This window comes from Rhipicephalus microplus, chromosome 4 (assembly GCF_043290135.1).
Source record: "Rhipicephalus microplus isolate Deutch F79 chromosome 4, USDA_Rmic, whole genome shotgun sequence".
Taxonomy (NCBI): domain Eukaryota; kingdom Metazoa; phylum Arthropoda; class Arachnida; order Ixodida; family Ixodidae; genus Rhipicephalus; species Rhipicephalus microplus.
The window spans coordinates 30,033,087-30,094,034 of NC_134703.1; the positions used below are offsets into that span (position 1 = coordinate 30,033,087).

At 47.7% G+C, this 60,948-nt stretch overlaps 2 protein-coding genes across 2 annotated transcripts; both read left to right on the forward strand.

Moving 5' to 3' along the window:
- Window positions 1–15,140: 15,140 nt before the first annotated feature.
- On the forward strand, window positions 15,141–18,366 carry LOC119171589 (iris). The gene is made up of 4 exons (XM_037422366.2): window positions 15,141–15,335; window positions 15,985–16,520; window positions 17,112–17,235; window positions 17,989–18,366. Exons 1-4 carry the CDS (start codon window positions 15,141–15,143, stop codon window positions 18,364–18,366), a joined length of 1,233 nt encoding a protein of 410 aa, XP_037278263.2.
- Window positions 18,367–28,916: 10,550 nt separating this feature from the next.
- Window positions 28,917–55,285, forward strand: LOC142813872 (uncharacterized). The gene is made up of 4 exons (XM_075891829.1): window positions 28,917–29,031; window positions 30,915–31,132; window positions 32,156–32,442; window positions 53,940–55,285. Exons 1-4 carry the CDS (start codon window positions 28,923–28,925, stop codon window positions 54,289–54,291), a joined length of 966 nt encoding a protein of 321 aa, XP_075747944.1. The 5' UTR covers window positions 28,917–28,922; the 3' UTR covers window positions 54,292–55,285.
- Window positions 55,286–60,948: the final 5,663 nt, after the last annotated feature.

The following is a 60,948-nucleotide window of genomic DNA, read 5'->3' on the forward strand; positions in this document are numbered from 1 at the left end:
ACTTCTGCGCAGTCATTTCCACTCCAGCCATTTTTTAAATCCTCCTTGCTCTGAACCAGCACCATTGCTCTCAACTTTGTTGCGAAGGCCGTAAGACAGAACGCGCATTTCTATAGTCCGGCCGTACTGTGATGTACCACTCCCTTAGTTTAAAGAACAAATAAACCCATAAGCTCATTTATAAAGGGGGAAGGGGAGGTGAAATGAACCTTCACCCTCTGCGCACGCTTACGGTGGTAGGGCTGGGAAAATAATCCAACAGAATAAATGCCTCGGCTTGCAACCTAGGTAAAAGGAGGACATGATATTGATTTTTTTTTGTCAATGAATTGGATCCTTCATAGTATTGCCGATCGTATCTAAGATTACGTTGATACCACCAACTTTGTTGCATACGTGCAAGTCATACTTTTTATCTTCGAAAAAGAAAAAAACAAAAAATGGCAGCATATCCAGGGAGTGAATGATCGAGAGTGGGGCGAAGAATTCGTCCGTCCATTCGTTCTTGCTTCCGTCCGTCCATGTGTCTGTCAGTGTGACCGTCCATGCGTCCATCAGCCCGTCCGTGCGTGCGTCTGTTCGTGCGTCCGTCCCTGCGTTCGTCCATGCAGCCGCCCCTGCGTCCGTTCATGCGTCCATCCACGCATCTGTCTATGTGTCCGTTCGTCCATTTATTCAACACTCCAAGTACCACCATCTCGCATCTTTTCATCATATATTCCCCATATAGAAGCACTGCCATCCAGCGGACATTCCAAGGACTAAGCGAAAGGTGGCACACGCGCACTTTCTTACGGCTTGCGCTTCGGGTCTACTTCCCACCTTTAACCACCTCGAGTTCATGGTATATACTATTTCACTGCATTCATGGCACTGCGGCCGAACGCTCGCTAAACCTTTCGAAAACCAAGGAGATTACGCCCAGTGAGTATGACGTAGAAAACGTTTTCAGTCAGATAGCGCTCAATGTACATGCCAATGGCTGCTAATGGGAAATGAGAGGCGGAGAATTCGGCTTTTACTTTCTTACGGCTTGCGCTTCGTATCTACTTCCCATTTTTAACCACCTCGAGTTCATTCATGGTATATACAAGTTCATTGTATTCATGGCACTGCGGCTCAACGCCCACTAAACCTTTCTAAAGCTAAGAAGGTTACACCCAGCGAGTATAACGTAGCAACCCTTTCTTGTCAGATAGTGCTCAACGTACATGCCAATGGCTGCTAATGGTGATCGCAGCCTGCACGTTGACTAAAAGCCGAATGCTCCTGTCTCTCATTCCCCATTAGCAGCCATTGACATGTACATTGAGCACTTTTTTTTATTGTTCAACAACGCACAGATGAAGTCTCTCGCCGGCACCACCTTGGATGTCAAAATGTTATACTTGTTACATACTATGAGGGACGAACGTGTGCCGCTATAAGAAGTTTTGCCCCTAAAAAACAGTTTCACAATAGGGTAAGCTTTGCGTTATCATTTGTCACCTCTGCGAATGCAGAGTATGCTATCATCTTGGGTACCCACGTTGAGTGATTGAAATAGCATACGTATGCAACGCACGCTCTCTTCAGGTACCCTATTCTAGGACTGCCAACTGTCCCTGAGATTAGTCCATCTTGAGATTGTTTGCAGCCAGTCGACTCAGGCGTACCTGAACCATATCTTCTCTTCATTTTTACCTTCGCCGTCGCGAATTGTAATGGGTAAAATCCATGAAACGAGAAAGAATTACGCAAGAAAGCGGGTGAGACTGCCAATGCGACCCGCTGTAGAGGCAGAAGAAGATAGCGCACCGGGTATCTCTCGTAGTCCGTGTCCTCAACGGGAAAAAGACGACTGAGGTAAATATTATTGCCTAAAACTTCAGGATGGCAGCATTTGCATGCTTTTAGCGTAGCTTTATCAGGCCCGAATCATCGTGATACGTTCAAGATATGGGCGATCACGTTTATCGGTACAGGTTAAGTGAAGCCGCGCATCAGACTCGGCAGGGTAGAAGCGGTTCTTATTTTATACAGCAGTGTTCATGCCTTTTGTCTCTGTATGGGAATGCAACTAATCGTGGAAATGAACCACCACAACACTGTATGGAAAGCAATAATATGCATGGCGTACCATACGTCACGTTTTGGGTAGAAGGTTAAATTTATTATGACGCAATTGGCGAGTTGGTCAACGTTCACCTTACATGAAGTGAGACCAAACAAAAAAGCCTGTCCTTTCACTGTTGTGGAATCACCGACAACCTAAAATGAGCTTAGAAAAGTATATAGACCATATGACGAGAAAATAAACACTGTCCCGAATAAAATACACGCTGGACAGAGAGCACGCAGCGGAAGTTTTGCGGGATAGGCCAGCCTGTATTCAAGTCGGTCATAAGGATCGCTGGCCGTCAGCTAAGGAGCCTTCATGTAGGGACACCTGACTTACCACATCGCTCGTATCGCTCGTAATTCCATCAGCAGATACAAGCTTGCCGTGCCGTTCTTATGCGATTTCTTACTTACTGTCGTGAAAGGTAACTACCAACCTGGTAACGAGTAGAAAGGCAAAATGAAGAAAAGACACGTGGAACGGCGCTAACCACAGACCACTGTTCTATGGTCCTCGCACTTTCTTTGTCCTGTTCAGCACCTAATTTTTTAAATGCGAAAGTGTTTTATGCCCGCGCCCACCATGACTTAAGTGACGTATTTCTGTCGCGGGAATGACGTCAAAATAATGCACTCGCACACATGGCAAAAACAACAAAAAAAAGTTTCATCAATGGGCGTCGAACTCACGACCCTTAGGTACGCAACAGTTAACATAAGCCAGGTACGCTATGTATTGTGCCATAGTCTTTTCCCCCCTCAGTTATTGCCTGTGTACACACAACATTCACAAACAGTATACATCAAACAAAGTACAAACATGGACCAAATAAATAATCAAAAAGCGTCAAAGTTAACCCGCTTTTTTTTAAATTCCTTCATATGTAGAAGGCTTTCTATTTGATGAAACCATTTGGGCACATCTTGTTAAATCTTTTGTGATTGCACGAATGAACAGACAGATTGAAAGAAGTATTGCCGAACCGGACGTGCATTAACATCAGCATGGCGCACCGCCATTCTAGATTGCCATATACTGTGCAGGCCCAGTAACATAACTATAGGTCGAAAGGTATTCCTTCTTCAATTGATACTGGAAGAAATCTGATGCCATAGGCATCAAGAGGCAGATCCTTTTTCAAAGTGCTTTGGAGAACGTTTTAGAAAAAGACTGTATCCCAGAAGTCAACAGAAACATGTTCGATTGTTTGCGGCTTTTGTTGGAGAAGACAATCATCGCCCCAAGGAATGAATAAGCCTTTTTTTAGCATCCATGTTTTCACGGACAAGGTTCCAGCGTGCAATTTAAAGAAAAAGGATTTCACTCTAGGCGATACTGCCATTTTTTTTTCACACGGCTGAAGACATTTTGGCCTGGGCCTACACTGTATAATGTTCTATATAGGGAAACAGAAAGAACTGTTTCTATTAGGTTTTAGTATAACTTTTTATGCGAAACTGTACTGAGATATTTCAATGAAAAACGTGTTTTTAGAAAGAGACATGAATCAATAACTACATTTAGGTAACCTCTAATGCTTGCTTTCATGTGACCAGATGCTACCACAAATTCTGGCAACCGTCTCCCAAGCCTAAGCTGTATAACGGTACGTATGAATGGGTCTCGATTATTTCGGAAAAAAGCACCGCCGCGGAGGTCTATAGGGGCAAAGGTACTCGGCTGCTGACCCGCAGGTCGCGAAATCGAATCCCGGCTGCGGCGGCTGCATTTTCGATGGAGGCGGAAATGTTGTAGGCCCACGTGCTCCGATGTGGGTGCACGTTAAAGAGCCCCAGGTGGTCGAAATTTCCGGAGCCCTCCACTACGGCGTCTCTCATAATCATATGGTGGTTTTGAGACGTTAAACCCCACATATCTATAAATTATTTTGGGAAAAAAACATGAACCGATTAACTAACTGACGAAGGTACAAATAACACAGACCAAGCCCACCAGAGCGAAACCGTCTGAATAAGTTAGTTCTACTTGTTTGCTCCCAAGAAGAACCCCACAAAAAAACCGGCAAATATTCAATGAAGCTTCAGTACATTCACACGTGAACAATGACATACTTGAAGGACATACCAGAGCTTACTGACTAAAAATATGTTACAAAAGGTCGCTCTGACAAAAATTGATAGCTGAAAAGCTTTAGGTTGTTAAGCTTTTTCTCGTAGCTCCACGGGCTGACGCCGCCGTACGGTTCACAGTCACAACAATATTCCAATAGCACACCTAAGTATCGTACTGAAGTATTTAGTAGTCCACGAAATACTAGCCACGAATTGTGGAGTCCCAAGCCATTCGCCGTGCCAGTAATACGCGCACTTGCTCCAGTTTACCAAACTGCCACTCGTATTACAATAAAGGTTCATGATTATTATGGTTTCAGCGATGCTTTCATAATATTTACAATACACGGCTATATCATCTGCGTATGCCAGTACCCGTGCTTCAGCTTCTTGTAGTTTGTACCCTTCTATGTTACTGCTTTTCATGAATTTTGGCAAAATGACTCTATATAAATCGAAAATAGAAGGGAGAACAAATGAGAACCTCGTCGCACAGAGCATTTGACATTAATCCGTTTCCCAAGAACTTTGTTGATGATTAGCTAAGTTTTACATCCAGCATATACAATTCGAACTGTATCGCGAATTACGTTACCAATATTGACATAGTCTAACAAAAGAAAAAGATCGAATTCCGTGGGGAATTCGGTCAAATGTTTTTTCTAAATCTATCTGGACCATCGCAATGTGATCGCTTGTGAGATCGAAGCACTCCAATACACTTCGTGCCTTGTGAATGTCTTGTGAATATAGTGCGCACTTTAATTCCACATGTCTGGTGGTCGCCTACAATGTTATTAATAACTGTGTGCAGTCTCCTTGCTAACACTTTCATCAAAATCTTGAAGTCGATATTTGATATACTGATTGGCCTGTACGATTTCACTTCACGTAATTTAACTGCGTCTTCAGTTTTTGGAATTAATATACTATGAGATAACAGAAAAGAAGGTGGCAGAACCTTCATGTCTAAAGCTTCGTTAAAAACCGGGCTGCCAGGAGCGGTGCTAGTTCGTGTTTAAATTCCTTATAAGAAGCGGCCGCTAACCTGTCAGGTCCTGGGGACTTTCCCGAATGGAAGGCAATGATTGCTTTTGCCACTTCCTCTTCAAAAATAGGAAATTGTAAGCTCTTTCATGCAATCTTCAACCTTTACCATTGATTTTAAAAATTCATTCTTGAATTCATCTACATTTACTTCACTTTTATAAAATAGCGTGGTGTATATTCATTGAAAGCATCCTCTATATAGCTCTGTTCACTTGTAGCATTACCCATGTATTCAATCTGATGTATAGCGTTCCGCTGAGCGTTTCGTTTTTCGAGACCGAGCATTCTTTTGGTCGGTTTCTCTGCTGCGGTCATTTTCTCCGCCCTTGCCCTTATCTGCGCACCACGATACTTCTCCTCGTCAATTTGTTCCAATTTTGACTTCACTGACCTTGTGTCATTAATGAATAAGCCTGGTGTTTTGCTTTCCTTTGCTAACAGTTCTTTCAGATTTAAGCGTACAGGGTTCTTTCTTCTTCACTCTTTGCGTGTTTTCTAACACTTGAGTGCTCTATAGCTTTCAATTTAATATAAACCTGTTTATATTGTTCCCATTTCACTCTACAATTGTTGTCTCCACTGTCAATGTTTACCAACGCCTCTCGAACACTGTCCATAAATATCTCATCTTCCAATAGATAGAATTAAGCTAACACATTTCCCAGTTAAATACTGATCTAGGTCTGTTTCTTTTGCCTATCACAAATAATACTAAGCAGTGATCATAAATGAAGTGGGGAGGACATTGTGCTCACTGATAATCGGAACTAATTCCAGTGACACGTAGGCCCTATCTAGGCGCGCATGACTGGAGCCTTGAAAATGCGTATACAGTGTCGGTCCTTTACCAATACACTCTGAAACATCCTCAAGGTCTAAGTCAGACATTAGATTCCTTAACGCAACTGTGCTTGAGTCGTTAAAATTGGATGTACTTGTTTTATCATCGCCACTGATCACAAAATTAAAATCTCCCAGCAGGATAATTATACGATCACATTCACAATAAGCACGAATTTCTTCGAATGTTGCGCACCGTCAATCATCTTTAACAGGTGCATATAAACAAATCACTCGCCAATTAAAAGAAAAGAAGACCAAATAACCGAAACAACAAACCTTCCTGGTGAATCAGACGTGACCTTTTGAACAGTGGCACCTAAACTATCCCACACAAAGATCACACACCCTGCCGACCTACCAACTGCATGACTGACGCTGGCACTGTAGCGTCCGGTGAAACGTTGCAGTCTATAGGCTCTCTGTGGCGTTCACGCTCTCCACTTTGGTTTCCTGGACTGCAATAATGTCCACGTCCTGGTCCACGGCTAGTCTGTAGAGTTGGGTCTCTTTCTTCCTGGAAGCCAATCCTCGTACGTTGAGCGTCGCTGCTTTCACGAACCCGCTCAGCGACGAGATCGGTGAGCGGGTCCAGGATGAGAGCCCTGCACTTTTACTTGTTGGGTTCTCGTCGTCCAGGGTGGATCCATGTTGTTCACCTTTAGTTTGCGCGGCCATCGTCAAGTTCGACGACTGCTGTTGGGCAGCGTTTCGCTTCTTGCCTCTGCTGACCACCTTCCACTGCGTTTCCGACTACACTTGCGTTTCGTCTAATTGAGCGCCGTCGTCCGAGTCGCGACGGCGTTTCGCAGACGCCAATTCTAATTCCATCCTTGGGATATCCATGTCGCCAAGCAAACCTCCATTTTCATGTGTTTCGTTCCCCAATGAATATTGTGAAGCCGAGTTTAGAGGAGTCGAAGTGGTTTTGGTCTATGACGCCGACATTTCAGGGCGCGTTGTTTGCAGCTGTGACGTGGCGTGCATCGCAGGCACAGGACGCGTCTGTTCTCTCGTCATCGAGGTACAGTCAGTGGCCGCTGGATTTCCCATCCTCCACACGGCGTTCGTGTCAAGGCCTGAAGAAAGTTTCTTAATTTTGTTCAGATGGTTTAAACCAGGCAATCGACGCGATCGGACGCGTCTGCACCGAGCTCCGGAGTTTTCCGATGTTTCAGTAGGAAGACGTGCCATAGCTCAAGATTTCTTGTACGAATGGTTTCTGCAAATCATACCGGTCCCGAGGATACAACTTTCCGACAGATATTGGTCACAATTTTCAAGTAAGCTTTTCATCTTTTCACGCCACGCCGGCAAGATCCGCCACTGGACGCCTAAGCCTAGCGACGCTACACCGAACGCCGCTGTCGCGGCCGCTGGGACACTGGCCGACATGGAAATCGAGGTCGACGGCGTCGAAATCTCTCTCGAAGAATGGTCAGACGATTCCTGGACACCACCTCAAGGTTTCCGAGCCCAGGCGAAACGTCACCAGGCACTTAAGCAACAAGCCCAAATGAACGACGCGCAAGTAAGCAAAGCCCCCAAAACTCCACCAACCCCCCGGCCGCCGCCGGAACTGAAACGCCATCCCTTGCCAAGACTGCCGTCGCACACGTACCACATCGTGGGACGCCCCAAGACACCCATTGACCTCACGCGCACATCACCCGGAGACTTGCAGAGAGCACTGCTTAAAGCGGCATCTCTGTGTGACCTGGACCCAGCCAAGCGTGATCAACTACGCATACACCCAAGGAATAACACTTTCACCGTTAGTGTGGCAACCACCGACCGAGCAATCGCGTACCAACGCATCACATCAATCCTCCTCGGAGAAGACCGGCAGATTGAGCTACACATGTACGCCCCGCCACCAGACGACGCGATACGAGGCATTTCTTTCTACGCCCACACGTTCCCCACCGATGATGAGACGCTGAAGGACCTTCAAGACAGCAACCCTGACTACCAAATAGTGGGTGGCCGACGCATGGGAAAAACGAAGAATTTACTTATAACGCTGCTCGGGGACCACCTACCTAGATGGCTTCTACACCGTGGAGGTCTCATTCGAGTATACCCTTTCCATCCCAAAGTAGACGCATGCTTCAACTGCCGGAAGACCGGGCACCGCTCCGATGTGTGCCCTCAACCTAGGCGCCGACGCTGCCCGCGTTGCGGAGAAGACCACGAGCCACCGCCGCAAGGAACGCCACCAACATGCCAAGCACGCTGTATCGTCTGTCAAGGAGGACACATGACGAACAGCTCAAGATGCGAGTACCGCTTCGCCAAAAAGTCTGAACCACTTAACGCAGCACAAGCAGGAAAGACGCTACAAACCGAGTCACCAGCGACGCAGCAAACCTCAAATGACGATAGCCCGCCTGCCTTGGACGAGCGTAACTACCCCAGTTTCGGGACATCACAAACGCCGACGAAACGCGACAGCCGATCGAAGTCACGATCTCGCCAGGGTCAAGCAGCCTCCCACTCTAGGTCCAAATCAAGAACCCGATCATCAAGTCGCATCCCACATGCTGATATATCCAAAGCACCACCAAGCAACCCTAGTGTATCATGGGCGCCAAGCGCAGCGTCTCCGCTGCCATCATCTCCCCCGCAGCCATCGAAACCGTGCGCCTCAACGCATGACCCGCTCGTCAAGGAACTTACGCAAACAATCAATGCGTTAAAATCCCAAATGGCGACGCAACAAGCTCAGATCGAAGTGCTCCTTGCGCAGAACCGCTCCCTAGAAAGTAAACTGGCAAAGGCCAGCCAGTCCGTGCATATAATTCAACTCAACAGCCCCAACCACCCGCAGCAGCCAAACGCAAAGCAACGACTTCCACGGAAACGCTGCAATCCGAAGAGGACATGACGGCGCGAATTATTGAAATGGTCAACGCATCCGTTGCTGAAGCCCTCCGCACGACAGTCCAAACCACGGTCGTCAACGCCGTTCGTGCCGCCGTAACAGAAGCCTTCGCAACCGTAGACTCACGCCTAACGAACATAGAGACACGGTTCTCAAACATGGAAGCCACCGTAAACAACACCGTAGCCGGATTAGAAGCACTCAGAACTGCCACAGACACCAGTTTTGCAGTAATCAAGCAAAGCATGGCCAGAGCACCAGCTATCACACGCAACCGAGTGACCTCTCACTCTTCCACCCAGCACAGCGAACCCACGACGGCCTCAAGTAATGCTCCAGCTGCTGCATCATGGCCAGCACCCACTTGACTATATGGCAGTGGAACTGCAGGGGCTTTCGTAAAAAGAAAGCCCACCTGCAGCTACTCGTACAAGAAACACAACTGCCCAATTGCCAAACGCCTCCAGACGTCATCGCACTACAAGAAACAATGGCTTCTGTCTCACTCCCTGGTTACATCGCTTTCCAACAATTCACCGACTCGCACAACCAAGAAGCCCCAAGTACAGGCACGCTCGTCCACAAGAGCCTCACGGCGAAACAACACGACTTAGAATTCTCGGACATTCCACACACGGTCGTTGAAATTCTTCCGCGAAAACGCTCGCACCAATCAGTCTTCATCCTCAACGTATATTGCGCACCTCGGGCACGCGCCGACGACTTCAACCTGCTCTTCCAGAAAACCACATCGCTTTCTCGAGGCGCACAACTGCTTATACTGGGCGATTTCAACGCCAGGCACCCTGACTGGGGCTACCTGCAGGCGAACAAACGAGGCAAGAAGCTATGGCAACTCGGTCAGGACCTCCGGCTCACTCTACTAAATGACCTGCAGCAGTCACCAACCCGCATAGGAAACAGCGTGTGTAGGGACACGTCACCCGATCTCACATACTGCAAGAATATTGCGCAGGCCAGATGGGAGAACACCTGTCAACTCGCTGGTAGTGACCACTACATCATTGCCATCCAGGTACAGACGTCCGCTGGCAAGAGAGTACACAACGCCCTCGCTCAAATCACGGAGTGGCCAAAATTTAGAGACATCCGTGAAAGTGAAGCCCCAGAACGCATAACAAACCTCAAGGAATGGACAGCCTCCCTAAACGACCACGTGCGACGCACAACGCGCGAAAGTAAAGCAGCAGAGGAAACGCCTGCCACAGACTCTCGTCTTCTCCACATGTGGGACGCACACGCCAGCCTGCTGCGCAGATGGCAGAAGCAGCGCTACAATAAGAAATTGCGTCGCCGCATACAGGCCCTCTCTGAAGAAATTGAGCGACACAGTACCTACCTCGCCCGCCAACAATGGGGCCAGCTGTGCAGCGGACTCAACGGACAGCTAGGCAACAAGAAGACGTGGCACCTGTTACGCCACTTACTGGATCCCGACGACTCGAAAACAGCCGCACGGCACAGACTTAAGCGACTTGTCCACCAACACCCCGGATCAGACGAAGATCTACTAATTGAACTGGCGGACAAATACATCAACCAAGCCCATCAACCAGCGACACCGCTACCACCCTATGAAGGTAAACCAAATCCAACTCTTGATGCCGACATCACAGAAGCCGAAGTGTATGCAGCCATTCTAAAGCTTCGCACAACTTCGGCACCAGGTCCAGACGGCGTCTCGAACAAAACAATCCGCAACCTAGACGCAAGGTCAGTAACTGCCCTTACTGAATATTTCAATGACTGCTGGCATGCCGGAAATATACCAGAAGAATGGAAGCACGCGAAAATAGTGTTTATACCAAAGCCCGGAAAAAAGGCAGACTTATCAAATCTTCGCCCCATCTCGTTAACTTCATGCCTTGGCAAACTATTTGAGCACGTGGTCTTGGCTCGGCTAGAAACACTTGCAGAAGAGCAAGACCTTTTCCCTCCAACCATGCTCGGTTTTCGCGCCCACTTATCTACTCAAGACGCCCTCGTACAAATCTACCACGATTTGTTGAAAGACCCCGTACGTGCGGGCACGCGAGCAATGCTAGGCATAGACCTACGCAAGGCGTTCGATAACGTAACACATGAAGCGATAGCCCAGCACTTGGCTTCAACAAACCCTGGGGAACGTATTTACAACTACGTGTGCTCTTTCCTCCAAGGCCGTACTGTGGAACTTTCCCTGATTGACAGCAACGCCACGAAGAGACTTGCCCTATCCAACAAAGGCACGCCACAGGGAGCTGTTCTTTCACCTTTCCTCTTCAACCTTGTAATGAGCCAACTCCCACAGTTACTAGACTGCATACCCAATATCCGACACACCCTATACGCGGACGACGTGACGGTATGGACCACTACTGGCTCCGACGGACAGATCGAGGAGGCACTGCAACGTGCTGTGGACACAGTGGCCGGATACGTCGCGTGTGCAGGTCTCGAATGCTCAGTGGAGAAATCTGAACTCCTCCTTCTTCGTCCTCCTGACTACCGTAAGGTTAAACACCCGCCACTACCAACCATCACTCTCAGAATGGCCGGATCCGAAATACCGATAGTGCAGCACATGCGGGTACTCGGCCTTCACGTACAAGCCGGCAGGGGCAATACCGTCGCACTAGAGAGGCTTGCGGTCACCGTCACTCAGACTGCCCGTCTGTTAGGAAGAATCTCCGCGCGGAAACACGGCATGAAAGAAAAGGAACTTCTCCAGCTGTTAAACGCCTTCGTAACCACAAGAATAACTTATGCCTTACCGTACCTACGACTCCTCCAGGCTGAAAAAGAAAAAGTAGACAGACTTATTCGCACAGTCCACAAGATCGCTTTGGGCCTCTCCCGCACCACATCGACCATGCACCTCCTCAGCCTTGGAATTCACAATACAATAGATGAACTTATCGAGGCTCACCGAACTGCACAAATTGAACGATTGCGTGGTAGTAAAACCGGAAGATGGATACTTCAACGTATCGGAATTCCCTCGTCACCAAGCGGACAAGACTTGATCTCGCTACCGCCTCTCCTCAGACAGCGCTTCATTGTGCAGCCGCTGCCGAAAAACATGCTGGCCGGCATTCATGACGGTAGACGATCAGCCCGCGCCAGAAACCTTCACAATACCTATGGTACGAACACAAAAGTGGCTCACGTCGACGCGGCAAGCTACCCAACCCCCAAACAAGCCTTTGCAATCAACGTCTCGTCGAAACGTACCCCAGTCGATATAGAGCCTACCACGAGGTGCGCCGGCTCCATACGCACACAAGACCCAACCGAGGCCGAAGAAGCTGCCATAGCACTCGCCGCAATGGCCGGTTTTGAAACAATTATCAGTGACTCCAAATCTGCTATCATCCGATTTGCCCGGGGCACTGTTTCCCCAACCACGGCGCGCATCCTCCGTCCTCTGCCCCGAGCGGCACGCAACGCCTCAGGCGACACTACTGCCAGCAGCACCGACGATGACGATCCTCGTTTAATCCAACTCATCTGGGTCCCAGCGCACGCAGGAAACCCGGGCAACGAAGCCGCCCACAGACAAGCTCGAGGACTCGTATGCCGAGCGGTGGGCCAGACTTCGGACCACGATATCGAAGCAACTGAAGCACTCATCACCTTTCACGACATCACACAGTACTACAAGCTATCAAGGCAAACCAGACCACCCCCGCACCCGGAACTAAACAAAGCTCAACAAATCACTTGGCGGCGGCTTCAAACGAACTCATTCCCTTCCCCGTACATATACAGGCACATATACCCTGCCTTATTCACATCTACGTGCACCCTTTGCAAGACCCAGACCGCAACCTTGGATCACATCATCTGGGGATGCAGCAAGGACCCTCCCCCACCAAACCTCCTAGGACAGTCACCTTCAAGTGAGGCCTGGGAGAGAATCCTCACGACCACAAGCCTGGACACCCAGCTCCGGGCCATCAAACGCGCTGACGAGGTGGCGACCAGGCATGGCCTGACAGCCCTCGCCACTTAGGAAACCGTCAGCTGCCTTAATGAAGTTGTTTACTACTACTACTTAATTTTGTTCAGCACCAGCGCATCGTCCAGTGTCGTTTGCTTCTGTGATGTTGATGGGAAAGATGCTTGTTCTGATTCCTCTTCGTCGTCCTGCAGCTCGGGCGTACGAGAGGCTGCACTCATCGTGCTCATGACCGAAAGAGTAGCATTTGCTCCACCTTGGAACTTTGCAATCGCGTCGCATGTGTCACGTGCTTCGGCACCGCAAGCACAAAGGAGGTCTTCCTGGCACTACGATCAGTGCCATACGGCTGCCAATACGCATTTGATGCGGCAGTTCATCTACAGAAACGCCGTCTAGTAGTTGCATGCGTATTACACGAGTTGTCGATTCAACTCCTTCAAAATCCTTGACTCTCCATCGGTCATCGGTCACCTCCTTGACGTCGCCGTATTCACAGAAGGCACGTCGAATAGCGTCTTTTGTAACATCAAACGCTATAGCCAGTGCAATTTCATCTTAACCTCTTGTCGCGTCGGGTCAATGACGAGGCATACCCGGTCTTTAACTTTGAGAACGCCTGTTTCTGTCAGCGCTTTCTTCGCTTGCTTGGTCTTCATGTTCAATAACCACACGCGCGATATCTTATACCACGATTCCACTTACTTGCTGTATGACGCCTAAGTCTTTACGAGGTTTCCTGAAGCCGTCGATGTGATATGGTCGGCCGCTGACGTCGCAGTGTAGAGCTACTGCACGACACATCGCTGCACCCTATGGCAACGAAGGTAGAATAATCCTCTAGTCTTTTGGAACGTGGGGAGACGCTATAACGCGGCCGGCATCGGCTGCTGTCGCTGTTCGGGGCGAGCTTTTCATCCCGCGTCTGCACCGACTGGCGTCCAGAAGCAGAATGCACTGTGCCATGGTCCCCAACATGGAAGCTCCTCGATCTCACACTTTCCTCTCACAGTGCTCTAGTAACGCATCATTGCCGTAGCCTACGCGAATTGCTCCTGCAACTTGTCATTGCTACGCATTCTTCCCATTCAGCACATTAATATATAGTAGAAGTGCAGTTTTGTTTACGTCTCAACACAGCGCGAGGTTGTGACCGTAGCCGAAGTATCGGCCTCGCTAACAGCCATGTAAAAAATTCCGCCATATCCACGAAGTGAATGATGATGAGTGGGCGAAGCTCCGGAGGTAAACCTGGTAAACCATGAATCCTCTGTACATTTTGCCCACTCGATTTTATTACATCGCTCCCCCTAGCGTACGTCGCCGCACTAAATCGAACGATTGCCTTCAACCAATGACACGCGCCATATGTGACATCATTCCTATTTTATAAGATCTCGCGTCTTTCATCAACTACAAGTACCGCTTTCTAGTTTATAACATCTTGCATCTTTTCATCATCAGCTACAAGTACCACCATCTAGTAAACACTACAAGAACTAAACGAGAGGTGGCTACATACAGGAGACGGTACCGCCATCTAGTGAACACTGCAAGAACTAAACTAGAGGTGGCTACATACAGGGGACGGTACCACCATCTAGTGAACACTGCAAGAACTAAACTAGAGGTGGCTACATACAGGCTACAGGGGACGCACAGCCCACGCCCTAAGGAGCTTCGCCCCTGAAAATAACTCTGTGACCCGCGCCTGCTTCGCCTGGCTGTAACATTACGTTTATGCTCGCCCCGAGAAAGATTGCGTCCGGGCTCAGGGAAGACGCACACGGCGCACGTTGCGTTTCCCTTTAGGTCCGGCTGCGGTTTTCAATCACTCTTTATTATGGCGCGTGATGGCGACCTTGGCCCAAGTCATGCGTCCAGTCTGCGACGCTCTTCTGACTGTCCCACCTTTAACGCTCTCACCGTGCACTACAGCCGCTACCGCAAGGGTTTGCTTAATTATTGATTATGAGTTAGTCATCGGGACGGAGATGCCCCGCCAAGCGTCAATGTGGGCGCATGCCCTATACCAATAGACATTGTGCAAGGTCTCTTACATCAGTGTACATTAAACATTCTACTACTTCCACAAGGACAAGTTTTACTTTCGTGTTGTGCCAATTCCTATGATGGGGGGATCAGCCATGCTTTCCGAATCAACCAGCCCTATATAGCGATGATGTACATATGCGTACGCGTTCCCTGGTATCATTTTGTCGCAGTGCTGCAATGGAAGCTGCTTTTGGACAGTTGCTGTTCACTTTCTCAGTGAACCTTTACAAGCAGCTTCTCAGCGCGGACAGTGCGGCCAACGCCAGCAACCTGCTGTGTTCGCCACTCACCATCGCGGCTGCACTGGGAATGACGCTTGCCGGCGCCCGCAACGACACCGCCAGGCAGATCCGAGCTCTGTTCGTCGAAGGCGTACGTCTTGACAACTGAATTAAAATAAATATAGCTGCGTAGTCACGTGAAGCGCTCTTGTACAACATTCAGTTCGCGCTTTGCAACGACCATGCTTCAAGGTGGCTCATATTCATTGTTGAACGTTTCCTCTCGGCTAGTCAGTGGACAATCGGACAGCACTTAAGCACCCGAGAAACTTTTGTAATTTTTAGACGTTTCCATTCAGTGCCCCTTTTCTTGGTCTTTGCTACAAATGACCTTCAGGTAATTCTGCAGAAATAATCTGTCTTTCTGGAGACGTCAGCGCTATTCCGAGGTCAACACATCGCAGTGAGCCATTGACCCTGTAGAATATGAGGAATGCTGCTGATTCTGGAACGTCGCGTATGCGTCCCGTGGTCCATCTCTTCTGGAAACACCGTTTCCAGAAGAGCTGTATCCGTCATCCCATCCTATATTCTATCTCTGTATTTACTTATTCTCTGTATTTCCTATATTCTCCTATATTCTCTGTATCTCTGTATTTATTTATTCTATCTCTGTATGTATTATTTTATTTCGCTAATGTTTGTTTTGTAATATACGTAATAATACACTCATCACATTGAGATCTTCACACTTCAGCCACGGCCACTTTGCCACAAGAAGCTCCCTGTATACTTCACAGATATCATCCCGAAGCGTCTCGAGCGGACTTCCCCGTGCCTTGGATGACGATGACGTCATCCACGACGCGTTCAGTTCTATTATTGGGAGTCTCAACTACGACACCGATGGAATGGAGACAGTGAGTCTTCGTTTTGCCAACCGGCTGTACGCGAGCCTCGACGTACGGCTGGCCCCGGAGTACGCGGCGCTTGTCAGCTCGTCGTACAGGGCCTCGGTGGCCAACGTCGACTTCGCCAACGACCCCGAAGCCACGAGGCGTGCCGTCAACGGCTGGGTGTTCCAGGAGACGGCGTCCAAGATTGTGGAGCTGCTGCCGCCAGGTTCGGTGGACTCGGGCACGTGCGTGGCGCTTGTGAATGCCGTCTACTTCAGAGGCAGCTGGGCGGAGCTGTTCGATCCCGAGCTCACTGCCGAGGAGCCCTTTTATGAGACGCCCACGCGCAGCCGCAAGGTGAAGATGATGTACAGGACGGGACGCTTCGCCGTCGGGCGCCACGAAGGCCTTGGAGTTAGCCTGGTCTCGATTCCGTACAGGCAAGAAAGAGTTCATTTTCACGCTCCTCAGGCGCCCTCGATGAACTTGACATTATATTTTCTTTCTTTACGCGTCACGCTCCTCAGGCGCCCTCGATGAACTTGACATTCGATTAGGTTCGGTGCTGGCAGAACTTGCCTATCTACGTAACCATTTTGTCGTACCAACGGCAGCGGTAATTTCAAATGAGGACGAGGAGCCACATCTGCCACCTCGCTCCTTCTCTTCAAGTATGCTCACTCCTACGAAAACCCGTGTGCTCAGATTTGGGTGCACGTTAAAGAACCCCAGGTGGTCTAAATTTCCGGAGCCCTCCACTACGGCGTCTCTCATAATCATATAGTGGTTTTGGGACGTTAAACCCCACATATCAATCAATCAACTCCTACGAAAAAAAAAACACAAAATGAAATGGTTGATTGTGTGTTGAAATTCAATCCTGCAAAAAAAGAAAATGGTTTTCTCGATTTGGTCATCTGTATACCTTAGTTCCTTGCTATTTTACCATAACAGACGGGAAGCGCTTTTTGCCGTATATAGTGAGCTCTCAATACAGTAAATACTGTACTATTTATCGGCATTTCTCGCAGAAACAAGAACGTTTCGATGGTCGTGCTGCTGCCGGACAAGCTAGACGGTCTGGATGACCTCGAGCGGCTCATGACGCCCTCTCAGCTGTCCACCATGATCAACAATATGAGCAGCATCACCAAGGTATTCGGGCTATGCCGGTACATGTCTCGTCCCAATAGTTTATTTAACCATTAATCAGTGTCGAATCTCTTATCAGTGCGCACGTAAAGAGACCGTTTCGAACCGTCTCTTGACAGAACACCTGATCAGAAAGGGCGTACCACACTAACTTGTGGGCGGCTACCTCCCTGTCCCCCAAACATAAAAAAATTTGGGCGTATATTGTGCCCCGTACCTTTACTCAATCGGGCCTTTCATATAATATTTTAATGCGTGGTGTAATTGCTACGCCTGCTCTCTGACAACAATGGCGACTAAGTTTTGGCGCTAAATTTCCTATTTGCTTCTCATCTTTACCTTGCAAAGCGAGGGACCAACGCCACCCTCTTGTGAAAGGTACGTCATTGATTCATTTTTTTTTCTTCTTTGTGTGCATTATGGAGCTCAGTTTCTTTGGGACTCGACCAATGGTGAGCGGTGGAGGAGACAGCGGTGAGACTGGCCCCTCCTAATTAATCAAAAACCTTGTCCACGCCTATGCTTCTTCTCAGAGAAGGCTCTTTAGGCGCCGCCATGGGCTGTTAACATGCGTGGCCCACCAAAAATGCTTTACTAAGGCTGTGACGTCGGCTATTGTACCCCGCCTAACAGCCCAGACAGGAGGTGATCCTCGTCTCCGTTAAAATGATCTATATGAGGAAGACACGACTGCGTGCTGAAGGTGTGCCTCATGCCGAGTACGCATCCCTCTTTGCATCATGATGTCGCGTGCAGGTCCGTCTAAAGCTGCCCCGCTTCAAGTTGTCGACGACCTCTGACCTGCGTCGTCCCCTGTCAGCGATGGGTGTCACCGATCTGTTCACTTCGCGCGCCGACCTCTCGGGCATCACGGTGAACCGCGGCAAACCGGGCTGCGGTGGCTCCCCACGCGGTGCTGGCGTGTCGGTGGCCCTGCACCGAGCCGCTCTCGAGGTGACCGAGGAAGGCACCGAGGCGGCGGCAGGATCGGCTTCGGTCGTCACGCGCCGTGATCTGCGCGCTGTCGATTTCACGGCCGACCATCCGTTCATGTTCCTAGTGCGAACACACAAGCCAAGCACAGTCGTGCTCTTCGTGGGGAATGTGCGCCATGTCCAAGACGTTGACGCTTGACTGAAAACGATGTGCTCAGCGAGAAGCACTCATTTTTTTATCTTGACCTTTATATTCTATCGTTTTTCTGTACTCACAACTTGTACATTTGCCTGTTGTGCAGTTAGTCGTTTATAAATACTTACGTCAATTCGTTTTTTATATATATACAAAGCAAACCTTCAGAATATTCGCAGCAGGCAAAGGGAAGCGATGCTAAGATGCCAGTATACAAGGTTACACGATGTTTTTATTTTCTTCCTTTTTCGTAAGTTCACGCATTCTCCCCAATTTTACGCCTATGGCTTGTTATAGCCTCAAGCTGGGGCTTTTTTATTGCGCAGATAATTTAACTCGTCAAGTGCGCAATTTTCAACACAAACGCGGGGCGTAAATGTTCCGCTGCTGTTCATATGGTAGTAAATTGCTCACAGAGTGTGGTGTACTTTTTGAAAGTCGTGTTACTCGGATATAACGTGAGTACAAGTTTTCCCAGTGCCTTCCCGTCCATTGAATTCACATTAAAACCCGTGTACCCCTAACCGGCAAAAGGTAGACTATACTTGACAGGCAGATATTAAGTTAAAGCTTGCAGCCATTGAAGAATCCGAGGCTGAAAATAAGAATGCCGTTGATGACCTAAGCAGACGCGCAATGTCGACGGAATCTAAGTTATCTAGTTTTGATCAGGCTTCTGCGACTGTAATAGAGAGTAAAAATGCATGTTACGACCAGCGTCGTCTTATTACGTCATTGATAATACGTCATTGATATCACGTCATTGAGCTTGAAAAGCGGAGCCGACGCTACAATCTCGTGTTTTATGACGTCACGGAAGCTGATAACACTGAGAAAAGCGCAGATTCAGGGCGTAAAATACTTGAACTCTGTGAATCTCTACGTAGCTTGTGAATTGAACGCGTGCATGAATGTATAAGTATACAAATATATATGCAAGTATACAAGTATATAAGGTAATAAAAATAAAGTTGTCGAATGTAATGCGCTTATTCACTGAATTAAGCCAACAATAATCTTAGAAACCGAGTAAAGGTTAAGTGTCTAAATAACATACAATGAGAAGTTTTCAGGCAACTACACGTATTACAGAAAAGGTGAAAATTCCGGAAGTGGCGGAGTTTTTATACTAGTAGGAAAGGTCCTTTCATATGTCGAGTTGCCTGTTCAAGTCGGTGAATGTGATGCTATCTTTTGTCAAATAATACTTTCTCATAAACATGCTCTAGCATGAATCTGGTTTCTATATGCCACCAGAACAGTGGCTGTACCATGCACCAGATTCATCAGTTGATATTTAACTCCAGAAGTTCGAATTGCAGATTACTGTACACAAAGTAATTGATAATTCAGTGGCTTGTGCGAGTGAAGCTTTGCATATGGCTGCATCGTGTGATGGGTGGAGTGCTTTTTACCATGAGCAATTATGCACGTGAAATATTTGCTAACTAATTCACCCACGAGGTGGTCTTAAAATGTGCGCAGTAACGTGTGTGCGTTGTGTACCAGGTGGTGTTATGCTATATGGTTGGGAGCGAAATACCACCCAATTATTGGCCTATCCCCCACAGCAGGTGCGGACCACAAAAGAATGCATGTGAATAAGAACAAAATCATCTCGTACGCGACCGAAAAATCGACGAAGATGCAAAAAATAGATTAATAATAAAAATTTCCGGGTCCGAACGAGGATCGAACTCACGCCGGCAACGGGTCAAGCGAGTGTTATATCACATAGTCACGAGATTTGTGGAAACTGATTAAAGAAAGATTGATTGATATGTGGGGTTTAACGTCACAAGACCACCATATAACTATGAGAGATGCCATAGTGGAGGGCTCCGGAAATTTCGACCACCTGGGGTTCTTTACCGAGCGCCCAAATCTGAGCACACGGGCCTGCAGCATTTCCGCCTCCATCGCAAATGCAGCCGCTGGCATTCGATCCCGTGATCTGCGGGTCAGCAGCCGAGTACCTTAGCCACTAGACCACCACGGCGGGGCTAAGAAAAGAACAACAATGAGTAATAAAAGTAACACTGGGAGTGTCATGTAGTGGAAGAGGTCTGCTAAACGCATTATATATGTTGTGAGGAAGAAGCGCAGGAACGCAGACCTATTCATTTATGGGAAGAACCATCGACAGAGTGAACAACTGCGTAGGTTCACGTACCTGTTATACGAACGCGCAACGGGCCATTCCCTGATTCGCCAAAGAAATAATTATGTCCTAGTGGGTGAGCCCTTGACGTAGCTTGCAATAAGCATTTAAGGGTGTTTTGAAACAGCCAATGTTAAAGTCGTCTCTGTCGTCGCGGCACAGTTGAGTCATGCACAAGTTGGCTAGCAGCTCAGAAAGATATATGTGCACGAGGCCTGATTACGCCGTCGAAATCACTTTTGAAAGCGAAGGTCAAGCGTCTTCCTGTTTTTTTGTGTTTTTTTTAACTGTTTGTATAGCGTTCGCTCCCGTAAACCCAGCGGGGTGACCGACATGTCGGTAATGAAATGAATCAAATCGATATAGCCAACTTGAATGTTTCCAATGCATGTATTAAGAATGTACAAAATTAGTATCACTTGCAGTACAATCATATCACAATCTAGATGTAATTCATAAAATCAATGGAGGGAAAAGTACAGTAAAAAGGGTAATTATTGTCGTGCGTTGTATATTTTTACGTTCTGACTGCGTTATCCTGCCAACAGAAATATTCTGGTCACCTGTATTTTAATGGGCAGAAATAATCTTTTTAATTTAAAGCGTCGTTTGACCTTGTGAACTGTCATTTAATTCAATTGCCTTATGGTAAATCAATCGGTGACGATTGATTTTGACAGCCCATAAATATATAAAATTCGTAACTTTTAACACGAAAGTGTTTGATGACGGGGTCCACGAAAATCTGACGTATTTCTATAAAAAATGACGTCGTAAAAAGCCACGCGACAAGATGGTACAGAAAAAAAAGCCACCCGCCCACATCTTACCACGGCAGGATGGGAAAGGGGGGGGGGGGAGGAACTCGAGTAAATGCGTCACAGATTGGTGGGAGCTTCACGTGAAGGTTGCGTGGTTGGGTATGGTTTGGGAATGGCTAATTCTTATTTCGTCTTTATTATTCTTATTTATTGAATTAAGGAGAAACGAAGGCAAAGAGTGCAAAGCTGAAGTGTATCTTCATTGCTTGGTGCCATGGTTGTATTGGAAAGCCAAGACGTCATTGACTGAATTCCGAACGCGCGCTCTGCCGCTTTATATACACACCACCCATGTTCGAGGGAGAGGAGTATGGAAGGATAGGTCCGCACCCCCCTGCTCATGCTCAGTGTAATGAAAATTATGAACAGACCACGTTCGTCAACGCTTGTTGTGCGTGCCATGCGAGGAGAAATGGAGTCTGAGACGATGGGGGAACAACACACACGATGTTTATAACATAAAAAGAAGGAAAGTTACACACAAATGTAGTACATGAACATGACGAATCAGCTAAGCTATTGTGAAAACAATACACGCGAGTTTAAAAAACAAAGGCGAGGAACCTCATGCATGGTACGCGGGATGGATGGTATGACGGACGCTGAGGTGCAGGGCAAGTTGCGGGCAAGTTGCGGGCAAATGGCTCACATGACGACGAGCGATGCTCTGATTACGACGGCACTTTACGGCGTGGGTCCGACTACAAAGGCAGTCAACCCACATCGGAGACGCGATGTTCCATGCAGGGAATGGCCAGCCCGCCCAGCGAACAGCTTGCGTCGAGGTGCGATGCTCGGCGCAACTGTTACCATTAGCCAGGTCACGTCCGTCGCTGTGCCGAATGGCTGACCGTGGAGACGCCTCGCCGAGATCCGTGGTGCCCTCGGAAGGAAAAGAACAGCAGGCCAGGCCGCGCCGCGAGATGCACTACTCGTGCCGGCGGCACCGCCCCAACTGCTGGTTGAACGCAGTAGCGTGGACCGCCACGGTCCCAGGTCGGAACCTGAATTACCGGCGTCCGACGCTTCGGCTAGCTGTCTTCCGTCTCCCGCTGCTTCGGCTTGTCCCCAGCCACAAAGCTTCTCGCCACGTAATCCTCAAAGGTGGGCCAATCATGGCACGCCACCTCTATGGGCCACCACATTCGGCTTGCTGAATGCCCGTCTGGAGCGACAGTTTTGCAGATGTCTTCTTGGGCCCGTACAAGACGAGCCGAGCATGCTCAGTCGGGGTGTGGATGGCGCCACCGACGCCGAGGCGTGGCATCGTGCAACTAACAAATGCTCCACATTTAAAAATTTCCATCAGTGGGAGTCGAACTAATGACCTTTCGGTTCGTGGCACTGATGTTTGCATTCTATCCGCGTTAGTCTTCGGGATGTAGATGTACCACCATGTCTCATCGTGGATGCTGGGAGGCGGCACTCACCAGCTACGAGCTGGCCTACCAGTTTTGGGCAGTCCGGCAAGCTGAAGATGCCGCCCGGGTCCAAGGACTTCGAGCGGTCATCTGAGGCACCACCATCATAATCGACGGAGGGTGGGAAGGGACAGGGGTTAGCTTCCTTTCCTCCCCCCCCCCCCTCGCCCGGTGAAAACTGCCAGACTTCAAATAAAGTTCATTCATTCATTCATTCATTCATTTATACCAATTCCTTAAACATAGGGATCAACCACGTCTTTTTTTTCCCTTAGAATTTTTGGAGATTGCACTTTAAATTCGATGGTAGTATTTAAGCATGTATTCTTGAGGATTTGAACCACTGAGAATATGAAGCATAGAGGAGCAAGATGGTACGAACAACGCTTCCAGTGCTACCGACCACTGGGTTTTCTTCCCAGTCTTTTATTAGTCTCAGCTTGTATTAAAATTTATGATATGGTGTTTATTTAAACGTATGAGTCTTGATCGATCCTATATAGCGTTTCATATCGTTTTTGTTAATTTATTTTCTTTGTTAACGCATTTCAATTAGTTAGGTCAATCACCTCGTTGGTATGAGTCAGTTTCATTAAATGACAACAATGATGATGACGAAAACATTAAAACCAGCAACACAACAGCAACACCACAACGACGGTGCTTTATTGAAAATAACCATATTTTAGGATAACCTGGTGGGCATGCGCAGCTCAAAGGCACAACACCACCAAAGAACGTTGTACTGATGGAGCTGCATTTTTGCATGCTGATGTAAATGGCTTCGATAATTTCGCGCTCATGTTGCCCTTCACTCTACGAAGAGCTTTAAAAGTAAAAATACAATAAAAACAAAGGTAAGATGAAGCCACATTACCGACAACGGTGAGGCAAATTTGCTCCGCCAGAAGTGTTGAAATAATAGAGGTGCCCGATACACTGACTTCATTGGCCGATGTGTACGTTTTCTGAGGTCAACGGAATCACGTAAGCTGTAATGTGTGTAAATGAAGCAAAGGTGGACAATTGTTCAATTTATAGTATATAGAGCAAAGGTTGATCGTCATCATGTACAAACATGTTCTGTATGGAGCTTTCGCTACTATGTTCAGGTGCGAAACGTATAGACTATTCCCGCAGAAACGATTTCGCAGCAAGTTTCTCGTGAAGGTTCTTCTGGAGCTGGGAGCCAGCCAGCCAGCCCCAGCCAGCCCCAGCCAGCCAGTCGGTCGGTCGGTCGGTCGGTCGGTCGGTCGGTCGGTCGGTCGGTCGGTCGGTCGGTCGGTCGGTCGGTCGGTCGGTCGGTCGGTCGGTCGGTCGGTCGGTCGGTCGGTCGGTCGGTCGGTCGGTCAGTGAGTCAGTCAGTCAGTATCATGTCAACATAACCGAATCTCAATGCACTCGATAGTTCTATGGAGTAGATAGTCAGTCAGTCAGTCAGTCAGTCAAACTTTTATTGGAGTCCTGGGGAGGAGCTCTTGTAGGAGCCCACTGAAGGCTTCGCCTGTGACGGTGACCGAAGCCAGAGGCCCTGAGTTGGTCCACCGATGCAGCGCTGGAGATGCATTGGTTAAACTCTTCCTCGGTGATTAGTTATCTTCTGATTTTATCGCGTAAGCTGGGACACCACCACATAAGGGGCTGAAATGTGGCTAATCGGCCCACACTAAGGACAGTTAGGGGAACTATCTGTATACGAGGCCATAGGCCAGTGTTGGGAACGTCTCCGTTTGGATTAATGAAAGAGCGATTTTCTTACTTCTGATTAGATCACTGTGCAGAGCTTGTGGTGATCTCCTGTCCAAGCGGTAATGAGAAGTAATCTCATTGAAGGTTGTTTTTGAAGGGTCCCCGTCGGTGACATCGACAACTCCTACCCCGTTGGAGGACGGGGGACCCTGATGCCCGAGGTGGAGGGAGAGGTCTCGCGCGCGCTACTTTATTAAGGTTGGCGATGCCGTCAACAGCAGTTTTTTTTCTCTTCAATATCTAAGAATCAGCACGAAATTCAACAACCAGTGCACAATAGAAACAAAAGACAACGAAATGTCACCTTTCTTGTCCCTTGTCCGTTCTGAGGATTGTTGAAGCTGGATCACCAAATAGCCCTATACCTTGAACCTTGCATCAGCACGAAAACAAAACCATTGACGTTGTCAATAAAAATATATTTTGCTTACTGAATGCTTCGAGAATATATGTTGAGCTTTTACGCTGACGTGAACAAGGTCAAGGCGCCAAAAGTACCAGACGAAAAAAAATGAAGACGACGAGTATGAATTTAAAGCATGTTTACACGGGCTCCGAATTATTTACATTTAATTTCTGCTCGCAGAGATTTATCATTACGATATACGAAACTAATATTGGTATGGAGCGCTGGGCAGCTCTTGCTTGGATGCGGTATGGGATTGTGTACAAAGCTTGAGGTCCCGAAACACTGTATCACATACTGTCATTTGGTTTGTAACAATCTTCCCAGTGTGATTAGAATACAATGTACGGAGATGAATTGAAGATTCAGGGGACCGATGGGAGAGTCATATACTTGATACATCGCTGCGATATGCATCTCGAAAGGTTTCCCTCACAATGGCGCCGAAGCAGCTCTATACCTTCGTTTCTCCGTTGTTGCGCGTGTTTCCTTTAAAAGGACAGCCAACGAACGGTATGCTCTAAACCAAAGCGACCAGCGCAACAGCTGGAAACACAACGATAGCCAAGAGCAGACAGGTCAACGGGGAGCTCAGCCATGAACGAGACGTTCGCTGGAGTCCTGCGGGGCTGTTTAACGCCGGTTAGTGCGCTTTTGCTTGCCATACTAAGGGATCAGCATGTTAATTTACGAGATACATCAGAAATGAAGCGTTAAAAGCGTGCGTATCTGGGCTGGTTTCTTACAACTTGCTCGGAAGGCAGCATAAAAAAACTGTACTGACGACAGTCCTCCACTCCTTTATAAACGCAACTGTGTTATAAACAGTGTAATCGCTTCCGCTCAGATGGAACCACTCATCGGATACCAGCGGGACCCTAATGGAACAGTTGTTGCCTCAGGGCTGGGCGGATACGTCTACAACTTGCTTGTGAACTCTCTGAAAATCAAGTGAGTCTACTCGTGCGCCATGCAGATATACCTTCGGTTCGCTCTGCAATTTAAAGAAGTTACACCATCCCCCACTAAACGAAACCATGAGTAGTTGCGATGAAGCGGGCGCTAACGCTTAACGGCGGCGAGACGTTGGCACTCATCGTGGCGTTGCGACTGAGAGAAACCTGGGGATGCACAATGTAACGCAGTGATGTACCGACGTTCCCTACTGGAACATGCCAATCGCTGCTAATAGGCAATGAGACACACAAGACTCCGATATGACACAGCGACCCGCAGTCTGCTTTTCCTTAACGCGCACGCTGCGAATTTTTATTGTTCAACAACGCAGTGACAAAATATTCTACCATCACTTGAGGTGAAGATCTTGTGCCAATGTATACGGGGTGGCCAGTGAACGGCCGTGGAGCACGAGCGGTCAGTCTTTTTTTTTTTCAGTCAAGAAAGTCGTTAGTAGACGCGGCCTGCGTCGTCGGTCGTCGTTGTGAGACGAGAGAGGGAGGGAGCGTAGGAGAGGAGATAGAGGAGGGGACATGCATGCGCAGTGGAGCACGGAGGCCAGCGGATCAAGCTCGTTCATAAGATGCTTCGTATCGAAAAAGAAATTTATATCCTTTGATAAAGTGTATCGTGTTTGGCATATTTTGCAGGCACGTTGTCCTGATTCCAAGGGACCACGTCTATGCGGGCACGTTCCCCAATGGAAGCTGGGCGGGCTGTCTTGGAATGATTAGCCGCAACGTGAGTTTCGTCTGGGCAACACAAGTTTCGTCAAAGACACCCCGCAGTCTTGCTGAAAATGATATCACGAAAGGGAAAGAACAGGAGGTTGATTATTTATTGTCCAGGAAACACACACTCACGCAGGCACACACACAATCACTTCTTAATTACATTATCCACTTCTTACTTCATTTTGTAGTGCTTATAAGTAGACCGCATACATGTCTTCTGTCATGCATGGAGCCGCGAGGCACGCCGGTTGGATTTCTTGCTTTGCTGGGTGTTTTTCAACCACTTGTGGTGACACCGATGGTCCTTTTTTTTTACATTTGATCGGATAGCTAAGGATTTTGCTTTAAGAATTCTCTCTCGGCTATTCGCCGTTCCTGGGCAGGAGGCCGACCTAGCGATAGGGCCCATCCTGCCTACCATCGCCCGCTTCGGGGTTGCTGAGCCACTGCCGCAGTACTACTTCATCCGTCTGACCACGTGTGCTGGAACAAAGCGACTATTCAAGACCGACGTGTTCGGTTACGTCACCGCTTTGGACTCACAGGCAAGTGCATTTCTCTATTCCGTTTTGCACGCTATTTGAGGTATCTCATTGCTCCACGAGTTTGAAAGGCTCGTGGTGCATTAGAACTTAAATTGTAATGTAAATGTGAAGAAAGAAAAAGTGGAGAAGATAACTTGCCACCGACAAGATCCGAGCCGGCGACCTTCGAATAACACGTACGATGCTCTATACCACTTAGCTACGGTGGCGATCATCCTCCTCGTTTACTTTATAGAGTATATATGTGCATTTGAACGCGGAGCGTTTGTGGACGAAAAGATAAAAAAAAACTTGGCCCCGTATCTGCATTTAATCTGCAAATGTCGTCGAAAAACGATAGTCTTGCGTGTGGAGAGAGTGAACAAAGCATTTATTTGATGTTCTGTGCAAGGAATTCGGTGAATGGTATTCTGAAGGCGCTGCGTTAGAATACCTCGCGTAACGCGGAGGCGAACGAGTGCATCAAGTCATGTCACACTTGAGACATGAGCGCCATCTGGCGGTTTTTTTTGGAAAGAAAAGCACGTGGCTCTGAGATGGGTGTGCGCGCCCGTCTCAGAGGTGATAAGGTGTAGGACGCAATGCGACGGGTAGGTGCCACCACCGTCTAGTCTTAGCAAAGCGTTGGAAACACTCGCCTTTTCGTGCAAGCGTGGCATGGTCAGCGCAGCGTAATAAGCGCTACGGCCTTTTAAATTACTTATGTACGCCTTTTCGAGTAAAAGGCGCACATGCAGAATATCTACGTGTTGTTATGATGCCCCAGACATGCGCAATGACTGATTTTTAATTGATAATTGCACAAGTATGAACGCTAAATCTTGAGCTACAATGGTGGGCGGTGCGGATGGGGTCAGCCGTTTCAAGAACCCGGTTCCGTTAGGAGTGGACAGACAGACAACTGTACAGACAGACAGACAAAAATTTTTGCGTCGAAGGTCCCCAAAAAAGACTATCTATCGTCTTTAAAAAAACACATACGCTGCAGCGTTTATATGCACATGTATACCCTATAATGTGGACGGGGAGATGATCGCCACCGTAGCTGAGTGGTAGAGATTCGGACGTGTTATTCGAAGCTCGTAGCTTGGGATCCTGCCCTTGGCAGGTTATATCTTTTCGTCCACTTTTCTTTGTTCGTATTGACATTACAATTACTCATAAAATCCCCTATTACCTGTCAGTTCTCATTATTGTTGTGTCTGACAAAAAAATACGACCCTTCGTTTTCTTCGTGCTTGAATAACTGCAACTAATGATGCAAGCTGATTTTTGTTTTTCTTACTTTTCCGATTCTGTAGACTAGCTTTTATTGTCCGGTATCCAGGCGAAAGCGTATTCTTCAGAGGTAATTTCAAGTATTATGGCCCTCGTGGAACATACACAACCTTGAAAACAATCATCATTTGTTTTTTACCGACTGAATTTTGTGTGCATCAAACAGAATACTTCACGCTAGTTCAGTAATGATATTTTGAAGGTATCTTGTTTGATATTCGTGTCTGTCTTGGATAGCATTCTCAATTTCAATGTGTATGTCCACGACGGTATTTAACATCACTCTGCAAAATTTATGCCTCAACGCATGCCTTCCTTAGCAGTTTTTCTTTGCACATATATTGTATTTGCAACCCCAATGACACCCAGAAGATGAGCACTCACTTTATCATATTAAATAAAAGAGAGATCGTTTTCATACAATAGGACAAACCCTTGGTCGTCTCTTTGTGAACAAAAACAGGTTTGGGCGGCCCTCCTCACAAGTATGGTGTTCCTCGCCATCCTGATGTCGGTCCCCACGGCAGGGGGCAAAAGTCGCATCAGCATGTTCGGTGACCAACTCATGGACCTGATTGGAAACATGTTCTTTGAATGTAAGCCACACTCGCTGCGGTGTGCTTATCGGGGCGTGGGAAGCTGAGCACATCCAGTTAATGTGATGTCGCCAGGGTTTCCGGTTTTCGTTTACACTTGAAATAACCTACAGGGTAAGACTTATAAGACTCTCTTCTTGTCTTGACACTCCTTTTTTTTTTCATCAATCATCAAGTGACCTCGCTATGAGAGTTAACTAAGTCTTTGACGAATCAATTACAGCGATGAATACGCTAAGTACAAGCGCATTTATGACCTGCTTGTCGGGGGAGAGAAAGTCGGGTAGCTTTAGTGTGACCGACAAGTGGCCGGACCGTGTGATCAAATACTGGTGGAACTGAAAAGAGCGTGAATTATAGTGACATAATGTTGCAGTTATAGTTAAGCATCATGTCCGTGATTACGGTAGGATGTGCATTTTTAAATAGCGTGTAAAGGTCACAAAAAACCTCCTTGCTGTGCAGCCCGGGGGAACAGCCCTGAAACTGAATTATGGGGGAGGAGAATAGGAGGAAAAGAACGGCAGGGAGGTTCATCAGCCTATAGGCAGCCGGTTTGCTACCCTGCGCATGGGAGGGGGATGGGGGAGACGAAAGATAGAGAGCAGAGAGGGAGATAAACACAGCACATTCGGCAGCACACGCGCGCACACTCAGTCATAGTCCAGTCTTGTCTTTCGCGTTGTGTGACATTGCGTGTTCACTTTGCGGTACGGAGTCTCATGCCATCATGCACACCATAAGTAGTGCTCATAATTAAGCAATGTGTATTACACAATGCGAATTAACAAATTAGACGACGTAATAATCTATCCCCGCTCTATTCTGTGCTGCTTACGATACGACAGAGATTGCATGCTGTGAAGCCGCGCTTTTGTGCAGCAACCATTCAGTGGAACATGTCGAGTGGCGACGTATCCGCATGTAGTGATTGCATGTGCAGCAAAGCGCCGTGCACAAACACGAACCACTCTCGCGCTGACCTGCCACTGTTTTCGGCGCGAGCTACGTGTATACAAGTTCATAGTCATCGCGCATCGAAAATGTTTCATTGAAAATGTTTCACCGTGTCTTCCGCATCACCATTGCGTGATTAGACACTCGGGCCAGTAAGGCTAATTATTAGTATCGGGGGTTTAACGCCCCAACCACGAAAAGATCATGAGAGACGCCGTAGTGGAGGGCTGCGGAAATTTTAATGTACAGTATACGGGCCTCTATATATATATATATATATATATATATATATATATATATATATATATATATATATATATATATATATATATATATATATATATATATATATATATATATATATATATATATATATATACCATTTCGTCTCCATCGAAAAGCAGCCGCTACGGCCAAGATTGGACCCGCGACCTTTTAGTCAGCAGCTGAACACCCTGGTCCCATATCCACCGAGGCGAATGACCGGTAAGGTTTCCGTAGCGCTAAAGAAAACCGGTATTCCATGACTAAAGAAAACTGGAGTGCCATGATAACCGGTTGTTGGTTCCTTTAGGCAAGGAAAAATTGAGGGCTGTAGGGGCTACTTATTTGGCATACAGCGTCATTAGCCGCTGAAAAGGTGGCACGGTTAGTCTTGAAACGCTAAGGCCTGACCACACGCACGCGTTGAAGCGCGTCAGCGCGCGTGGCGTGCAGACTGGGCGTCGCGTCTCCTCCTTATGAAAATAGAGGGTGGTTCAGAAGCTATAGACAAGACAGCGCGCCATCTCTGTCCACAGGGAGAGGGCGCGGCACCGAGTCTACAAGCCAGGCGCCGAAGCGCTGCGACGCGCGTGTGTGGTCAGGCCTCCATGCAAACTCTTCGTATACATGACGTGTATGCAGCGTTCATCTTTTTGCCGCAGCCACACCAGAGCCCCCGGAAGATTCGTACAGGCGCTGGCTCACCTCGTTCTGGTGGATCGTGGTCATGGTGGTCATGACGGGTTTCACGGGCATCATGAAAGCAAGTCTGATGGTCAAAGACCAGACAGGTCGCATAAGCGGCATCAAGGACGTCATCGAGCGTCCGGAGATCAAGCCCTACCTCATCGATGGAAGTACATACCATCGGCTTTTCAGAGTAAGGCGATGAATACAAATGTGTAAAACGTTGAACGAGTTTAAACGGGTTTGCTTGTGACAGATTTATTGTTATGAGATTATTATTATTATTATTATTATTATTATTATTATTATTATTATTATTATTATTATTATTATTATTATTATTATTATTATTATTATTATTATTATTATTATTATTTAGTAGCCATAGTAATAGCAGTACAGACATAACTAACTGAAAGTGATGTCAAGAGAAATATAGGGGATGGTATTAGTAGTAATTGTAATGTAGCTGAAATAAATTTTAATGTAACTTGTAACCTTTAACCCGCAACCTTTGAATGACGCGTCCGACGATCTAACACTGAGCCACGGTGGCGGTCATTCTCTGGCCGTCCATCTTATCAGCTGTATTTGTGCATTTAAACGTGGCAGCGTCCGTCGGCGCCGACAACAAGAAAAACGAGTGTTCCACACTCTCCGCGATGCCAACACGCTCTGACTGACCGAGAAAAGCGAGCCCTTAAATTTACACTTCTTTCCTTCAGTAGTAGTAATAGTAGAAGCAGGAGCAAGAGGCCAATTTTTCAGTTTAAAGTGTTGTGCCGGATGATAATGATGATAGTGATAGCGTGAGAACAGAACGAGCCCGCAGAGACAAGAAGGACACGAAGGACTTCTTGTCTCTGTGTGTTCGTTCTGTTCTCGCGCTATAGCTATCATCATGTCATACCAACTAGCCCAAGCTGCCACACTTCCAAGTTGTGCCGGAACCTCAAGAGCTGGAAGTCGTTGCGACATAACGGATACCAAAGGTTTTTTTTTTCCTGAATTTTGGCAACATTGGCTCAAGAAAACTTTTCGAAACTCGGAACACAAATAATTAATGTTTGCAGACAAGTTCACGGTGAGCTTTTGGGGCGTTTACTAGCTTACCAAGTGTCTTCTGGCAACAAGAGTGGTGCTTTGATAACTTGGAGGCACATGTCACTGATTTCTTTATCCTCCTTATACATCTAATGTCTTTTGGCGTTTGCAGACTTCGACCCGGTCCGACCACCAGCGCCTGTGGAGACAGGTACAGCGCTACAGGTCCGTGACATCGGCCACCCAGATCCTGACCAAGGAAACGTTCGACGAGGTTCTAAACGAGAGGGCCATTTTCTTTTGTGACGACATCATGCTGTACTTTTCCGTGGCGCGACTCTACCCGAATGGCGTCGACGGAGAGTTCTACTTGGGCACCGACTTTTTCATAAACAACCCATTCACCATGTTCGTCCGGCGAGAGTTTGACCAGGGCCTCATCAAGAAGATGCACCTGAGGTTAGTAAGTGTGCACCAGTGGGTGCATTCAGAGTTGTTCAATCATATGAGTTGCGAAAATCTCCCACAGGCTCCACGTATCGAAATTCAGACACACCGTTGGCCCCGATATCGAGAGTGAGCAGTGTTACTGTATATGCTATCTTTAGGTAGCATACAGTAACTTAAGGAGTGAGCAGATTGTCGCGCCACCTATTGTTCAACACACCCACTATTAAACGCATCATTTGTGTATTGTGTTGTTGATCAAAAAAAAAAAAAGTCCTGAAAAGTTTGGCCAACTGCGTGTCCGGGATTTGGAACACAGTTTTGCAACTGGTATGACTAAATAACTCTGCGTGCAGTGATCTTTCCGAGTGTACTTAGCGGCGCGGATTAAAGCAGGTAGGTTACTTCGCTAATACTTTTAACCCAGGTTTGAAAACAACTGAACAGCATTTTACCTATACCTACCCGTACGTATTTGTAGTTAAGATCCCCTCTGGTAATCAGAAAAAATTATGTTACAGGCCTGCGCAATACAAGCTAGCACAGTCACGGCTTAATCCCGAGAAGCGGTCTTCATATGACCCGTCGCAAACTCGCCTATTCCGAGTACGTCAGCAGAGTCAACTGTTGGGCTAGCTGGCCATCCGTGAACACTAAAAGAATATGTTCAACTATCGAAGAACACAAAACAGGGAGAGCTCTCTCATCTGTCCTTTACCCCCCCCCCTTTTTTTTTTTTGTGCTTGTCGATTTTTTGGTCTTGGGTGTGTCCAGATAAGATTGAACACAAGGTTCGGGTTATAATTTCTGATTTTGATGAAATTTAATGTGGGCCTAGGTAGAACAATGGTTTTGAAGTTAGTTTTGGGAAAACAAGATTTTCAATTGAAAAAAAGAAATTGCTGGGGAAAAGCGCTTTTCCACCAATTTCGCGATTTCTGAACTTTGGGGGTTTGACCTTTGATCAGAGTGCTGCCCCATCCGATATAAATTGAGCCGCATAAAGTGTATATAGAAATGACAGTTAATTTCGTCATGGGCATTCAAAAGACGATTCAGAAACTGATGGAGTGGAGGATGTGCATAGAAAGTGAACACAAGAACCCGCCATCTTATCGGTGGCAAGATATATCCATTTTAATACGGGTAACTTGTTGAAACATATATATAGTGCTCGACGTGTCCCGTCGTGTTACAGATTTTCTTGCGAAACCCGAACATTCAGGCACATTTTAGTAGAGATCAAGTCATGAATACTCTTCTGGATAGGTTATTTTCACCCGTCAGAGTCCTTACATATTTTTACTGTTCATGAAGCTTGTGCAAATGTTTCATACAGAGACAGGAGCAGACGCTAGAGGCGCCCTCACTCATGTATGGGTAGAGTTACTGTATATGCTACTGTAGGTAGCATATACGGACGTTATACACCTCAAGGAAATTTGGGGGGAGCTTTAATAAAACAGAGAAACAGGGAAAGTATAGTGCAGTGCATTTTATCTAGAAACTTGATGGCAATTACAAGAGCTGCCTCCGCTGTGCGATGTACTATTGCTAATAAACCACGTTTTTTTTTCGTTACCTTAAAGCAGTTAGTCGCAATCTGTTGGCGATTAAGAGCCAATAAATGACTCTGGCAAATCCTAATGCATCGTGGAAGTGCAGTGGTCTCCACTCTTGACCGTGGACAACAGATATTTCAGGATCGGTGTTTGATTACAAAGATATCGTAAGATAGGCTCGTGTTTATTGAACCAACAATTAGCTTGAATGCATCATTGTTTTGCAATGAGCAATGAACGGTGATCAGGAGATACTTTATGCGGCTTTTAGCTGGTTATCGCGTTTTACTTCGCATTGATTTATCTCTATTCGACGCTAAGCCACGTTAAAAGTTCGGTTGCTCATGCAATACTGTGTTGTTTTCACGGTCCCTCTACATACTATTACTAAAGTTAAAGTCTTAGATGTCTCATCAAATGCGAAAACTCACCGCCAACATTCCGCGTCGATGGCATCACCATGAGTGATGCATAAAACCACCACGTGATGACGTCAACATTTCACGACATCACAGATCGTCACTCAAAATTAGTGATGTAACGATGACGTCACACTATCAGGTCTACGATGGGGCCATCGCATAACAACGTAACTTTTCATTGCCTCTGTGATCGTTAGGCCAATCACGAAGACTGCAAAAATATTCGAGGTGCAGAAAGCTTGCAGTCTGCCCGATCCTGGACGCGCTGCAAAACTACCTTAGTTTTGCAGACAGATTTCGGAGGGAGGCGGTGGGGGAATATTACCACATAGACTTATCAAAGAACAAAAAAGAGAGGCTTCTCACCATCCAGTCATCGAAGGCGAATGACTTCCTCTGAGCTGCTTTTTTTTTCGGTCTTCGTTATATTAATCAGGTGTCATCACTTACAGCTGGCGTTTCAGAACCAGGCGTGTTTTGCACGATGTTTAGCGATTGATTATCGCCCCACTGAATCCAAACCATATGAGACCAGTGCTCGCTTACAAACATTATCATTTAGTTCAGATTTTTGCTCTGAGACACACGCACAGCACCAATTAAAGCAGCACCAAGCAGCCCAAGCTGCTACGGCCTGCTGCGCTTTTGCCCTTGTTGGGACTCCGGGTCCTGCCGGTCTCGCTTTCGGTAGCTGGCCCCGTCGCAGGATCCATCGTCCAACAATTCAGCGAGAAAAAGGCGCCCGAACAAACGACAGAGATTTATTTACATGTGGAGAAGTGATCAACTGATCCAAAGAGAGAAGAGTGAGAGATACAAAACGTCTTCGGCATTTTATAGCGCCGCGTTGCCGACACTGGGCGCACTGTCCGCATCGTCAGCCAATACGGTGGCTCCGGCACCCCGGCCACGAGAGAGGGGGAAACACACCTCACAACACATGGAGTGGCACAACCTAACACGAGATCCATATATGGTCACGGCGCCCTAAAATGTTGCCAAACATGGTCACGAACGCACAGCAGATTCCGGAGTTCTCCCGGCGAGAGGGGGAGCCTGAATGGGGAGGTGGGGGTGGACGACACAGTCGGTCAAGAACCGGTTCTCCCCCAACCTCCTCTTGCTTGGTTCCCTAGGGCCGGTCGTAACAGTCTCTCGCGCGGGGGGGGGGGGGGGGGGGGGGTAAAGATCTCGATGGGCTGAGGTTTGCAGCCACTGTCCGGAGAAATCAGCGCCGGCAGTCGGTTTGGTGACGACCGTCTTTGATGAAGTAGAGGGCACCACCTGCTTCATTGTGGGCTCAACAGACATCACATACGCACATGAAAACACAACTACTCAGCCGGTGAGCGCCGGACAATTCCGCCAAACTCCACCAGGCAATTTTCCCCTTTAACTGATATTAAAGGAAATACACAATTTATTCAAAATGTTACTCACACGTTAAGGTGACACAAAACAACAACACTGGAAGCACACCGAACCCGAAACCCTGGATAGCCGTGTCTTCAATGTTTTCAAACAAGTACACCTAAAAGAGTAAAAAAAAAAAACAATCACTAGCTCTTGTCTAGGTCAGGAAAAAAAATGCCAGAGTTCTCGAGACATCCTCTCGCGTCAGGGGCATCGACTTAAGCCATCAGCGTTGCCATGGAGTACACCCTTTTTGTAGCGTATTTCAAACGTATATTGTTGCAAAACGAGGCTCCAACGCAGCAGGCGGCCGTTCTTAGAGGACATCGTCTGTAGCCAGGTGAGAGGACAATGGTCCACTTCCACAATGAACTTGCTTCCGGCAATATAACAAGCCAGTTTCTGGACTGCCCAAACCAAGCACGCACATTCCTTTTCGCTAGCGCTGTAAACCTGCTCGCGAAGGGTGAGTTTCCGGCTAACATAGACGACGGGATGCTCTTCATCCCCCTCATCCCTTTGACCAAGAACTGCCCCCATGCCTCTATCACTAGCGTCGCATTGGACTATGAAAGGCCTCGAGTAGTCCGGTGAACTAAGCAAAGGTTGGCTCGACAAGGCCGCTTTCAAAACGCGGAAAGCCTTTTCTTTCTCCTCATCCCAGTCGACCATTTGGGGCTCGGTCTTGCGCAACGCCTCAGTAAGAGTGCTGGCAATGTCGGAATATCTAGGGATGTACTTACGATAGTAACCAGCTATTCCAAGAAAAGCCCGAATATCGGTTTTCGTTCGGGGCTGGGGAAAGTCTCGGATAGCTGCCACTTTCATTTCAGAGGGACGGCGATGCCCTCGACCGATAACATGCCCGAGATAGAGTACCTCTGCTTGTGCTAGCTGACACTTGGGCGCCTTTACCGTTAAACCTGCTTCGCGTAGGCGTGTCAGTACTGCTCTCAAATGCGCCAAGTGTTCTGGCCAGGACGAGGAAAACACGGCGACGTCGTCCAAGTAAGGCAATGCGAAGTCCTCTTGACCCCGCAAAACCTTATCCATTAAGTTTGAAAAACAGTAAGGCGCGTTCTTTAGGCCGAAACTCAACACTTTAGGGCGGAATGTCCCCAATGGTGAAATAAATGCAGCATACCGGCTCGCCCTCTCGGTGAGCGGCACCTGCCAGTAACCTCTCACTAGGTCTAGCGTTGAGATAAATTCCGCGCTGCTTACCCTCTCGACGCGTTCCTCAATGTGGGGAATTGGGTATGTCTGATCCTTGGTGATGAGGTTTAACTTACGATAGTCTACGCAAGGACGCGGATCCTTGCCGGGTACCTCCACAAGAATTAGCGGGGAAGTGTAATCACTTTCACACGGCTCAATCACGCCCAATTCCAGCATCCTGTTAACCTCTGCTTTTATTAGCTCAAGCCGGCGAGGTGACACCCGATACGTCTTAGATTTTACCGGTTCCGACGAGGTAAGCTCTATGTCATGAGTGAGGACGGATGTCCGGCCTGGCTCGCTTACAAATCTGTCCTGAAACTCGGTCAAAAGACTACGCAATTCCTGCTTCTGCTTCATTGTCAGCTGTGGCTTTGATACTAAATCCTCAACTGTTTTCTCGATCGGGACTTCGTCCGATTCGGGAGCTAATTCAGGAATTTCTGCCGGAACCTCTTCCGGAACATTTAAAGTCATGTTCACGATGGCTTCCCTCTCTTTATAGGGTTTGAGTAAGTTGCTATGATACACCTGGTGTACCTTACGACTTCCTGGTAATTTTACCACATAGTTGGTGTCAGACAATTTTCGAGTAATCTCGGCCGGGCCGACCCATTGCACTTCAAGCTTATTCTTTTGGGAGGGCCTCAACAACATGACCCTGTCTCCTACAGCAAAGTGTCGCGCTTTAGCTGTCCGATCGTAGTAAAGCTTAGCCTTCTGCTGTGCTTTGGTCATCGCACTCTCGGTCAGTTCTTGGGCTTTTGTTAGACGATCCAATAAGGTGAGGACATATTCCACTACTACAGGATCATCACCCTGACCTTCCCACGAATCTCTCAGCATACGAAGAGGAGATCGCAGTCTGCGGCCGTAAACAAGTTCCGCTGGCGTAAACCCTGTTGTCTCATGTGGTGCAGTTCTTAGTGCAAACATCGTTGCAGGTAAGCACATTTCCCAGTCAGTTTTTCGTTCAAAACATAAGGCTCTTAAGGTGGCGGTTCTACTGTCGCCATATTGCGAGTAGTTCTGGAAAAAATACCAGACGGCGCCACCAAGTCAGGACTGGAAGGCCAACATTTCGGAGGTGAACTGCCACACGTGTGCCGGCGCGCCACACTGCATGACGAGGGGGTGCAAATCGCGCTGACACGGTTCGAAGAAATGAGGCACTGAGCAGGGGCTTTTTTTTTTCTCCCCTTCAACGACACCTCCATCTCTCTCCATGCTCACTAGCCCCTGACCCCTGCGGTCGCTGCTTTTCAAGAGATCCCTCATGTAGGCTGCGTAGCCTGCTTGGCCAGCTGCTCTACGTTCCATACAGTGCCGGAATGCGAGGTTGAGTGAAAAACTCTATCGCGGAGGTCACAACAATGTATATATACAATGGAGATCAAAACTTGCACTATGAATATTCATGCGAGGTTCAACGGAACAGTTCGTTCTACAAATAATTGGGGTTGCTGGAGCATGATGCGGTTCGGTGGGACAGGAGAAGGCAAATTATATTTGACTATGTATACTTCCTTCCCAGTATGACCTAAGCTTCCAAATTAAAAAAAAAACAAAAACAAAAAAACGGGTAGTTAGGCAAATCGCGTGCTAAGAAGTGCGGCCGCTGTGACTCACGGTGCCCAACACGTGCCGACTGCATAATCATTAGTGTTCCCCACTATACGTAGCGTAATTTATTTCATTAGAATTGAAACTTCAGCAGGCTAGTATAAATTCATGTTTTGGTTGATGCAGCGTTTATTTATCACGTTGCCGTACGCAAACCATCGGACTAGTCGACAAACTATTTTTATGACGAAAATGAAGCAATTACCTCTTGTGTGTCATATGAGCGATACTCGCACATGCGTGGCCTGAATGGTCCAGGTGCGTTATTCCCTTGTCCAAGGAACGACTTCTCTATTCGCGTACGCTATTTCAACATCATTTTTTTCCTGTAAAGGTCGTGGCAATAACATGAAGAGTGATCGTTTCGCCCAAATCAGTTATTGACTGCAAGCTCGTAGATTCGAGGCCGTTACCTCAAGCTCTATAAACATCTCATGATAAAAACTGGGGCGGATTCACACAAACCTCCCAGGAGTGCAACAAGGGAGGGGAAGACTTATGGTACAGTGCATCTCCCATGCATCTTTCTACGCAGCCGCTGCTTGTATTACTTCTAATTCGTACCCATTTCGAGTTCGTAAAGCGCATGCAAGGCAAAAACATGAGTACACAAATACAATAGTTGCAAATGAGTTGAAGAAAAGGTCTTGTCGCACTGGATAAGGCTTTTGGATGCATGATTGGCCAATTCAAATAACTATGTCGGCTAACATATCTTCAAGCAACGAGTCTTAGTGTTGTGTATATGCTATGCAATGAAGGGCTGTCATGCAGTAAGCAAGATTGAGTCAATACACGTTGTTGTGACAATTTATTTAGTACGAAACGAGCGTCGGCAGCACTTGGTTACAGCCACGAAGACACCTGAACATCACACACACAAAAAAGCCCGCAGAACTACAACGCATACATTTAGAGAAATGTGAAAGCGCACAAAGCAAAAGTACATATAATCACGACTTTCGGATGCGAACTTGTGACAGCAGAGAATGAAGGTGTATGTTTTATTATTATTTTCCGTTATCCTATATCACACACGAACTTTTTACAAAAGTTCATTGGCGCTTCTGTGGTCATGTCTCTCGGTCATTGCTGCTGCAGAACGCACGTGAATGGCTGATGACACACCCGACACAAAGAAGTGAATTGCTACCTCATAGCTTGTTCGAGAAAGAGTCTTTGCTATCGTCAAATCTGAGCCTGCATCTGCCATTCGATATATACAAGGTCGTTCTCCTAATGTGCAGTTCTTTAGAGCGAAGCTCTTACGCACATACTGCTGCGTTGAGCGGCGGCGCCTGTTGGCGTCGTCGGCGTAACCAATAGAGCGAACGCGGAGTCTGCTGATGTCACTCGCCACTGGCCTCTAACCTCGCCTTCTTCCTCCGTCACGCTCGCTAGCCCCCCCCCCCCCGGTAGCAGCTCGCGCGCGTGCAGGGCTGGCACGTGCACTGCGGCTGGCTTCGCTTGTCGTAACGGGGCTCTCGGCATTTCGCTTGGTTCGCGGCGCCTGCAATGCACAAAGTGGTATGCGTAACGCTCGAGCCCTGGCAATTTGCGTGGAAATATGTAAATAGCTACAACTGCAGATGGCCGAAACTACAGACGCACTTGGCGTTGCCCCAACACGAAAGTGCGCTCAAAATCACCATTAGTTAGCATCGTCACAATTGGTGAATTTCTTGACAGTGCACGCGCCCAGCAGTCCTACGACTCAAGGCTGTGAAAAATGTCCGAGTCGCCACTCTGCTTTGCCTCCTTGTTCTTCATCGAAGCTCGTTTAGACTGCTGGTGTGACTCAATTGCTTTCACATTCCACTGTGGTCTGCGTATGGGCATGCTGCGCGTAGTACGGGGATCTACAATTTCAGGTAACATGCAGTCTCTGTAAAATCTGATTAGTTGTGGAAGCATTCTGAATTTCCAAAAGTCATTATCTCTTTCGATCCGCTGTACGTGGATGGCCTTCGACGTGCAGACGACGAAGTGGCAGAAACTTCTTTTAGTGATATGCAGCTGACCTTGCACTTGGTAGAAATAGTTATGAGAGCAGCTCAATTTGGGTGGTTCGTGTACATGGCTCCTTTGATTGTACTTTTTAGCTGCCTCGGATGGCTCCATGTCCTTCGCAGTGAATGGGCACTTCACCTCCACGATACCGTCGCTCGCAATTAATCCGTCTGGCGACCCCGCCAAGAATCCGTACTCTGGGTAAACAAATAATCCGCAAGGTTGCACAGCAGTTTCCATTTCTTGCTCGTATAACCGGAGTGCAATTGTCTTCCATGCTCAAGAGCGGCACTGGTGAAATTTTTCTTATAGAGCAGGGTCTTCACGAGCGTGTCACAAGGTGTCCACTCCCTCCTTCGGCATACTGCATAGAAATTCGACGCCGTTAGGCGCATGTTTCTTTCAAAATGCCATGTAGGATTATCAGCCTGTCCTCGAGTAGCCTTCTCAATTTCCATCTGCTGTTTCTCATTCACCTGCAGGCTTGCTAAAACAGCCCGTTCTTTCTCGGCATATTGCTCTGGTGGCATGTCTGGCTGCTGGCAATTCGGACCATAATGAATCATTGAGTCGTTCACCGTAGACTCCTTGCGCTTATGCTGCTGGTGGCCATTTTCTTCAAACAGTTTTCTTCTGAGAGACTCTTTGTTTGCTTTCTGAGCCGTCTTCTTGCTTGCGTAGCGCTTCAAGACGGCTGCGGGGCTCTTGCAGGTTACAGCCTTGGATGTGGGGCAGTGCCACTGTGGCCCCAGCTGAAAGCTGAGCCCAGCTCCATAACAGCGGTGTTCATAAAAGCCCTTTTGACATCTGTTGATCTGTTTACCACCAGATAGTTTGGCTACCAGTGCCATGACTGCCTCGGCAAGATTACTTGTATCATCTGTCACAATACGGTCAGCTTTTTCGGCAATTATATTGGCAGCGGTAACTATTTTCATTTGTAGCACCTTAGGCATGCCATCATAAATGTTGTCACCTTTGGTGCCATCACAGAAGTAGTCTTTGCATCTGTCGTGGCAACCAAAAACATGTTTTGGGCCATTTATTAGGTCACCCGCAAGGTGGCGCGTAAGGTCGGCTTTCTGGGCACGCTGCTTTTGTGCAGTACCCTGTACATCTCTAAGAATGTTTGCGTAGTGCTTTATGGCCTTCCGTGCACCATTCTTTAACCGCTTAATCCTAGGGCCACTTAGGAAAGCTGAACTGCCCTTTGTTTCTTTGGCTATGCCATAGAGCCGAGCGGTGTAACATTTCACAACATGGTTTGCACATTCCCTCTTTTTTACAAAGCGCCCGTACTCCACTTTCGTGAGTATCTGATGTAAAACGGACGAATCCCCGTCCCCTATGAATATCCGGTATTCCACACCATGCATTTCCACGCTTCTCTGGAAGCCTTCAACGATAATATCCGACTCCATTGCCCCTGAGCTTTGGTTCCAATTCTTGTAGCACACATGGTCTTTCTTGCCCTTTCCCGTCCTAGAATAGTGCTCACAGGTACTGCACAGCTTGTTTCGTACTCCTAGGTAGAGGAGCTTCTTCGTGCGTCCTCCTATAATCACAGCGAAACCAGAGTTGGCGGAATACCGGTGTCCATGACTGCGGTGTGACCACCCACCATCGACAATCACTGTAATATAGGGGGTTATGCCATCCTCACAGAAAGCCCCAGCTTCTTCCGCGAGTTTTTTTTCTTCTTTTCCGGCTTTTATCATTTGGTCAAAAAGGACGGTTTTCCAGCACTGCAACAAAACAAAAGTTACAGCAGATTACAACGTCGAAATTGTTTTCACAATAGCGATGCCGCACTTTGTAATTGCGTCAATGCGTGAGTGAGCTCCTAGACAGGACGATTACTGGCTCACTTGTAATCCTGACATCTCACGATCAATCGTTTCATTGTATACGACGAAATGTTGCAGAGAAATTCTCATCGTGCCATACTCCCGTTCAAAACGCTTGCCATGCACGTGCCACTGTCACTTCACGTGAATTTTACTAAAAATAAAGAGCTGCACATCCTCCGTCGTCTTCAGAAAGAGAAAATAAATATTTATCAGCTTATTTACCTTTCCCAGGGACTCCTCCCGGCGTAGAAAAGCCCCTTTGCTCATAGCAGGAATTTCCATGACTGCCATTGCTTCCTCTAACTGCGAGTGGCCCGATCCGATACTCATGAATGCCCAAACAGCAGCCTCATTGACTCCTACGTTTGCTTTGTCAGTGAGGGACGTTGGTTCTGTGACGGGGTCAGTCGTCAACTTTCTGATTTCCTGACATTCACTGCAGGTAAAAGTGAGCTCCGAACAGAGCCCCACTCTCCGTTCTTTCTCGAGTGCAAAACGTCCAGTCAGCTTAGGACAGCTGTGGTCGTCGAGACTACGAACAGCGTTCACGAAATGGGCCAGCGACACAACTCGTCTTCCGATGATGATCGCCTCCTCTGGCTGAGTTGTGACGCTTGTCTCCAGACTCAGGCCCGGCAGCGACTCCTCGACGATGCCGAAATTGTCCCAGTATTCAGACGTTGCGTCATCCTCTCTGGCAAAACCACTGTCGTCCAAGCATGGCGTACAGGCGGCGCTTTGGCGTTGCTCTCTGTTGCTCTCCGGCGAATTCGCTTTCCTGAAAATTTTACAGGAAAGTACATCATGTGGTTAGTGAGCTAGCACCAGATGCACAGGGATCGTAGCAACTACACTTCCAAAGCTGGCATGAATAATAAGCTGGTGTGGTGAGGGACCGATGCAAAACTCAAAATAAAAGGGCGAGTCCTTTTCTCAGTCGGGATAATTACTGAAAAGAATTTCTCCCGACAGTCGTCTACTATGGGTTGCTTGAATGTCGATAAAAGGCAAGATAGATGATACAGGTGTTTGTGCTGCCTTCCTTGAACCTAATCAATCAATCAATCAATCAATCAATCAATCAATATATAAATTAAATAGTTTTGTTTCCAAAAAAGCATATTTACGGTAGAAAAGGGTGGCCGGGATAAAATATGAACCATTACGGATTGACAAGTGCGTCATAGCGTTTTGAGAGGATGGTTGGGCGGATAGGGCATGTGACACGCTGTGTGCGCGCGTGTCCGTGCTCTGTGGGATAAGCGCTCGTGTGTACAGAATCATTTGATTGGGTGCATCTCGCATCTTTTTTTTTACTTTGAGCACAGTCTAGCTTTTATAGAACACTTTCTCAGTTACAGTGCTCAGCTCTCAAGCACGCCGCGTGCTTGCGAAAAAAGCAGCATCAGACAAAAATGCCGGGCTTTGCCACCACTGCTCAATGTTCCGCCCGCAAATATGCTGTTCGATCGGACAAGTGCAGGTCAGAAAGATAGACGGAGCCCAAGGTCACGACAAATAAAACGCGCCCAAGCAGATAAACACGCAAGCAGGAGCGTTGTGACGTACACACAGCGTGCTGTAGGTCCTGATTCGCCCAGACCTCTCGTCACAGCGCTAAGAAGCACCTACCCTTAGCCTTTTGATACACGGCAGCGACATTTCAGATACACAAAGAAACAAGGTTTTTTATAGACACCACACGTCCGCAGATCTTAGCACTTTCTTCTCACGGGCGCGCATTATCTAGGAGTGACTGCGTGTCCAGCGTCCTGTACACGCACCTAAAGGCGCTGCAGCGACAAAGTACGGGATATAGCATTGGACAGTTTTGTTCACCTGAAGCCGTAAAACAGAAGTTCTAACGAATTTGTCTTTGTACATATATAGCCGCCAAAACTAACATGCCAACATAAAATAGAGTAAAGTATAGCAGTGTAGCTGGCAACGTAAAGCTGATCATAGAAAGAATGTCGCCCACAACGTGACAATTTGCCTTCTGCTTCCTTCCTTCCTTTACCAAGCCCACATTGCGTCTGGGGTACAAAACGAGCTCGCCACCGTATCAAGAACAGGCTTCTATAATGTTTTTTTTCTTTTTGCTGCTGTAGCTGCGCGCTTTTAGTATCAAAAGAAACCACAGTAATCGAAATGGTCTTACCTTGAATGGTGTGAAAATGCAGCTGCTGCCCGTGCTCGACATGACGCGATGGCGGCTCTCTTCCTCTTCCGTGAAGCTCTATCCTTATGATTTGTCATGACTCATGTGAAGCCCGGCAAGGCACTTGTGCTGCAGGTACTCCCACACGCACTCGCAGCGCACGCTAAGCAAACTCTAAAGAAGCCCTCTACGCGAGCAGTGGACACCAGAGGATGCGGCAGAAATGCGTTCTATCTCTAGTGTCTCACGCTACTACAGCACTGTCGCCTTCCGTGCTGAGCACGCATTTTTGTGTCCATCCTTATCCTCACTCAGTCCGCCTCCCCCCTCGTCATGCTGCCTCGCACCTTCAGGCTAGCATAGTGGCTGTTATTCCAAATCTCCTGCCCTCGTGCGAGGCCATCTAGACTATTCAGGTGTTAGTGGTGTCGCCTTGGGCACCCCTTCTTGGTACCTGGTAAAACGCGTTCCTCGCTCACTATTGACGGGGGACTAGCTGGAGGAGAAAGGCGCGTCCCGTTCGCACATTGTTCACTGATAGGCGCGTGGCTAATTTACTTATACGTACGTGGCTTTGGAAGTCTTCCTAGTTAGGAAGCACATGGCGGCAGCCACCGGCTGTGTGTGAGAGAGGGTCGGGAGAGGAGGCAGTTGTCGTTACTTAGATAAAAGAGAAAAACTTAGCGGACTTTAGTCCCGAGAAGCTCTTGCTTTCTGTCCTCGCAGATGTCTTGTAGTGTGCGAGAAGTGCACACAAGACCAACACGACGAGTGGTCGGCGTTCCTTTGTCGTGAAAAGTACTCTGGGTCGACTTACCCCTCGAAATCCAGACCTGCCTGGCGCATTTGTGGGATACGTCTTTCTAGCGCATTACCCCCGTTTACATGGTCGTGATGCGCCAGTTGTCGTGCCGGCTTACGGCAAACTGTCGACGCCCGGCTATACGCAAACGTGCTTTCTTATCGAGGAAAGACGAACTGGACCCCACTCCCAACAACCGTGGAGACGGCGTGCCGGCCTCTTGTTGAGTGAAGTTAGTCGCCCCAGCTGGCAGCCGACTGACTGGCAATTGCCTCGAGCTGTCAGGCTGTAATCAATTTTACACGAATGCCAGATTAGCCCATCGACTTTGCAAGCGCGTTTCGGAAAGGTGATGCGACGCCGTTTGCAGGACCTCTCGTCTTCTGTACGCCGCAGCTACCATGTGGTGTCGGATTACAGCGAGCGAGTATCGGATTACAGCGACTTGTAGCTGGGCGAGTTGGTTTATGTAAAAGAACTAAAAAAAATAACTCATTAGCTTAGTCGTGCCTCGAGCATGGGAAACAGAAATTCGCACAATTTTCTGCGTCATCAACCACTATATAAATAGGTACATATTAGCGCGAGCAAAATAATGACTTGAGAAAGGAGTGGCAGGAGGCAGGAATATCTCAGCTCCCGACATTTCTGCTTCGTCCCACTTCTTTCTCGAGTGTTTTTGTTTTCTTGAGCTAATATTAATAAATTCCTTATAGCGAAAGAGGGACGCACGAAGTTCGCACAACGGGGGGCCACCATTCCCCTCATCGTGATTTACGGCCCGTGAATCGACCGGCACTCGCAAAACTGCCCATTTCCTACGCATTAGTGCAATGCGCCTTCCATTGCTTACATGAATGCGACGCGCATGTTTCGCACTCATGTAAACGTGTTTTATGCACACCGATGTCACCACACTTTCTTATAAACTTATCCCTTTCAGAAACGTTTCTGTTCTTTTCGAGCTACTAGGCGTAAGTCCAAGATCTGCTATTTCTACTCGTCAGCCTTATGACTCACGCTAACGAGTCAAGGAGCTGCTATCTTGACGCATTGACAGTTCTCCGCACAGCAGACTTCCTAATGACGAATTGTCAGCAGGTGCCGCATGCCCTTGACATTTTTCTCTATTCTTTTTCTCCCCTTCCCCCTCCCCGTGTAGGGTATCATATAAGCCTTTCCTTTGCCTTTCTCTCTCTCTCTCTCTCTCCTTCAGGCGAAAGCGTCGGCAGGGTGCCTTGTCGCATGGTGTTGTACACTGGTACCGAAGAAAACCAACAAGTTCCCTACTCGACGTTGCAATCCTTAGATTGAGTGGCATAAACCCTCAGTGCATAGGAAATATAGATGGGCTTCACCACTGCCGCTCCCCCACCAGACCTGCTCAGTGGGAGCATAGTCAAAAGTTATCCGCCTTTCTGCCTCCCTGAAGGACCTCACTTGTCGTGGGTGCTTCAAAGCAGAAAAAAAAACAAGAGCCCTGGTGCCTCATTGCTGTCCCCGCACCGAAGTACTTTCTTACACCACGCCGTGCATTCAGCAAATTTCATGCCACTTCGCGTCGTTGTTACTGGCTGAAAAATCTGCAAGATTTTCAGGCAGTAGCATGATTTTAGCCAGTTTATGCAGTGAGCAACGGAATAAATATTGCTCGGTTTTGTGGTTTATTGAAACCGATGACGGATATTCACAGCTGACTCCGAGAGAAGAGTTTGAAAGCGCCCGCGTCCCCTTAGAGCGAGTTTGCAGTGATTATGAGGAACGCCGTCATGGGATACTTCAGAACATTGGTGTTCGCGCATTTCGGCGCTATGGAAATGTGCGCTTGTCGTATATAAAGGCGGAAAGCGAACACGCGTCCTCAATTCCTGCCGCACCGTAGTTTTCCCCAGAGTAAATAAATGAAATAAACACGCAGAAAGTACAAAACAGACTTCATCTCATTCCTGTAGGTGTGCCTCGTTTCGTGTTTGTGCTGTTTGTTGTGATGGGTCCATACGAACAAGCGCAGCACGTCTGAAGCTCCGTATATTTCACGGTAAAAAAAAGATATTCACAAATACCTTACCCACGCACGTCTGCTCAGTTCGCTCGTATCACTCGTTTGTCGTTCGTTTTTCTGCTTTCTTCTGACTGTCGTCGCACAGCCCTCGCTTTTCGCTATAGTCCGTGGGGGGTGAGGAGGGCGACAAAGACGTGCACACATAAAAGAGGGACTTTCCAAGAATTCGGCCTTTCTTTTCCCGTGAAGACGCTCACCCCACCCTCTCGGAGGATACTGCCGACCTGTTTTCACGCTCTCCCGCGGTACCGCGCAGCCTTATGAGACTCGAAGGGAGGAAGGCTTACAGATGACGGTGCATGGTTTGAAGTTAGAAAAGACGTTTCCTCCTGAGGCAAAATGTTTTTGCACGCCGCATTCGGGGAGACAGGGAACCTTCAAATTCAGCGCTTTCCTTATTTCTGTTTAGGTGGCGCTAGGAGAAGATTTTCATTGTAGTGATAGGAATAATGTGAATTTCGCAATATTCCTGCAGTTCTTGTGTGCGATTCGTGTGCATAAGTATACCAGGAGACCGTAACTGTTATAGTTTAGGCTATGCATGCTTAGATTTCATTGCTATTTCAAGATAACAACGACTTTGTTGATGTTTACGGCACGATAAATTAAGACAATTCGCGAGCTTTGTTTCGCATTTCTGCTTACTTTATTGAAAAACGCTACGTTGAGGAAATAGATCAGGGGTTCTAGTTTATCTACGTGCAAATTCAGCAAACGAACTTCAGTAGTTCTCCCCAAAAATGGGCCACGGTAGGTCTATCTAATGAGAATATTGCCCAATTTAGATCAATATAATTAAAAAGGGAGCGGGCGTACATAAATAAAATTGAGCACTCAAACGGAAAATGCCATCCTCTATGTACACCCAGAAAATGAATTTTCTCTAGCGAATAGGTGCCGGATAGTCCGCCTCGACATTCACTAAATTTGGCTCTTTTCAAAAGCTAATCAGCAATACAGTAAAAGTGCTAGAATAATTTGCTACGTTGAGGAAATAGATAAATATGTCTTAAATGTTCTGTGCAAAGAACAGTGCTGTAACTGCAGCAGATTTTTCAGAAAATGGTCACTGCTGACACACAGTCAGACCAAATCATGTAACTAGCGCTTATTCTTGGCTCTCCCTACCCAAATGCTAAAAGCTTACTTATTTTTAATAGATATTTTTAAAATGTAAAAAAGTTAAGCTTTTCAATGACACATAAACCAACTATATAAGACAAGAAGAACAGCCGCCACGTCAGTTGGAAAAGTGACAAAAACGATGTGTTCGTGCCGCCGGAGTGAGACCGCCGCCTTTTAACACTCGCTTCATCACGGAGTGAAGCTTCTCTATCGAGTTCGACTGCGGATGGTAGACTGAACTATGCAATAATTTCACGCCACACCGCTCTAGAAAGGTTGTCGTTAAGGCACTCGTGAAAATGGTGCCTTGGTCTGATTGTATCTCGGCAGGAAAGCCTACCCGGGCAAACACGGACAGAAGTGCGTTCACTACTTCCACGGAACTTAGCTCTTTTAGCGGGACCGCCTCTGGAAATTTAGTAGCTGGGCAGATTAAGGTCAGGATGTGACGGTAGCCTGAAGTTGTCTTGGGCAAAGGACCTACTGTGTCAATTACCAACCGACGAAAGGGCTCCGTGATTACGGGTACCAGCTTCATTGGAAATTTCGCCTTATCTCCCGGCTTACCCACTCGTTGACACACATCGCAAGATTTTACAAACCTCTCTACATCTTTAAAGCATCCAGGCCAGTAGTATTCCTGTAAAAGACGATTTTTCGTCTTCTTTACGCCTAAGTGGCCTGACCATGATTCTCCATGCACCAAACTAAGCAAATCCTGACGAGACGCCTGAGGTACGACTACCTGGTCAAACTCTACTCCTCGCCTATCTAGATATTTTCGATAGAGTATGCCGCTCCTCTCTTGGAATCTCACATTTCGTTTGGCGATTCCCTCTTTCGAACTGTCCTGGAATTGCTTAAGCGTCGGGTCCCCCTTTTGTTCGGTTATTAATGAAGCGGGGCTCACCTGCAGCAGCCGACGGAAATTATCCGAAGTTGGCATGACACACAACTCTTTTGTAGTTCCTAGTACCTGGAATGTGTCACCCTCTGTGCTATCCTCTGTACTACCAGGAATTGGCTTGGGAGCAACGGCATTTTCTATTTGCTCGGTCAACGAGGCGTAATTGACCCCTTCCAGTTCGGGAGGAGGTTCAACGTCGCCTTTAGGAATGGTTGCCTCCGCGACTACGGCTTCTGCAGCCTGTTCTCGCACAAGTCGATTTGTTACCACGGTGTCCAACTCGCAACCAGGCCCGTTGTCGATTTGAGGCTTGTTTGCCTCAGTGAATGTTGCTCTCGCAGCCAGCGCACGTGCCTTCGATCTAGTCAGTGCCTGCACTATGCCTTCTCCCAACGTTAGACCTTTCTCCTTCAGCATTTGATCTGACTTATTTGAAAATAAGTAAGGATACTGAGGGGGTAGATATGGCGATACCGCGGCTTCCGTTTCCAACGTACCAAATGCGCCTTTAAGGACAACTTTAGCTACGGGGAGGCACTGACTGTTTGCTTCTACGGCTTGTCTAATCCAGGCACAGTCTCCTGAATACTGTCCGGACTGAACAAAAGACGGATGAACTACGTCCATAGTGGCTGCGGAGTCTCTAAGAACCCGACACTGCTTGCCGTTCACGGTAAGGTCGTACATATAGGGCTCTAACAACTTCATGTTCTCGTCGGCTTCATTTATAGATAAAAAGGCCACCTTTTCTTTCGGGCAGTGTTTCGCGAAGTGCCCTGTTTCGTGGCAATTGAAACAAGCAGCCTGTTTTCTCGCCTCAAATTTCCTTTTGCTTGCCTCTGCCGACGCCCCATGGTTAGATGAATTGTTTTCCTCACCCTTTTGTGCGAGACTTGTCGGTTGTTTTCTAAACGGCGCCTTATTCGGTAGTAGTAATTTTTCCCTTTTTGGCTCGCTATTTGCCCCGAGGGCGCGGCGCGTAACGAATTCTTCAGCGAGCTCTGCGGCTTTCGTTACGGTGTTCACGTCCGGTCTATCCTGCACCCAGAACCTCACCTTTTCTGGTAACCTTTGATAGAATTGTTCCAGACCGATACACTCGAGCACCTTGTCATGATTCCCATACGCCTTTGCCTCTTTGAGCCACTCCTCCATGTTGGCCATTAACTTGTAAGCAAACTCCGGGTATGAATCATTGTTCTCTTTTACGGCGTTGCGAAATTTTTGTCTGAAACCTTCCGCTGACAACCTGTATTTCTTGAGAAGGCTCGACTTTACCTCACTGTACTCGTCAGCCTCCTCTTTCGTGAGGCGCGCGATTACTTCTGAGGCCTCCCCTGGAAGTAGGGACAACAAGCGTTGAGGCCATGTATCCTGGCTGAAACCTTGCCTTTCACAAGTTCTCTCAAAGTTGACGAGAAACAGCCCAATGTCCTCCCCTAGCTTGTACGATCTCATTAGGTCCGTCATTTTGAACCTGACCCGCTCTGCGGTACCGGATGCCTCGCTGCTTCCTGTTCTACTATTATGGCTAATCTCTAGCTCGAGGCGCTTCATTTCAAGCTCGTGCTTTCGCATCTTATCTGCCTCGGCTTCTGCCGCTTTCCTTTCGGCCTCGGCCGCCTTTCTTTTGGCCTCGGCCGCGGCCGCCTTTCTTTCGGCCTCTGCCGCTTGCCTCTCCTGAATCTCCTCGACACATTCTGACAGCTCGTCATCCTCCGCCCCCAATGCGAGAATCGCCTCTATCAGCTCTGGCTTTCTTTGAGAGTCCGACACCTCCAGATTCAACTCCCTTGCAAGTAGCAACAACATGGACTTTCGCAGGGATTTCAGATTCATGGCTGCCTCCAGTACCGCTGTCTCTGTTCCACAAAGATTCCTGTCCTGCAACTAATTAACCTTGACGGCAACGACAGCTCTAGATACCTGCCTTGCCTCAAGTTTTCCGTTAACTTAGTCTACAAATAAAGCTTCAAAAGCTCTTACACGGAATCCTGCCCTGTCACTGTTAACCTTGACGCCACTGACAGAAAGAGCTTAACCAAGCTATCACACAATTTCTGCCTGACGCAAGTTACCTGTTAACCCAATGACCAAGACAGCCCCTCTCTACCAGCTTTTACTTAACACATAGAGTAAATGCCTGGTAAAATTTAACAGAGAAAGCCGGCACTCACCCAGTTCGCAGTCATGTCTCCGGCGTCGTGCCTCTCAGAAGTGCCGTTCGATTCCCTCTGAAAGTCGATGAGCTCGTGTCCTCCTTCTCCTGTCGTCCCGTTGTTGGACTTCGGGCTCACTCCGTCCAGTGGTCGCTTTCGGGGTTATCGGCATCCCGCCGCTGCCATCCAGTTGTTGGGACTCCGGGTCCTGCCGGTCTCGTTTTCGGTAGCTGGCCCCGTCGCAGGATCCATCGTCCAACAATTCAGCGAGAAAAAGGCGCCCGAACAAACGACAGAGATTTATTTACATGTGGAGAAGTGATCAACTGATCCAAAGAGAGAATAGTGAGAGATACAAAACGTCTTCGGCATTTTATAGCGCCGCGTTGCCGACACTGGGCGCACTGTCCGCATCGTCAGCCAATACGGTGGCTCCGGCACCCCGGCCACGAGAGAGGGGGAAACACACCTCACAACACATGGAGTGGCACAACCTAACATGAGGTCCATATATGGTCACGGCGCCCTAAAATGTTGCCAAACATGGTCACGAACGCACAGCAGATTCCGGAGTTCTCCCGGCGAGAGGGGGAGCCTGAATGGGGAGGTGGGGGTGGACGACACAGTCGGTCAAGAACCGGTTCTCCCCCAACCTCCTCTTGCTTGGTTCCCTAGGGCCGGTCGTAACACCCTGTACAGGCAGCGATCTTAGGGCAGGGGCGTATCCAGGGGGTGGCACCCAGGGCACTTGCCCCCCCCCCTTCGAAATTTTCTTCGCCATGGCATAGAGAAAGAAAAATGGTTATTTCAAAGGGGTGCCCCTCCCGAAATCAGTGTGGTGCCACCCACTCCTCATACCCGAAAAAAATTTTCTGGCTACACGCCTGGCTCAGGGTGCTAGACAAGTACGCCGGGAGGCCGTCGAAAGTCCTCGGCACATCGTTCTGGCAAATGTTTCAGAACGTAGCCCTGTGACATTGCAGAAACACCTCCGACTGACCACTGGAGTATGCGAACACTCTCCGGGGAGCCAAATATGAAAGCACGCCTTTCTTGCCGAGGTATACGCCGCTTCCACTCTTCCCGTCATTCCTTGACATCAAGGAACATCGTTGACATCAAGCTACGGAGCAACTATGAACCATCCTTTCCTACCTTCAGACAACCCGCACTATAGGCACAGTACAGTAAATTAGATCAAAACTGCGTGCTCACTCGTCGCGGGATATTGCACTGCCACCAACAGCCGCCATCGATGTCGTCTGCCCGATGCCAACAGACTGGACACAGTGCCGCCACATGGCCACCACATGCAACGAACAAAGCTACCTCATAGATAGGGTAGGTTCTTGGCCTTGTTGGTGTAGCATATTCATAATTATTGTTGAAAGTTACCGCTCCTGTGTGTTCTTCCTGTCCCGTCTTCGTCATTTAAGTGTCGCGCTTACCTTTATGATCATGAATATGATTGCGAAGTACTCCATAGTGTTACAGCCTTAGGCCATGGCCAGCAAAGAGATTGAAGTACTATGGTATGGTATTTCAAGGGCTAGGAAAGAAACAACAGAGAAGGCAAACACCTAGCCAAGCCAGGGCCAGCTACGTGCCCTTGTTCTCTGTCATGACTCAGCCTTCCACGACTTTGGGCAAGCTGTTATGATTCTTTTGAAACAACCACGGTTATGCGTACAGACCTGGCTACACGTTGAAGGTGTCTCCCGAAAATCGAAGCCAAATTAGCAATTGGGAAAGCGATGCGTGGCTCCAGTGGGAACTGCGCATACGTTGAGCGGCCGGGTGGGGTCTCACGCACCCCGTTTTATCAAACAGCTCAGATCTGTCTTCACACCACTTAATTTTTTTTTGATGACAGCACGAACGACGCGATTTGCCCGCTGCGGTGGTTGTGTTTTCTTTCACCAGAACGTTTTTTGTTTTGTTTTTAGACACTAGGTCGGATGCCAAAAGTGAGAAGGATTTCTTACTTCATAGATCATTCTACTTTGCTGATATCGGCGTATCACACGGGTTTCTTGCTTGCCCTGTGTCTTTTTAACTTTTATTTATTTAAATAATTATTTAGTTAGTTAGTTAGTTAGTTAGTTAGTTAGTTAGTTAGTTAGTTAGTTAGTTAGTTAGTTAGTTAGTTAGTTAGTTAGTTAGTTATTTTCACTGAATTATCAACTCACGCGCAGGCTCCGTTGGCTTTGGGAGGCCGGCTTGCCGCAGGAGTGGAACCGCCGCACCATGGAGGCGGCGCTGCGTCACACAACGGACACGCAGACGACCGTCGTGGCCGCCATGAAGCTCGTCGACGTGGGAGCCATCTTCTACCTGATGTTCTTCGGCCTGGCGTTCGCCTGCATCGTCGGCCTCTTCGAAGTGCTTGTCGGCCTGCTGCTGCCGGCCGCAACGCGCGCGCTAGCGCAGCGCCGATTCACCGGGGATTCCCTGAACGTCCGGGCCGTTGATGCGGCACGGCGCTTTTCGGCCGCGGCAGCGCCTACTCGGGTCGCTATTTCTATCCTCGGACGTCCGACAAGTTAGGGCCATCAGGTTTCCCCCTCATAGAACAGTACGTGTTAGTGTGATTCAGCTAGGCTTGCTTATGGATATCTGTATTTATCTGTCACCCTGAATTTCTGGTAGGCTGAACGAGCAGGCGAAAGTGCTTCAGGCTCGCTGCATGGCCGACGCTTCGGCAAAGTGGGACCAGACTCCTGTCAAGGGCACCTCATAACTCCTCAGCGTGTTAGTCTAAAGCAGATCAATGCTAACGTCATGTCCAGAGGTGCTGTCATGGCGCCGTCTCAATTCCTGAGCCCCATTACACCCTTCCTTTAAAAAGGGGAAAAACCCACACTTTCCAGAAAGCGATTATTGACAGCGGCACGCGACACTATAGGACATGACGTTATCCATAACCTGCCAAGAGTGATAAGTCGGCTTTGGGAAAGACCAGTCCCGATATCCAACAGCCGGTCAGCTTGGCCGAGGTACTATTTCCTGATCATTCACCTTATCAGCCCTTCTTTTTTTTTTCATTTGATGGCTCATGTCCTGACTTTGGATTACCCCATATTTCTGTGTGACACAATTGAGTAGTAACATAATTTGCATGGCTAATATGCTTGAAAGTTTTATGTCATCACTTCAGCGTTACCTGAAAGCGCAACGTAAAAGGGAAACGAACTTGGATTTTATAATACTGAGCATCACAACCATTTTTAAGACATGTTTAAAATGGCGAGTACCAGCATTTAGCAGTGTATATGTGCTCCTATAAATGGGTAATTTAGGCTTCCTGCTTCCTTTGTACTTGCGAAAATTCTCGGTGAATCAAGTCTGCGGTCAACACAAGCTCAGTCCTGCCTTTGAGCTTTGGTGCTTCGAGGGCCTTTGTGCAAAGAGCAACAAATACTTCGTCGCGTCGCTCTATAGGAACTCTAACTGTGACCCATATCCAAGAAACTTCCAAGACGAGTACACTGAATTATACCATAGCATCGGGCATCGACCACAGTAAAGTACATAGCCAATATGATACGCATATATTAGAGACTGCACTGATGCAATCAAATTCTTTCTGTCGGTTTTACGCGTTTTGCTTTCATCACAGAGATAATTTCTGGGTTTCCTTATTTCGGGGAGACTTCGTTTGGGTTTTCTTTTGTTTGTTCTTTATGTGCACTTGGCATGTGTTGTCAGTAACTGTTAATATTACCGTCCTTAACTTTTACTATTGACATGGCTAATGGTTTTATAGTAGCTACGACACAAAGTACAGAAAAAAGTGGAGATTTAATGTTAGGTTCCCGAAGACGTTGAGCCGTTTGCTTTCGAAACATGCAAGATTAATAGCAATTGAAGCTTTCGAACAGCTTGATTTTTCTCTTACTCTTAGCGTTAAACCAAGTAGCAATCAGACAGAAATAAAGAAAACACGCGTAATAGAAACAATACACATCATTCATGTAGGCGTAAAAAAGGCAGAACTATACCACTGCGTCTCGTAAAATTCAATGAGCTGATTTTATTATTCATTTTGCCATGTTTTGTTTACGTATGTAAACACATGAAAAAAAAACCCCGAAATCCTTGAAAAAGGCGAAGAAGGCGGCACACTCGCTCACACAACGTCGCCTGGTTTAAAAACAAACATTATTCGTTGTAAGCGTCCCTAAGCGATTCACGAAATGTATGAAGTTTGCTTTCATGGTATACCCACACCTTTGAATGAGCGTTAATATGCTTCAAGCTTTCTTTGTGGTGCTTCCTTTAATGAAAGTAACACAAACATCCAAGGCTATATACTCGCTTGATCCAAATAATTATATCATGCGTATGTGTTATTCTCCTCACTTATAAAGCGTGACTTGTAAAGAGAGAGAGAGAGTGAGAAAGGAAAGGCCGGAAGGTTAACCAGATATTGGCATCTGGTTTGCTACCCAGCGCTGGGGGCGGGGAAGTAGGGGCAAAAAAGAGGGGGTAGATAGAGAAAAAAAAACGCACGCGCACTCATAAGGAAACGAAAACACACACAGGAAGGGCGTCCTAGCTACAACCGTTCAGTAAGGCCGGTCGATCGCAAAAAGTGTAGCAGCGCTTTCAGAGCCCTCTTCTGTGAAGTCGCATCTTGTCGATACTGCAGAATTCCCTGCTCCAACAGAGGTTGATCATCTAATTTGTTGAGTTCCTTGCGAAGGCATAGTCGTTGTTTACTATACGCTAGGCAGTCACAAAGAATATGTTGGATTGTTTCCTCTTTGCCACAGTGGCCACAGGCTGTGGTGTCGGCCATCCCATAGCGGAAAGCGTAGGCGTTGGTAAACGCAACGCCCAACCACAGCCTACATAACAGGGTCTGGTCTGCTCGGCAAAGCCTCGACGGGACTTGAAGACTTAGCGTAACATGACTTGTAAAACACATCCCAGTACCAACGGCGCACAACGTTTCCTCCACATCTCTTGTCGAGAGGTGTAATGGAATCTTTAGGCCTTGCTGTTCTCCTATCTTTGAAGAATGATGAGCTCCAATTTTAACCGTGCACGTGCGTCTCCGCGGCACCTTCCCCGCTTTGTTCCCGTTGTAGGGAAGACGAAACAATGGAACACTTTCTAATTTCTTGTTGAAGGTTTTGCGCCTTAAGATAGAGATCTCTAGAAACACCGTTGCGCAGCATTGGATTAAATTTGACACCTTTAAAGTTACTTTCCCTATATGTGCACTTACTCTTGGGGCACCGCAATGAGAAAGTATGCGAGGCCATTCAGGATTTCATAACAGAGTCAATGAGATTTAAACATTCACCCCGGTTTCACACCTTCATAGCAAACCAAAAATAGGCTCCAGAAAACTTTTTTGTATATTAATAATATATTTTTGTTTGATAAATAATAAGTCAGCCCGCCTTTTTTTTTTAATTTGAAATATACTGATATCACTACTTTTTCACAAAACGAGAAATTAATTTTTTTGGCTTCAATTTATATAGATTTTTTTTTTTGCCCGACTCTTAGTCTAGAGAGCCTTCAATGCGGCGGTTAGGCTAGGTATAACTGTCCCCACCTGGGAGCGGCCCACGGTGTCATCCTATAAGGCCAGCGTCGCACTTCTCCGGATCCTTAAAGTTCTTCGTATGGTAACCGACTCTTAGCCAATCCACCAGGGTGGGTGTGAGCCAGAACCTTAGGATTTGCTCGACCAAATGGGGGTTCGGCATCTTGCCCGCCTGCGAATCAAGTACCCGCAAGGAACCGACAAGTGGCACTGCAGTCTTCGTAGACGTGGAATGACATCGGACCCGGCGACCGTGTTGCGGTTTCTACACCAGCGCAGGGATGGAGACTAAGGTGACAATATTCACTGGGGTTATTTCGAGCCGTGCATTTAGGGCCAAAGGTGACAGTGCCCATCCGTCTTGCGCTATATCATCCATAGGGTGATTTCAAGCACGCATAACACCTGTGAATGAAGTAAAAAGATTGATCGTGATCAAGTGCAACCGTGTATTGCATTGAGCTACGATGTCCAGGTGTGAGGCGTCCAGGTGTGTGTCGACTATTCCCGCACGAATCAATTCACCGTGACATTCTTGTGGAGTTTCCCTTAAGGTTTCTAAGGATATTCAATGCGACAGCGTTAAGGAGCTCGTTTCTCAGAACTTATTCCAGCGTCGGCGTCGCTGGTTGTGAGCGAAAAATTATCCTGTCACATGAACGAAAAAAAATCACAGCATATTCACGGAGTGAATGACGATGAGTGGCGCGAAGCGTCCGTCAGCCCGTCCGTGCTTCCGTCCGTCTGTTCGTTCTTGATTCCGTCCGTCCGCGCAGCCATCCGCGCATCAATCCATGCGTCCGTCCGTGAGTCCGTGCATCCACCTGTCCGTCCATTCGTGCGTACATTCATCCGTACGTCCGCGCACCCATCCGTGCGCCCGTCCGTGCGTCCATCTAGTGAACAAACACTCCAAGTATCGCCATCTCCCATCTCGCAACCCCTGTGGCACATGTCCGCTCTAGAGCGGGTATGTGCCACCGATGGCTAGGTACATACATACATACATACATACATACATACATACATACATACATACATACATACATACATACATACATACATACATACATACATACATACATACATACATACATACATACATACATACATACGGAGGAGGAGCGACAGACCCACGCCATAAGGAACTTCGCCCCTAAAATCTACAAAGATGCAAATGAAATATAAAACGAAAATGTCCAGCTCTCAGTGTGAATCGAACCCAGATCGTTTGCGCTGCGAGCAGGTGCCGCACAGTAGCGCGTCCACGCTTTATAAACAAGCGCGTCGTGTATACGAGTTCACAATACAACACGTTATATCGAAGAAATATTGTGGGGTACAAGCCTACATTGCCATTGGGCGTATCCACCAAGTGGTTGAAGTATGCACTATAGAGACAGGATATCGCTACTGCGTTCAACTCTGATTGATTTGTGGGGTTTAACGTTCCAAAACCACCATATGATTATGAGATACGCCGTAGTGGAGAGCTCCGGAAATTTCGACCACCTGGGGTTCTTTAACGTGCACGCAAATCTGAGTACACGGGCTTACACCATTTCCGCCTCCATCGGAAATTCAGCCGCCACAGCCGGGATTTGATCCCGCGACCTGCGGGTCAGCAGCCGAGTACCTTAGCCACTAGACCACCGTGGCGGGGCACTGCGTTCAACTCTGAAAGCCGCATTATACACAAGCATATAGGTGCAAAAAGAACACAACTGCAGTGACATACAACCTCATTAAAATATTTTGTTTTCTGATTACTTTTAGAATAGTTGACTATGGTTATGTAAAGAAGGTCAAGGCAAGCGATATACCGCATGAAAAAAAAACGGCGAGTGGTATTAATTAAATCATGTGTTCGCGGGCTCCGTGATATTTACATTTAATTTCAGTTCGGAGAGATTTCTCGTTATGATATGGAGAAGGAATATTAAATATTGAATACCATGCTCCTCGCGTCATTATAGAATGCAATGCATGGAGACGGAATGAAGGTTCCGTGAACAAACAGGAGGTCTGTGTAGTTGATTCTGTACTGCGATCGCCAGAGGGTTAGCAAACCAGAAATTTTCTTCTGGTTTGCCTCCCTGTCTTTCACTTAACCTTACTCTCTGTCTTTCTATCTATCTTCCCAAACAATGACGCTGTGGCTTTACTATCTTCAATTCGCCATTGTTGTGTATGTTCCCTTTAAAAGGACTCTGAGTGCATGCTACTAGTGAAAGCGACCAGTGCAACAGTTGGAACCAACACGCCAGCGGCAAGAGCGCTCAGTTCAACAGAAACTTCCAGCTATGAACAAGACATTCACTGGAGTCCTGCGGGCCTGCTTAACGCCGGTAAGCGTACTTTTGCTTCACGTATTCAAGTAGCAGCATTATTATTCTATTGAAACAAGATGCACTGGAAAGGCTCACTGGAAAGGCATCATTAAATGATGAAAGCATGCGTATTTAGGTTTGATTTCTTCCTAGCTGGGGAGGCCACACAGGCAGGCAGGCAGGCAAAAAAACTTTATTAATATCCGGAGGCGGCACTCAATCCCTCTTAAAGGGCGACACCAGTGGGCCACTCCCACGACGGGACGGGGAGGTTAAACTCCACGGCTATGCCGTGGGCCCTCTGGGAGGCCCTAAGCTGGTCTCCTTATAGCGCGAGAACAAAACGACGACACAGAGACAAGAAGGACTCTCTGTGTCGTCGTTTTGTTCTCGCGCTATAACTATCGTAATTCCATACCAACTAGCCCAAGCTGCCACACTTCTATGGTCTCCTTCATCGTGGCTTGTGATGAGACAGGTCCAGTCCGCCTCCGTAGAGGGAGACTCGCTGCTCTCGCGCAACGCCGGGCATTGCCACAGCATGTGCTGGAGAGTACATTTGGGATGGCCACAGCGCGGGCACCCCGGATCTATGCCATCTATGTATTTTGAGAAAAACAGTACAAAAGAGAAGAGGACAAAGCGTTTCACACTATCGCGTGGTTTTCAGCGCACATGGAAATCAGTGTACAACCACCCCGAATCAGCTATAGTTCATGACCAAGCGCTAGGTCTTGTAGCGTTTCGCGGCGACCGCAGTCTGCGGGTAGCGGGGCCGATCGCCGTCGCTCCGTCGAGCCAAGGACTAGGGGAGAGCTTTGAGCAAACTTAACGGGTTTATTTACATCTTTACATGGAGTTGTCGAGATGACAGTAGAGAAGAGAAGAACTAGTGGTTTCACAAACCACGAGCGTGGTGGTTAAACTTTACATAGTTCAGAGCAAGGTTTAGAGCGACGTCCAGCACTCTGCCGCGTCGTTTTATGCCCTGTCGGGCTCCTCCTCTACGAGTCGACCACCAATCACGCACACACAGGTGAGGGGGGCGAGCATGCAAGGTCCACGTGAACACTGCACTTTGGTGGCGCCCGCAGGGCTCTTCCTCGTCGTGTGTGAGTCGAGAGTGCCCACAATCCTGGCCGCATACTTCAAAGAGTCCGCCGATTATGTTCGCTCAATTAGCGGGGCGATCCGCGGCAGCCGCCGCGGTCTCCCCCAGGAAGACGCCGTCCCTGTTGTCCTCTTGGTGGCGTCTTGGCGACACTACGTCTCGTACTCCGGGACAATGCGGCTACTTGACAATGGATTAAACAA

Excerpts from the sequence above, each read along its gene's own strand:
- LOC142813872 (XM_075891829.1), top strand. The coding sequence starts at position 28,923 with ATGGTGTTCCTCGCCATCCTGATGTCGGTCCCCACGGCAGGGGGCAAA. Across the intron at positions 29,032-30,914 it reads TGGAAACATGTTCTTTGAAT|CCACACCAGAGCCCCCGGAA; the intron begins GTAAGCCACACT and ends TTTTTGCCGCAG. Across the intron at positions 32,443-53,939 it reads ATCAAGAAGATGCACCTGAG|GCTCCGTTGGCTTTGGGAGG; the intron begins GTTAGTAAGTGT and ends ACTCACGCGCAG.
- LOC119171589 (XM_037422366.2), top strand. The coding sequence starts at position 15,141 with ATGGAAGCTGCTTTTGGACAGTTGCTGTTCACTTTCTCAGTGAACCTT. Across the intron at positions 16,521-17,111 it reads CTGGTCTCGATTCCGTACAG|AAACAAGAACGTTTCGATGG; the intron begins GCAAGAAAGAGT and ends CATTTCTCGCAG. Across the intron at positions 17,236-17,988 it reads ATATGAGCAGCATCACCAAG|GTCCGTCTAAAGCTGCCCCG; the intron begins GTATTCGGGCTA and ends TGTCGCGTGCAG.